At 47.6% G+C, this 72,089-nt stretch overlaps 1 long non-coding RNA gene across 1 annotated transcript; it reads left to right on the top strand.

Moving 5' to 3' along the window:
* Nucleotides 1-13,767: 13,767 nt before the first annotated feature.
* On the top strand, nt 13,768-44,778 carry LOC146788770 (uncharacterized). Its single transcript, XR_014969709.1, has 4 exons — nt 13,768-13,794; nt 18,678-18,719; nt 19,118-21,717; nt 44,423-44,778. It is a non-coding gene; the product is annotated as an uncharacterized LOC146788770 (long non-coding RNA).
* The last annotated feature ends 27,311 nt before the right edge of the window (nt 44,779-72,089 follow it).

The raw sequence follows: 72,089 nt of genomic DNA on the forward strand, positions 1-72,089 counted from the left end.
GCTTCTCCGGAGTCGGGCCGTGGAGGGGAGCTGGAGCCAGGCAGAACAGTGGAGTGCAGGACACCACCAGCCCTTTGCATTTATTTATGTAGAGGCAGGGGGGCACAGGCATTGACAGTGAGCTGCACTTTACTCGATCAGCGGGTGCAGTTCCGCGAGTTGGCCACTAGGTGGCAGTGCTGCCTGAATCCGACTTCCTTTTGCTGTCATGGTAGTTTTGTTAAGCTGCAGGCTTTGCTCCACTCTTCCGTTAAGAGCTAGATACCAGTCATTTCTTCACTCGGCTGTGTGGGGGCTCTCGGACCTTCACACCTCTCTTCAGGATTTCCCCGGTGTCTTGCTCCTCGACCCGACGGCTGCCCCGCACCACAGCAGGTGAGCAGAACCTATTGTCTGTTTTCAGTGGGGAGGGGTGAGACTCGCCGTCTACCTCGGCGTTTCTGCACCTCCCCGTATGCTTCCTTTCTATCCGTGTAGGGAGGGAGGGTGACACACTGCACCTTCAGTGCCTTAGCGGCGCTCCGGTGCGCCTGTATTCAATCACTTCCCGCCCCCTGCGGCAGCCTTCACTCTACACGGGTTGCACGGGGGGGGGGAAAGGTGCTAGTGTAGCTCTTCTCCAGCCGCGGGCCGGGTACTTCCTTTTCTTTTCCCGCACCCCGCCGCAGCAGCCTCTCCTTCTATACGCTGCGCGGCGGGGAGGGTGCTACTGTCGTTTCCTGACTGCGGGTGGGCTCCGCTTCCGACCTCATCGGACTGCCTTCCTTTGCGGGCCAGTCATACCCGGCAGGGCTTCGCCACCAAGCGGGTGGGATCCGCTTGGTTCCCTCCACTTGCGGGGATCTCCTCCACACTCTCGGACGTGGGGTGGGCTCCCGCGGACCGTGGCCGTTACTTTTCGTGCAGCTCCTCACCTTTTGGCCGGCGGGCCTCTTTTCCCACACGGGTGGGCTCCGCGTGGTTTGCGCCACTTGCCGGGTCACGGCCGATGCGGGTGGGCTCCGATCGGTCCGCTCCTCTCCTCCTTCACCGGGCACGTCGCGGCCGATGCGGGTGGGCTCCGATTGGTCCGCTCTTTGTTCGGGGCGATCCCCCACCGGGGTCACGGCAGCCACGCGACGGGGTCGGGGTGGGCACCCGACTTCCTCGCTTTTCCCTCCGGGGCGGCTTGCACACCCGCAGGACTTCGCGGCGGTGCGGTGGGCTCCGATCGCCGTCTTCGCGCCTGGGGCTCTTCACATGCCCTGCGGCGACCGGGCGCTTCTCGCCTGCTGGGAGCCTTCACGCAGTCCGCTCTCTCCCCCCTGCATATTAGCTGGGCTGCTGCACGCTGGGGCATAGACTCCTCGTCGCCATTGTAATGTTGGGCCTTAGGCCCTCATGCTAGGGGAAATGACTGACGCTGACACATAGTTGGGGATAGTGGGAATGGCCACGAGCACGTGCGCTCGGCCTTTTTTATTAACAGCGTCACCTGACCCAGTGACGTCTGTGGTGGGTGGGTGTACAGCGTATCACCACATGTTAGAACACTAGAACGTGTCCATGCAGGGACACTACACCCAGGAAGTCATCTTCCTGTGGGAGCAGAGCACCCTGGCACAAAGCCCGACATTCGGTGTTCCTTTGCTGCTTGAGCCTTCAAGACTTTTACCTTCTTTTAATTTTAGTTGCGTGCCAGCTGCCATGGTGTTAGGTCATATGACCAATCTCTTGATGGCAAAGTGACCTGACCACAATACCAATGACACCACATGAAAGAGCTCCAAAGCTGTGATATGTCGGATGTGTGTCAAGAAGGCCATGCCCTGACACCAGTGTTGCTGCAAAACCTCCCCTGCTTGATGCATCCCTGAACTGCTCTGACTGTTCATGTGCTCTCCACAGGAGTCTGACTCCACTGAAACCTTAAAAACACCCAAACACATCTGCAGGTCCTCTTTCAGCCCTGCCCCCACACTTACAAAATGGTGCCTCCCGGTATTGCCTGCCATAGCCCCTGCCAGTTATGTGCAAAAACTCTACTTACCTGGGTGCAAAATTGAGTTTGCAAAGTGGCTTCTGAGTGTCTGTCAGCGTTACGTTCTCCTTTGTCAGCACCCAGCGTATTGCAACTGCAAAGTAGGTTATCTTTTCTGCCGGCAAGTGGGACCCTCTTCTGTGAAGTCCAGCTCAATCCCCAAGAATGTCAATCTTGTCTTTTCCTATTCCAAAGGAGTCTTTGTGTTGTAGGGTTGTTAAGTTGTAGCTGCAAAGGCTGCCAGCACCTCAGAGTAGTGAGAGGAATGGACCCCCCTGTCTGTGCCTTTTCCATTACCCACTCCAAGAAGGAACTGAATGCCTCCAAAGAGGTGCATGAATCTGAACAAGCAATGGCTGTCCTGCCAGTACTGTGCATCAGTTGTTAGACAGACTCATTTTAATGCTGGGGTTCTCATCACTGCACTAAAATGCATTAATCACACATACAGAGCTCTCCACACGGCGCGGATCAGTGAGGCGCTTTGCTGTCGTAAAAATACCCCGTTTATAGTGCCTGCTGCGCACTACCACAGTGCTCTGTCTGCCCAGGCAATTCACATATAAAAGATCTGCGGGCTGGGCCTGGGGAACTCACTGTTTGCTACGGTATCCCGGGGCAGGTGCAGGCGTGGCTAGTTGGATACATTCCCTCTGTGAGAAGCAGAGACTGGTGGTGGGAGGAATGGAAAGGGTTTGAAGGTGGCAGCACCTACAAGAGGCCTGGCTTCAGGATTCTCTATCTGGCACGGCCACCAAGAAGCTTTGGTGGGCAAAACCATTAAAGGTTTTAAGAAGTCAGTTGTTTTAGAGGCTGGCACTTGTTTCATGTTTTAGAAACGCCAGCTACTTATCGTTATTGTGCTTAATCTAATGGATATCACCATTGCCCATCCCCTATGCCCAACTTCACTGTGATCAAAAGTTCTAGGCACATATGCAGATCATGGTCCATGCCTAGGGCACAACTATAGACAGTGCCCAGAGGCCACAGGGGCAGGGTACCGGTGCCCAGTAGACACAGTCATGCCCAGAGATAACCACAACGCAAGAAGATGTAGTTTGGGTACAGAACACTGAAATAACTATGAACTGAACTGTTCAAAATTTCAAATAGATTTCTCTAGTTATGAAGATACATTTTTGTAAATCTGTGGTGAAAAAAATATTTTTATAGGATTAAAAACGAATCAGAATGCAGATGAGGGTGAATTTGGTGCAGAGAAGGGTGATCCTGTTGCAGATGAGTGTGGGATCCTGGTGCAGATGAGGGTGGTCCTGGTGCAGATGAGGGTGATCCTGGTGCAGATAAGGGTGTGATCCTGGTGCAGATGAAGGTGTGATCCTGGTGCAGATGAGTGTGTGATCCTGGTGCAGATGAGGGTGTGATCCTGGTGCAGATGAGGGTGATCCTGGTGCGGACGAGGGTGATCCTGGTGCAGATGAGGGTGATCCTGGTGCGGATGAGTGTGATCCTGGTGCAGATGAGGGTGATCCTGGTGCAGATGAGGGTGTGATCCTGGTGCAGATGAGTGTATGATCCTGGTGCAGATGAGGGTGATCCTGGTGCAGATGAGGGTGATCCTGGTGCAGATGAGGGTGGTCCTGGCACAGATGAGGGTGTGATCCTGGTGCAGATGAGGGCTATCCTGGTGCAGATGAGGGTGATCCTGGTGCAGATGTAATCCTGGTGCAGATGAGGGTGATCCTGGTGCAGATGAGGGTGTGATCCTGGTGCAGATGAGGGTGATCCTGGTGCGGACGAGGGTGATCCTGGTGCAGATGAGGGTGATCCTGTTGCGGATGAGTGTGATCCTGGTGCAGATGAGGGTGATCCTGGTGCAGATGAGGGTGTGATCCTGGTGCAGATGAGTGTGTGATCCTGGTACAGATTAGGGTGATCCTGGTGCAGATGAGGGTGTTCCTGGTGCAGATGAGGGTGATCCTGGTGCGGATGAGGATGATCCTGGTGCAGATGAGGGTGATCCTGCTGCGGATAAGGGTGATCCTGGTGCGGTAGAGGGTGATCCTGGTACAGATGAGTGTGATCGTCTTGCAGATGAGGGTGGTCCTGGTGCAGATGAGAGTGATCCTGGTACAGATGAGTGTGATCCTGTAGGGATGAGGGTGATCCTGGTACAGATGAGTGTGATCCTGGAGCGGATGAGGGTGATTGTGGTGCGGATGAGGGTGCTCCTGGAGCGGATGAGTGTGATCGTCTTGCAGATGAGTGTGAAGCTGGTGCAGATGAGTGTGATTCTGGTGCAGATGAGTGTGTGATCCTGGTGCAGATGAGGGTGGTCCTGGTGCGGATGAGTGTGATTCTGGTGCAGATGAGTGTGTGATCCTGGTGCAGATGAGGGTGATCCTGGTGCAGATGAGGGTGTGATCCTGGTGCAGATGAGTGTATGATTCTGGTGCAGATGTGGGTGATCCTGGTGCAGATGAGGGTGTGATCCTGGTGCAGATGAGGGCTATCCTGGTGCAGATGAGGGTGATCCTGGTGCAGATGTAATCCTGGTGCAGATGAGGGTGATCCTGGTGCAGATGAGGGTGTGATCCTGGTGCAGATGAGGGTGATCCTGGTGCAGACAAGGGTGATCCTGGTGCAGATGAGGGTGATCCTGGTGCGGATGAGTGTGATCCTGGTGCAGATGAGGGTGATCCTGGTGCAGATGAGGGTGTGATCCTGGTGCAGATGAGTGTGTGATCCTGGTACAGATGAGGGTGATCCTGGTGCAGATGAGGGTGATCCTGGTGCAGATGAGGATGATCCTGGTGCAGATGAGGGTGATCCTGCTGCGGATAAGGGTGATCCTGGTGCGGTAGAGGGTGATCCTGGTACAGATGAGTGTGATCGTCTTGCAGATGAGGGTGGTCCTGGTGCAGATGAGAGTGATCCTGGTACAGATGAGTGTGATCCTGGAGCGGATGAGGGTGATCCTGGTACAGATGAGTGTGATCCTGGAGCGGATGAGGGTGATCGTGGTGCGGATGAGGGTGCTCCTGGAGCGGATGAGTGTGATCGTCTTGCAGATGAGTGTGAAGCTGGTGCAGATGAGTGTGATTCTGGTGCAGATGAGTGTGTGATCCTGGTGCGGATGAGGGTGGTCCTGGTGCGGATGGGTGTGATTCTGGTGCAGATGAGTGTGTGATCCTGGTGCGGATGAGGGTGGTCCTGGTGCGGATGAGGCTGATGCTGGTGCAGATGAGGATGATCCTGGTGCAGATGAGGGTGATCCTGGTGCCGATGAGGCTGATCCTGGTACAGATGAGGGTGATCCTGGTGCAGATGAGGGTGATCCTGGTGCAGATGAGGCTGATCCTGGTACAGATGAGGGTGATCCTGGTGCGGATGAGGGTGGTCCTGGTGCGTATGAGTGTGTTCCTGGTGTGGATGCGGGTGAATTTGGTGCAGAGAAGGGTGATCCTGGTGTGGATAAGGGTGATCCTGCTGCGATAAGGATGGTACTGGTGCAGATGAGGGTGAATTTGGTGCAGAGAAGGGTGATCCGGGTGCAGATGAGGATGATGCTGGTGTGGATAAGAGGTTCCTAGTGCGGATAAGGGTGTTCCTGGTGCAGATGAGGGTGATCCTGGTGCAGATGAGGATGATCCTTGTGCAGATGAGTGTGATCCTAGTGCAGATGAGGGTGATCCTGGTGCAGATGATGGTGATTCTGTTGCAGATGAGGGTGATCCTGCTGCGGATGAGGGTGATCCTGGTGCGGTAGAGGGTGATCCCGGTACAGATGAGTGTGATCATCTTGCATATGAGGGTGGTCCTGGTGCAGATGAGGGTGATCCTGGTACAGATGAGTGTGATCCTGGTACAGATGAGTGTTATCCTGGAGCGGATGAGGGTGATCCTTGTACAGATGAGTGTGATCCTGGAGCAGATGAGGGTGATCCTGGTGCGGATGTGGGTGATCCTGGAGCGGATGAGTGTGATCGTCTTGCAGATGAGTGTGATCCTGGTACGGATGAGGGTGATTCTGGTGCAGATCAGTGTGTGATCCTGGTGCGGATGAGGGTGGTCCTGGTGCGGATGAGGCTGATGCTGGTGCGGATGAGAGTGATCCTGGTGCCGATGAGGCTGATCCTGGTACAAATGAGGGTGATACTGGTGCCGATGAGGCTGATCCTGGTACAGATGAGGGTGATCCTGGTGCAGATGTGGGTGATCCTGGTGCGGATGAGGCTGATCCTGGTACAGATGAGGGTGATCCTGGTGCGAATGAGGGTGATCCTGGTGCAGATGAGGATGATCTTGGTGCAGATGAGGGTGGTCCTGGTGCGTATGAGTGTGTTCCTGGTGTGGATGCGTGTGAATTTGGTGCAGAGAAGGGTGATCCTGGTGCGGATAAGGGGGATCCTGCTGCGATAAGGGTGGTACTGGTGCAGATGAGGGTGAATTTGGTGCAGAGAAGGGTGATCCTGGTGCAGATGAGGATGATGCTGGTGTGGATAAGGGGTTCCTAGTGCGGATAAGGGTGTTCCTGGTGCAGATGAGGGTGATCCTGGTGCAGATGAGGATGATCCTGGTGCAGATGAGGGTGATCCTGGTGCAGATGAGAGTGTGATCCTAGTGCAGATGAGGGTGATCCTGGTGCAGATGATGGTGACCCTGTTGCAGATGAGGGTGATCCTGCTGCGATGAGGGTGGTACTGGTGCGGATGAGGGTGATCCTGGTGCGGATGAGGGTGATCCTGGTGCGGATGAGGGTGATCCTGGTGCAGATGAGGGTGATCCTAGTGTGGATGAGGGTGTTCCTGGTGCAGATGAGGGTGATCCTGGTGCAGATGAGTGTGTGATCCTGGTGCAGATGAGGGTGATCCTTGTGCAGATGATGGTGATCCTGGTGCAGATGATGGTGATCCTGATGCAGATGAGGGTGATCCTGGTACAGATGAGGGTGATCCTGGTGCAGATGAGGGTGATCCTGGTGTGGATGAGGTCGATCCTGGTGCAGATGAGTGTGATCCTAGTGCAGATGAGGTTGAGCCTAGTGCAGATGAGTGTGATCCTGCAGCAGATGAGGGTGATCCTTGTACAGTTGAGGGTGATTCTGGTGCAGATGATGGTGATCCTGGTGCAGATGATGGTGATCCTGGTGCAGATGAGGGTGATGTTGGTGTAGATAAGGGGTTCCTAGTGTGGATAAGAGTGTTCCTGGTGCAGATGAGGGTGATCCTGGTGCAGATGAGGGTGATCCTGGTGCAGATGAGGGTGATGCTGGTGCAGATAAGGGTGATCCTGGTGTGGATGAGAGTGATCCTGGTACAGATGAGGGTGATCCTGGTACAGATGATGGTGATCCTGGTGAAGATGAGGGTGATCCTGGTACAGATAAGGGTGATCCTGGTACAGATGAGGGCGATCCTGGTGCGGATGAGGGATGATCCTGGTACAGATGAGGGTGATCCTGGTGCAGATGAGTGTGATCCTGGTACAGATGAGGGTGATCCTGGTGCAGATGAGGGTGATCCTGGTGCAGATGAGGGTGATCCTGGTGCAGATGAGGGTGATCCTGGTACAGATGAGTGTGATCGTCTTGCAGATGAGGGTGATCCCGGTGCAGATGAGGGTGATCCTGGTACAGATGAGGGTGATCCTGGTACAGATGAGGGCGATCCTGGTGCGGATGAGGGTGATCCTGGTACAGATGAGGGTGATCCTGGTACAGATGAGGGTGATCCTGGTACAGATGAGGGCGATCCTGGTGCGGATGAGGGTGATCCTGGTGCAGATGAGGGTGATCCTGGTGCGGATGAGGGTGATCCTGGTGCAGATGAGTGTGATCGTCTTGCAGATGAGGGTGATCCCGGTGCAGATGAGGGTGATCCTGGTGCAGATGAGTGTGATCCCGGTGCAGATGAGGGTGATCCTGGTGTGGGAACACATGTTCCTGGCATCACCAACACTTTAGGTTATTGTTGTATGCTTTGCCCTTCTTTTTTTTTTTTATTAAAATTTTTATTCAGAGTTTAATTGTCCAGATTCGTAAAAACAGTAGATTTATACCAGAATCACAGTTCAGTGCAATCATTCAGAATCAGAATACCATGGGTATTTAACAGTTTTCACATATGTTAATTAATCTCAATTGAATAGTAAACGTTAAAAGAAAAAATACAATCCTGTCCAGAAAAGAATATGGTCACAGCTGAGATCTGCGCTAATACTCATCTGTGTTTGGGTTCGGATAGAAGATTCTCAATAAACAAACTTCAACAATGAACTCTTCAAATTAACCCCCACTGTTTTCAGGTGAAAGAGGTGCAGCTTGACTCTTCAGCCACGAGGACCAGGAGGCGTCAAGGATGACCAGGAGCTGGATTCGAGCTGTCCTGCAAAGGATGTCGAGTGCTGCAGCGTTGGTGCCTGGATTGGACACAACAAGCCTTGGCAACAGCAACCCACACAGAAAGAGAAGAAATGCTTTGGTGCAGATCAGCAAGGTCTGGGAGACTCACCACTTGGTTGGGAGTCAGGGCATGTCTGGATCAACCAGGGAAGCCCAAGGAAATGCAAAGTTACCCCCTCAGGGACCCACGAGTCAACGGACCAGGGATCGCGAAGGAACCTCGAGACGAAACACAAAATGACGGCCCACGGATCACTCGGAATGACCAGGCCAACAATCTTCGGTGGATTCAGTGCTCGAGGTGGGGGTTACAAGTTAGCCCAAGCACGACTTCAAGAGACGTCAAGAAGTCAATGCACTTGCAGAAATGCACAGTGAGCAGGAGTTCCGGTTTCACGCTACTCACGAGGGCTGCGGGTCTCAGCTTTGCTGGAGACTCGGGTCGGCCTCTGAGATGTCTGGAAATCCTCTTCTTGGGCTGCAAATACTTCGGAGTCCGGCGGGAGCTTCGATGATGCAGAATGGCAAAATGCTTCGTTGGTGCCTCCCAAGCAGGGGAGTCACTCCTTGACCCCAAGGGAGATTTCTTCTGTCTTCTAGTCGAAATAGAAAGTCGAAGGTCCAGGATATATGTTGCAGAGTTTCGTCCAGGGTAATCTAAAGTCCTAAGGAAAGGGGTCCCATACTTGTACTAAGGTAGGGGGTTGGACATACTCTGGGGATCCACCTATGGGAGGGTTTGGAAAGAGGGGTGGCTACACCCATTTCCATTGTCCAGTTTCGTGCCAGAGCAGGGGCTGGAAGCCCCATAACCGGTTTGAGCTGGACTATGGACAGGGACACCAAGTGTGCCCCCAGTGGAGGACTTCAAAGCACTCAGAGAGTGCTCCCACTCAGCCCAAATACACATAATCCTGTCTGGGAGTTGTTTACACCTCCCTGTGACAGGAAACCTATTGTCCAGGCCTCCCCTGCCGGAGTTTCAGTCAGCAGTAGGAGGTCAGACTTGTGTCTGTGGCTGCAGCATCCATTTTGTGATGCCAGGGCTCTATTACGTTTCTACCGGGTGTACCAGTGCTGTCATGTCTCTCCCTCTAGAAGGGTGGGATCATATTCTCACACCAGTTACTGGGGTCCAAAGTTAGCATTAACCGTTTAAGATATAATGCACTTCAGAGTATATGGTCAGGCTGCACTACTGACAACCCTGGAGAAGAGATTCCGAAGGCTGCAGAGGGGCTCAGCTCATGCCTGGGCACCCCCTCACATATAACCAAGCACCCTGCCTTCAGGATTGATAAGGCCTGCCATAGGGGTGACTGATAGATTTGTATGTGCAGTATATGGTGAGATATAGTGAACATGCTGTTAATCCCATGTTATGCTGGATGAATTGTTGGTTAAATGATAACATTCCACTAACCCAGCTTATTTTAAGAGAGTCACTCACATGGGACAACAGGATGAAGGTTCCCTGGTTAAAGTATCTTTTTAAGTGCTTTGCTGATCTAGGTCGCCCTGAACTCTTTTTATCCCCTGAATCGATCACTAAACAGGATGTTATAACGGTCAAGAAAGCTTTTATTGATCTTAGAATCCAAGATAGGGAATCACGTGAGCTAAAAAAAGAAAGTGTTCGTAATCATGTATTAGTAAAAAGCACCTTGCTCATGGAACCCTATTTATCCTGGCAACTGTCCAGTTATGACCGTTTCTTACTGATCAGGTTCAGGTTTAATCTGTTTCATTTTCTGCTGGCTGTACCTAGGGGATCTCATCGTGGACAAGTGTTGCCGGCTTGCGGCTGCGACGATATGTCTCCGCAAGACCTGGCACACTTTTTTTTCTTTTGTCCCTTTTATACTGTACCGAGGAATCTATACTTAAAACCCTGTCTGAAAAAACTAAATTTTATACAATATCGTCCTGCACTGCACTTCCTACAGCTATTAAGTTGTGAATATACCTTGTATCTATGTAGTTTTTTAAAATTGGCAGTAAAATTTAGAAATAGTATGGAAGGATAAAAATAATATATGAATTGCTATTACCTCTTTTTTATAATGGACTCCACAAAATACTCTGAATGCTTGTTGTATATTTGTCTTCATCTGCTTATCTTACAACTGTATTTTATCTTTATGTATTAATGTGTTCTTTTTAAATGTAGTGTAAATGCTTTTATGGTTGTCAATTCGCACAACCGAATAAAGTTTATTGACTTGACTTGACTTGACTATATCTCAGTAAGGGGTGAATGCACCACCTTACCCAGGCTGCAGTAGCAGACCTGTGGTGTCATTTTGGGTGGCTTTCCAGGGGTGGCATAATACATGCTTCAGCCCCTGGTAGGCCTCTGGGGTACCTATGCCCTGGGTACATAGTATACCATATACTAGGGGCTTATAAGGGCACCTCAGGTCCAATCTGAACTGTACCTAAAGTACATGGAATCATTTTAGAGAGGAAGCAGCTAGGCTGGGGCCCTGAATAGCAGGGTCCCAGCCAGACTAAAGTCGAAAAACAGTGTAACACCAGCAAAAAGTGGGGGTAAACATGTGAAGCAGATCCTACTCTCATACAACATATGTATAAATTCTCTGTCTCTATCATTTATTACTTTGCCTGACTACATCTCATAACAAGAGTACTACACTGTTCTCAAGCTAAGATTGCCCTCCCGCTGTACCTCCGCTCCCAATCCATCTTGATCAGCTTGTGTTATCTCCAACATTTGTGTGGTGGGGCATCCCCCATGGGGACCTCTGAAATCAAGACATACCAAGCTCTCGCATCCTTTTCTAACTTTTCATCTCTCCTGACTCACTTCATTCAAATTAGTTCTGCTGTCGCCCATTCCCTTAAGTCTTTGGCCCAATTTTCCACCTTGGACGGTTGCGAGCCCATCCATTTAATCGCTATCCTCCTCTTGGCCAGCACTAGCCCCAGTTGGCGGAATCTACATGCAAGCTTTTCCCCTTTGGGGCTGGGGATAAGACCCCAAAATTTCTCCCTAATGGATTGAGGCAACGTCCACCCCGTTACTTGCCTTAAGCGCTCCAGTATCGACTCCCAAAAGAGTCGCAGCTCCGGGCATTCCCATAGCATATGTAGGAATGGGTCTTCATTATAACCGCACTTGGGGTATCAGGCAGGTCGATCTGGATATATTTCATGAAGTACTTGTGGAGTTAGATAGGTCTGATGGACAATATTACATTGGGTGAGTTTAAATCTGGTATTGGAGCTGATCTGTTTAACCCCTTCGTGACCATTCTCCATTCGAGGTCTGTTAGGGGTTCCTCTAGTGCTGCATCCCATTTGTCTTCAACCAGGAGTGGATGTGCATCCTCCCCATAGCGCCCTATAGATATGAGATACCAGTCTACTACCTCCTGCGAAGGTCACAAGGGCCTGAAGTGTGGCGGTTATGGGCGGCTCCACCGGGAACATCGGCCACAGCTCCTGTGCCACCACCGAAAATTTTATATTTTGAAGGTACTGACCTCTGCCCAGCTCAAACGTTGAGTCCACCTCTTCCCTGGAAAGAAACCGCTGACCCAAATACAGATCCCCCATTATACGGCAGCCTCCCTAGTGGACATAGTTTGGCTTATTTGATTGAACGGTACTACTGCCCACAGCGGGGCCTCGGGCCATAGGGCGCTCTTTGCACCGCAACCTTAATTGCGGATTCCCAGGTGGAGGCCACATGTCTAACAATATATGGGAGCTGTTCGGGCAGCCGTGATTTTAACATTAGGAGATCCGGGAGAGGAATCTCCTGGTGAGTACTCATCAATAGCCACTACTCCCAGTTGTCATTCTCATCAACCATTGTACAGCATGTTGAAGCTGTGTATATAATAGAAGTCCAACCTAGGGACCTCCAGTCCCCCCTGCTGCCACGTTCTTTGTAATGTATTTAATTTCACCCTTTTTCTTTTGGTCCACCATAATAGCTCAACCAACAGACGGTCCTACTGGAGGAAGTACGCCCGTGGTATACGGTAGAGAGAGTTCTGCATAACATATAAGCACCACGGAAGGATCACCATTTTTACTAGGGCGTATGCTTTGCACTTAGTTCGATTTTTGTCCTCCCTGCACTGATCAGTTAGAGTTAAAAATGATAACAGCAGACAGACTTAGGAAACAGTCTGGAATACTAACTGGCCTGTATTCACAGTAGGACCACTGAAAATAGAATTGATTTTAGAGTTTTGCATTACTGGCAATATATTGGCATACTGTTAGGTGTTTTTCAGCTCGCTCAGAAACATTTTATGATAAATATTCATTTCAAGTGCATCAGTCAAAAATTGTCCAGACAGAACTGGTCGCTTATTTGTTGCACAGAAAATTACATTAAAGTGCATAGTTTATAGGTGTGCACTAATGGAACCCCACAACACCTGGTGGGTGTCTTACTCATCCACCTCTCATCTTCCCAGCTTCATTCGGGTGTGGGGAATGGACATTTCCCCAATGATAGAGCCACCTTCGGCTCCCCTGAAGGTTAAAACCCAGGCAGTGGACTCAACCCCAGCCTTGTCATGGACACAGAACAACCCATACTGTAATATCTGCTGAAAAGCTTCCTCTCTCCTTCAGTAGGGCGTGAGCTTCCTTCCCCAAGCCAGGGCAGACACCCTGGAATGTTCTTCATATGAATAGCTAATCCGGGCCACAAGCTAGAATTCCTGGAAAAACTCTCCTGCTATACCTCTGCCAGAATCCAGCCCTGTCTGAAATGGAACGGACCTCAGATTAGTGATTTAACACACTTGGACATGTCACTCAGTCTACAGACCTCTTACAGGCATGTGCCTCTAACAGCAGAGCTGCATGTTAGGCTACAGGGCTCTCACAGGCGTGTGCCTCTGATAGCAGAGCTGCACATCAGGCTTCAGGTACCTTACAGGCGTGTGCTCTGTCAGCAAACCTGCATGTCATGCTACTGAGACCTTACAGGCATGGGCCTCTGACAACAAAGCTGCATGCCGGGTTTCAGAGACCTTACAGACATGTGCCTCAGACACCAGATCTGCACATTGGGCTACAGAGACCTTACAGGCGTGTGACTCTAACAGCAAAGCTACACGACAGGCTAGTATCGCCCCACTGGTTAAAAGCAGTGCAATGCAAAAAATAAAATGTTAATAGCTTCCTTTTTTATCATTTTATTTTTTGTATTCCAGTTGCGCCAGGTTAGGGCAGGGCTGCATCACAGCCTGGGTTGAGAACATGCCCAGGCTCCCTTTCCCTTTCTGAGTGCCAAACCATGTTGCTCAGACCAATCACAACTCTGCTATCAGCAGCGTCGTGATTGGTCAGGGGAGTTTGGAAGCCTGGGTGCTTCCTGTTCCTGGGAGGAGAGGCGGCAGCTGGCGATGGCGAACGGCAGGTACGTTTTCTTTTTTGTATTTCCTAAACCCCCACCTTCCGCGCCCCCCATCACCGTCCCCTACCAGCTGCCACTGCTACAGACACCATACAGGCATGGACCTCCGACAGCAGAGCTACATGGCAGCCCTCAGAGAACTTATAGGCGTGTGCCTCCGTCAGCAGAGCTGCACGCCACACCCCAGAGCTCTTACAAGCGTGTGCCTCTGGCACCAGATCTGCACATTGGGCTACATAGACCTTACAGGCATGTGCCGCTCACAGCAAAGCTGCAGGCTGGGCTACTGAGACGTTACATGCATGTGCCTCTGACAGCAGAGCTGCACGGCAGGCTACAAAGATCCTACAGGTTTGTGCATCTGAGAGCAGAGCTGCATGGCGGGCTACAGAGACCTTACAGGTGTGTACCTGTGACAGCAGAGCTGCACACTGGGATACAGAGACCTTACAGGTGTGTGGGGGTGTACCTCTAACAGCAGAGCTGCATGTCTGGCTACAGAGACCTTACAGGTGTGTGCCTCTGATAGCAGAGATGCATGTTGCGCTACAGAGCTCTTACAGTTGTGTGCCACTGACAGCAGAGTTGCATGTTGGTCTCCCGAGCTCTTATAGGCGCGTGCCTCTGACAACAGAGCTGCACACCGGCCTACAGAAATCTTACAGGCATGTGCTTCTGACAGCAAAGCTGTTTGGTGGGCTACAGAGCCCTTACAGGCATTTGCCTCCAACAGCAGAGCTACACACCAGGCTACAGAGGCCTTACAGGCATGTGCCACTGACAGCAGAGCTGCACTCCGGGCTGCAGAGATCATACAGGCATGTGCCTCCAATAGCAGAGCTGCACACAAGGCTACAGAGACCTTACAAGTGTGTCCCTCTGACAGCAGATCTGCATGCTAGGCTACAGAGACCTTACAGGCGTGTGGGCGTGTGCCTCTGACAGCAGAGCTGCACATCAGGCTACAGAGACCTTACAGGCATGTGCCTCTGGTAGCAGAGTTCTTATAGGTGTGTGCATCTGACAGCAGAGCTGCATGCTGGAATACAGAGACCTTACAGGTGTGGGCTCTGACAGCAGAACTGCACTTCAGGGTACAAAGACCTTACATCGTGTGCCTCTGACAGCAGAGATGCACGCAAAGCAACAGAGTCCTTACAGACATGTGGGCATGTGCCTCTGACAGCAGAACTGCACTCCAGGGTACAAAGACCTTACATCATGTGCCTCTGACAGCAGAGCTGCATGCCAGGCTACAGAGACCTTACTGGCGGGTGCCTCAGACAGCAGAGCAGCATGTCAGGCTACAGATACCTTACAGGTGGGTGTCTCCCACAGCAGAGCTGCACACCAAGCTACAAAGACCTTACATGTGTGTGATTCTGACAGCAGAGCTGTACGTCAGGCACAGAGCACCTACAGGCATGTTTGCTTGAGAGCAGAGCTGCACTTGAGGCTACAGACACCTTAGAGGTGTGTGCCTCCGATAGAGCTGTACTTCAGGCTACAGGGACCATACAAGCATGTGCCTCTGATAGCAGAGCTGCACACCAGGCTACAGAGACCTTACAGGCATGTGTTCTTAGAGCAGAGATGCACACCAGGCTTCAGAGACCTTAAAGGCCTGGGCCTCTGACAGCAAAGTTGTACGTCAGCCTTCAGTGACCTTACAGGTGTTGCCTCTGACAGTAAAGCTGCACACCAGGCTACAGAGACCTTACAAGTGGGCGCCTCTGGCAGCAGAGCTGCGTGTCAGGCTACAGACACTTTACAGGAATGCGCCTCTGACATTAGAGCTGCACGTTGGGTTACAGAGACCTTACAGGCATGTGCATCTGACAGCAGGGCTGCACGTCATACTACAGAGACCTTAAAGGTGTGTGCCTCCGACAGCAGACCTGCATGCTGGGCTACAGAGAACTTACAGGTGTGTGCCTCTGACAGCAGAGCTGAACGCCAAGCAACAGAGACCTTACAGGCATGTGAGCATGTGCCTCTGACAGCAGTGCTGCATGTTGGGCTACAGAGACATTACAGGTGTGTGCCTCTCACAGCAGAGCTGCACATTGAGCTACAGAGGCAGTACAGACTTGTGGTTATGATAGCCGAGCTGCATGCCACACTACAGAGACCGTACAGGTTTGTGCCTCTGACAGCAGAGCTGCACGCCGGACTGCAGAGACCGTACAAGCATCTGGGCATGTGCTTCTGACAGCAGAGCTACACGTCGGGCTACAGAGACCTTACAAGCGTTTGCCTCTTACAGCATCTCCACGTTGGGCTACAGAGCTCTTACAGGTGTGAGCCTCTGACAACAGAGCTGCATGTGTGGCTACAGAGACCTTGCAGAAGTACGCATCTGACAGCAGAACTGCACGTCAGGCTACAGAGCCCTTACAGATGTGTTCCTAAGATAGCAAAGCTGCATGTTGGGCTACAGATAGGCCTAGGCGGAGTTAGTGGAGTTCTGCTATGTTGAACTCCGCAAACTGGCTAAAAAACTCTGCTGTGCTTTGTGGAGTTCCACGTACGGGCAGAGTTTTCTGGATGCCCATTTGCATTGCCATTTGCAACGGGGAGTGCGTCCTTGCATTGCAAATCATGCGCACACAGCACTACACGGTTCTCAAGTGCGTCCTCGCATTGGATATCACGCATGAATGGCACCACGCGGTTTGCATGGGCGTGGCCATCTTGTTTTTCTACTCTCATTTATGGTGCAGGACCTATTTTCGCAATCCCTCTTTAACCTCTTTAATCCTCCCCCTTTAAAACTGATCTACCCCTCATTTTTAGGTCTCGCCTGGCGTTGCAGCGCAAAGCTGTGCTCGCTCGGCGAGAGATTTTGTGAAAGAGTATATTTCAGAAGGGGGCTTAAAGCCCCGCCCCTTATTTCCATTGGCTTGAATCACTGTTTATGCTAAACGGTGGAGTGCCATTGGAAATGGGGTTTTGTAGCTGCTGCCCTTTTGCCTTTTTGTCCAGCCCATCCGGACTGTCTCGTCTGCTTCACGGCTGTCGTGAAACACTTTCTTATCTTTATGGGGCCATGTGTTTCTAATTAGCGTGGAGGGGCGCACTGCCCCGACCTCTCAAAGGGAAAAAATCTTGGTTTCGTCAAGATTTTTTTCCTTTGAGAGGTCGGGGCCAGTGCGCGCCTCCATGCTAATTAGAAACACATGGCCCCATAAAGATAAGAGATGAAGACGAAACCAAAGCTCACCAAGCAGGGCTGAGAGGAACTCTGCTCCTCCTGAGCTCCTGGTGCTTTGTTTCCGCCTGGCGCGAAGTGCACTGCATGCTTGTTTTAGGACTTGTGCCCTGGGTATTTTGCTTCGTGTTAGATTCACAGAAATCGAGCAAGTAGGTTTTGCTTCACATTTTAATAGTGAACGTTGGGACTCAGGGGCAAACACAACGAACCGTTTACCTTATGATGTGAACAGCAGACCAGACACTTTTTAGATCTGCACTGACCCTCATATAGAGCTATCGCACCATACATAGCATACCTAGCATACCACGCTCCGACATGTTCTGACGTTAGCATACCATACAGTGGCATAACATAACATACCAGAGACTCGTATAACATGCCATAGTATGACATGCCAAATTAACACGTCACGACACAGCTTAGTATACCATAACCTGATGTGACACAACATGGCGGCATAGTACAGCTTCCCCGTACAACATGGCATATCGTGACATGATCATCTGACATGACATCTCATTCTGTTTTTGGGCAGACATGTTGCCTCGCCAAGTGTGCATGTTTGAGTTTGTGCGTGTCTGCTGCAGCTGCCTGATCGATTGGAATCTATTGACACCCTTTAAAAGCTTTAATTGGCACGTGATCAGTAATTATCACTATTACACTGCAACAACAGCGAATTGCTGACAGACACGAAGAGCGGGACGTTGAACTGATTTATCTAAAGGGCAATTATCAAAACATTCTGTGACTCATAAATGGCGCCTGGTTTGCGCATATGTTTAATATTCACGGCCGCTTTCCTCCGTGTTGCACGGCCGCTTTCCTAGGTGTTGTCACCCCCTACCACCACCCGCACCTCGCTCCTTGTTTGTTCTTTCCTCATTTATTCCCCACCAAGCTTAATTTTGCAGCTTTCACTTTTCCGGTGCTGGGAAAGCAATGTTATCGGAGGAGAAGTTCAAAGATAAGTTTTGGAAATGAATGGCAGGGAGAGAGAAAGACAGAGAATGAGAGAGAGAGAGCACGCACCAGGGACATCAGCAAAAAGCAGGGCAGCGCCCACATGTCTAGCGCAGACTGCCACGCGCACATGTGTGCTGTATTAATATTTATATAGTGCCTAAAAAGCTTTGGAAGCGCGAAAACGCTTTTTAGAGCTGCACTGACCCTCATAAAGAGCTATCTGAGATTAAACACCATACCATATCGCATCATACCTAGCATACCATGCTCCGACATGTTCTGATATTAGCATACCATACAGTGACGTAACATAACATAACCAGAGACTCGTATAACATGCCATAGTATGACATGCCAAATTAACACATAACGACACAGCTTAGTATACCATAACCTGATGTGACACAACATTGCGGCATAGTACAGCTTCCCCGTACAACATGGCATATCGTGACATGATCGTCTGACATGACATCTCATTCTGTTTTTGGGCAGACGTGTTGCCTCGCCAAGTGTGCATGTTTGGGCTTTATGTTAAAAATCCTAACAGTGAATGTTGTTCTAGTTCACCGGGCACTTACCCTAGCTATGCTAGATCTACGTCATCATATTATAGCAGCGAATCTATTTTACGTCTTTGCCTGGTGTTACTGCACAGCTAGTGGTTTCAAAATACATAATTCACGGAAGCTGTCTCACTCAGCAGGGGGAGGCTGCACGAGTGCCATAGGTTGTGATGGAGCAGGTAGATCAAAATTTTGTATACCTCCGCTATTTTGCATGAATAGTCTAACTATATAACCTACTCATTATAATTTTACTAACGGAGTGCAGTGTGTAACTAAAACAACCATTTGCATACACCAATTACACGCGGGAATTGATATATGCATGGCAAAATAACTCTAATAACTAAAATATGTACGCATATTAATAGTAGTACATGTGATAATTAGATATCGCATGATTTATGTTGTTTATGTGATGTTTGTGTTCCTGTTTGGATCCTAAAGGTGAATATTATCGCTTTAAATGTTGCTATATGCTAGGAAAATACTAATACATAAAGGGATTAGTGAGGGTTTAACATTAGAATCATAATTTCTTTGTATTAATTATTCTTTTGTGTTTGTTTCGCTTAAGTTGACATTTGGGCCTACCTAAAAATGGCGTCAGAAATCGAGTTCAGAAGTGGCCATCCTCTCGTGAGAGCGATGCCTACTGCGCAGACTCGGATGGCTCCGTGAACTTCCTGACGACCTAAGCTCACCATGTCCCCGGTCAAGGATAGGATCTTGGTGGACTGCCAAATTTCAGTCAGTAAAAACTGGTCTAAATGAACAATCGGGACATACAAGCAAACATTAAACATTGTTGCATAAGGGCAACATGAGCTACGGAAGTGAACCAGCAAAATCCATGACATCCTCATAGAATAAAAATCGTCCGTTTTTCGATCAGAGAATCACAGACTTTTGCCGCCTAAAAATGTTTCATGTTTTCCCGAAATTTATTATAAAAAGAGTAGTAGAATATGGAGGGGCATTCCATTCTCCATTTTCCTGACATCTATGCTCGCATTCGGAGGCTTCGATGACTGCACACCCTCTTTGACCCCACAGGCGATGACAGATGCTTGCACGATTTCTGGTCCTTTGGAGATCTTTGGGACTGTAACGTGCTGAGCAAAGAACTTTCGGACTTTGAGCTTTGGCCTGCTTTATTTGGACAATTTAACGGCTAATTCGGTTATGCAGAGCCAAATGAATTAGAGAAAATCCAGATAGCAAGAATAGGTAAATATAATGTCCTGCGATTTGTATTAATTAAACCAGAAATTCTAAACTTTTGATGAAACAAATGCTAATATTAATTGCAAACAATATTTAGATAAACAAATATTTGATTAACAGAAATTACGAGTTTGTGGTTTTTCAATGAAGAGAGTAAAGGATTTTGAGTATTAAAATGTGTTTTAGCTGGTTCTAAATCACCATCAACCAATCCAACTAATTTGTCCATCGACCAAGTGGGCGGAGTGCCTTGATGCTTAGGATTAGGACTCTATAGGTGGTGATGCTAATGTATATTTTGTAAAATAACTTTTCTTCCCTATAGGTTATAAGGAACCCCCCCATGTCCAGCACTTGAATTATTCATCCCTCCTGTGTGTAGACTCGTGAGTGGAGACGTGTGTGTGTTGGTGTTATGGGCCCCACCAATGACTGCGTGTGTGAATGAGCTAGTGTGACGTCGGGTCTGCGACGCAGGAAGGATAGTTGTGTATATAGATATTTTCCCCCTCTCTTTTCCTCTAGGTCTCGCGCTGGATCAGTTTTTCTGGTAGCAGAATGATGGTTTTATTGCATTGGTTTGGTGAGTATTGCTTATAGATTTGATTACTGCTTATTGATTTCTTATTTTTTGAATATTGATTATTGATTGCGGATGTTTGGATAAGTATTGGTTTATGTATTAACACTCTATGTTGAGTCGCGTTGAGTTCTATGTTGTTTTTGAAGACTTCAGGGATGTAGGAAGTTGGATGCTTGTAATGATTCCGTAGTAGGGCAGAGGTAAGCACTGTTCTCGGGAAAGACGGAATTATTGTGCCCTGTAGGTCAACGGGGAAAACGTGTGACGATTGAAGTTGCACGAAGCATTGTCTGGGTTTGATTTGATAACATCGTCGTGTGTTATCGTTAGGGATATTTCTGTGTGAAAGAGGTGTATGGGTAGCGAAGGCCACCTGTGAAATGTTTGGTCTTAAGTACCAGGAGTCCATATGAACTCTGATTACGCTTATCACTGGAAAGGTAATAGGTGTTCCCTAAGCTTGATAGAAGGGTAAAGTAAATGCTACTTTATTAACGAGTGTAATAATTCTGCAGCACGGCAGATTGTTGCGCTGCTCTAGGGAAAGACATGATTCTGTGTGAAAGAACTACATTTTCCGTATGAAAGTGTGTAAATGAAACCGCATACGACTAAATTGTGAAACTCTGGTTTTATTTCTCAGGAGCAGTGCGTCTCCAACAGGTGTCTTATTTCCAGGGAAACGGTTAGTTAATGCTTGCTAGAAGGGTAAGGTAGAGGGAAGTGCTACTTTATCGACGGATGTAATGATTCCGTAGTAGGGCAGATTGATGCGCTGCTCTCGGGAAAGACAGAATTCTTGTGAAAAAGTTCAAGACTATCGTTTTGTTAGCGAAACAGATATTGGTGGCGTATTTATGTCGTTACTAACAGAATTTGAGTAAAAAGTGAATGTAAGAAAGTTTGCTGAAAATTTTTGTAAAGGAGGGGTCAGCAGATGCAGGAGTAGCGAGAAAGGTTGACGTCAGAAAGACCGCGCTGGGATTGGCCAGTCAGTAAGAAACGTAGACGCTCCTGATTGGTGCATTAGTGTGCGCCACGCTAGGAGTGGAGAATTACAGGGTGACGTAGACGCCCTGGATTGGTGCGTTAGTGCGAGTCGCGCTGGGATTGGAGAATTGCAAAAGTGACAGACGCCCCAGATGGATGCGTTAGTGTGAGTCGCGCTACGAGTGGATAAAACAACAGAATAGTTGCAGGAGAAATCTAGCGATACTGAGAAAAGAGAAAATTATGTATTACGATCCACCAGAGAAAGAGAAAAGTCCTGGTTCGGAAAGATCAAGAACTTATTTAAAAAGGACAAGCCGATTGTGACAAGAGAGGGACAGTTGCTTCTTCCACCGAAATCACCTGCATCCTTTATGGTTGCTGTTAGATAAGGGATCTCTGGTTGGCTAAGGCGTGCGCCAAAGCCAGGCAGAAACATGGCCCCTTTGTTGGAGCCACCTAGGCTCTAAGGATGATGAGGCCAACGTTGGAGCCACCTCGGCTCTGAACAAACATGGCCCATGTTGGAGCCCTGTAGGCTCTGGAAACAATTATGTCCTGGGAGCCACACGGGGCTCTTAGAATAAACATGCCCCTCACACGTGGCAGCATGGGCACCACTGGCCATTGGGACCCCCACTGGGGCCCTTTAAACAAATATGCCCCGATGGAGCGCACACGGGCCCCTCTGGCCCGTAAAACAGCAATGTGGCCCCCTCGTTGGAGCGGCCCGCAACGGCGGGTCCGCTCAGGAAGCCCCTACTCACCGGGGCTGCTCGGGGTCATCTGGCGGCTGGGATCGGCACTGACGGACATCAACGGGGGAGCCTCCCTGCTCCTCTGTGGACTTCGGTCTATGTGGCGGTCCGCGGGGCTTCCTCTATACCACGGGAGCCCCGCATGCGGTATTACGCTATCGCGGCCTGCTCCGGCCACCTCTCTCCTTCACCCAGGCCCCCTCCTGGGACCCGGGACTCTCGGGACATGCGCGGGGCTCCCTCAACTCACGGGAGCCCCGCGAGGCCTGCGCAGTCTTCCGAGCCGCCTTCTCCCGGTCGGTTTCCAAGGCGGCGGCGTGCGCGGGACTTCCTCTGAAAAACCGGAAGTCCCGCCTGCCGCCAGGCACAATGCCGCCTGGCTTCTGCTTTGGCCCGGGCAGCAGCGGTGATTTCCATCAGCAAAGTGCGGGGTGGGCTCCCGCCAAGGCAATCACAGCGGGGTGGGCAACCGCAGCATTAATAAAGGCACCAGTAGGCAGCAATGAGGGGTAGGCTCCCTCTATTTAAAATTAATACGCGGGGTGGGCACCCGCAAACACGATCAATCAGCGGGGTGGGCTCCCGCTCGGCAATGTGGGGGGGAATCCCAACGCTGGGGATTCCCTCCGGAGCGATGGGCAGCTTGACGCTGCGAGGCCCTAGCACTCCCCTCTCCTAGGGGAAGTGAAAGAAAGCGCACACAAGGCGCTATATGCAGTCCCAGTCCTCAAGGCCATGGAATATAAAAACAAAGCGCTCACAGGGCGCAAGGAGCCCTAGCTCCAAAAGCACAAGTCCTCAGCAATCAAAAATAATAAGTCTTTAGGAATGAAGGGCAAGGATAGTCTCCCAACCATCCTCAGGCCAGGCAGGAGGGTCCTAAAAGAAGTCCTCCAGCATCCAGGGCACCCAGGGGCTGGGCAGGGCCCAGGGAGGCAAGCCTTCCCCTGAGCCCCAGCAGCAGCACGCCCCTGGTAGTTTCTAGACTTAGTGGATCGCTGTGTGTAGTGAGCGTGTGATGTGAGCGAGGTGGGAAGCCTCGTCATTCCTCTTTGGCCGCATACTTGCATTTTAAAATTTTAAACTTACTCACGGGTACATTTGGTCCCGGGCACACTCACCCTTCATATTTCTGTGGCTACGTTATTGTGGCGTTGCCTCCCTCTCGTCTTTAGATCTTCAACAGAGAGGGAGGACTTTGCTGGCTGATTGGGCACGCCCCTGGCCTGACGACCGGACGTATTTTAACACCCGGATGCCAGCGCGCAGCGACTTAGTGGATCGCTGTGTGTAGTGAGCGTGTGATGTGAGCGAGGTGGGAAGCCTCGTCATTCCTCTTTGGCTGCATACTTGCATTTTAAAATTTTAAACTTACTCACGGTACATTTGGTCCCGGGCACACTCACCCTTCATATTTCTGTGGCTACGTTATTGTGGCATTGCCTCCCTCTCGTCTTTAGATCTTCAACAGAGAGGGAGGACTTTGCTGGCTGATTGGGCACGCCCCTGGCCTGACGACCGGACGTATTTTAACACCCGGATGCCAGGGCGCAGCGCGCGCGCGCAGTGGGCGCGCCGGTGGCGCGCCGAAGGCGCACCAGAGGCAAGCCCGTCTGCGCCCGTCCGCGCCCGTCCGCGCCCTGGAGCGTCCAGCGGCCAGTCAGTATGCCGCTTCGTACATGAATAGCGGCTCGACTTATAAGTATTCTGCCTCTGATCTGCGACGGTTACATGACACCTCCTTACACCATAACCCTATGGACATGACTACCATCTGTTATCGTAAGTGTCCTCAATGCAATTTATTTGTGAAACCTAAAATAAACAGACCACTGTCCCAACATTTGTCCCCTAAAACCCCCAGAGATTCTGGAAACGTGACCATAAAGCTAATTAGTATTAATTGTCGATCTCTGCCCAAAAACAAGGCCCACATATTTGACCTCCTTCACTCCGAACAGCCCGATGCAGTGTTCTTGACTGAAACTTGGCTTCACTCTGGGTCTGGCCCTGATGTGGCCAATGCCCTTCCTTCGGGCTATGTAGCGGTGAGGTGTGATAGAGCCTCTGGTAGAGGTGGGGGCATTGCAGTAATTTTTAAATCTAGCTATGTATGCACCCTTGAAGCCCTCTTGTTTCCCATGTGTGAAGCTGCTCTTTTCAAACTGACAGTCACTCCCCAGTGGACATTCTCGGGTATACTGATGTATCGCCCCCCGAATAACTCCACGAGTTGGCTATCATCACTGGCAGAATTAGTTGCCCCTTTCGCTCTAAAGTCGGCCAATTTCACCATTGTGGGGGACCTTAACCTACATTTGGAAAATACGCAAGACAATTTAATCAGTGCCGTTTTGACGGATTTGGAGGCACTGAACATTTTCTTACGTAATCATGGCCCGACCCACCAGGCAGGGCACTTTTTGGATCCAATTTTCTCTACCCTTGACTACGCATGCAGCCCGTCTACCCCCTTGGATTGGTCTGATCATTATGCCATCCATTTTAGTCTACAGCTTAAGAGATCTGTTCCAGTCCACAGCTCAGACTCGGTCAGCTATTACAGAGCATGGTCAAAATTAGACCTCCCTGGTTTTAATACCTCTCTACTTGCCTCTCGCCCAGACCCTGATCTCCCTCTCCTGCCTTTGAACCTAGCAGTCTCTTCGTGGCTGTCTTCTGCTATAGAACTTCATCTGCCTTTGCGTCGTAAACGTAGCCTAGGTCACCACACTCCGGCACCATGGTTCACGGATGAGTTAAAACTCATGAAGTCTGAATGTAAGAATTTGGAACGTAGGTGGAGAAAGAGCTACAGCCCTCATTGCAAACTTACCTACAGAGCAGCACTTGGACAGTATCATCTGGCCTGTAGGAAAGCAAAATCCATCTTTGTAATAGACGAGATAAATAACTCTTCTAACCGCCCTCGGGCACTCTTTGCTATGGTCAAAAATCTGGCTGGTTCCAAGGCCTCCCCATCTCCACCTTCGCTCGACGAGCCTCGCTGCAATGAGATTGCAGACTTTTTCACCACCAAAGTAGAAACTATCTACCGTTCCCTTTTGGGACCTCAGCCTCCATCTTCTTCTTTGCAGTTTGTACCATCACTGCCAGTCCCTGTCGCTGCCCGCCCTTTGTTACTCAAATGGCCCTGGCTGGATCAACAAACTTTATCTGATTGCTTATCTAAGGTTAAATCTGGTTCCCCTCTGGATCCAGTTCCGATGGATATTCTTCGTCAGCTCTCCCCTGATTCCTTTCTTATTATTCAGGCCCTCTTAAATGCCTCCCTTCGAGAATCTACTGTCCCCGAGGACTGGAAGCGGGCTATGGTGGTCCCTCTTCTTAAAAAGCCTACAGCGGACCCCAAAATTCTTTCAAACTACCGCCCGATTTATTTGCTGCCTATGTTCTCCAAGATTCTTGAGAGACATGTTAACACCCATTTGTCGCTGTACATAGAATCGTCTGGTTTTCTCCATCCCTCTCAATCAGGCTTTCATTCGCATTTTTCCACCGAGACCACGCTACTAGGAGTGTCCGAGAATCTCCGCTCTCTGCTTGACAGGGGAGAATCGGCGGCTCTTATCCTTCTGGATTTAAGTGCCGCGTTTGACACTGTGTCGCATTCCATCCTATTGAACGCCCTCAGGTCTGCAGGGGTAGCGGGTTCAGCCTTGGCCTGGTTGGCCTCCTTTATACAGAATCGCTCCTTTCAGATCTTTTCACAAACTGCCTCATCTTCTATCCGCCCATCTGCATATGGAGTTCCCCAGGGGTCCTCACTTAGCCCTCTGCTTTTCAATATCTATATACGTCCTTTGGCGGATATTGTGGAGACCTCTGGCTTAGCTCTTTACTCATATGCAGATGATACCCAGATCTTATTTTCACTATCAGCGGGAGAGGAAAGTTCTCCCTCCTCGCTTCAGCTTGGTCTGGGTAAGGTGGCGGAGTGGATGCAGACTAATCTTTTAAAACTAAATGGTGAGAAAACGGAGGTGCTGATACTAGGTAATAACAAACACCTTTGGGGCCCCCAACATTGGCCTACTACAATGGGTCCTCTTCCCCAGCCAGTGAAGCAGGTGCGGAACCTCGGCTTTATTATGGACGATCTTCTCTTGATGCGGCAACAGGTGGTCAGTGTTGCAGCTACCTGTTTTACCATTTTGAGATGGTTACGGAAGATCCTCTGGATACTCCCGGACTCCACCAAGCGCACAGTAGTTCAGGCCTTAATTACATCACGCCTAGACTACGGGAATGTACTATACTTGGGGGGCAACCAGGAGATTCTGCGGAAACTGCAGTTAGTCCAAAATTCAGCGGCCCGCCTCCTGTGTAATATTCCCAGGAGGACCTGCGTCTCTCCTTTTCTTCAAGATCTACACTGGCTGCGTATAGAAAATCGCATCAAATACAAGACACTGTGAAGTACTGGGTTTTCAAGAACCCAGTGGTGCCAGGGGACACACCCAAAGACTTGGAGTTCTTCCTGTCTCAGACCACAGAAACACAGAGTCTTGCGGTGGCGTCAAAGATCGTTTTTATTATTGACTGCAGCCAGTAACAGGTATCCTAGAAGTACACACGGGTATGTTCTCAGGAGACTGCTCAAAAACACGAAGCCAGTCTTCTCCTTATATACAAAATATCATGCTTCAGGCCAACATTCCTCATTTTAAGGTATGGTCATTCATACGTATACATTACAAACAAAAAGGCAGAGTCATGATGACGATCCCACGTTTCAGTTCGGCCAGCCCACAATTATTTACCCAGCGAGGCTCAGAACCCTCATCAGATATCAGCAGACCCCAATAAAAACGGGCACCTCCTCCTCGTAAAACAAGCCATAAAGCAGGAAACAGAGTCAGGTGTGAAAGCGATTAGTTGGGGTTCGTGTGGGATGAAAGGCTTTATGGTGTGTCAAACCCTGATGCTAATAACATGTGGCCGTAGGAAGGGGAACTCGTGAGACCGGACTGACCTCGGGCAGCGGAGTCAGTTCGCACAGGTCACAAAGAAGTCATTAGAAGGTGTACGTGTCCTTTAGGCCTATGTATGGCCTTAACGTGCAGCCTATGTGAGGGCAACCACAAGATGGCTACCACTCTAAAATGGAACCCACGGAGTCAATATGTAGTATCGTATATTAGGTGAATTCATCGGTGAAACATTATAAAAACACTCGTTCATATCGCATTTACCATTTGCGGTTCGCTGATACCAAAATCGGCATGGTAGGGCCATGCCTCCTGCGTGGTTCCGAAATTTAAAGTACCACAGACCCTCCTTTTGCCCTTACATGGGCAATAACTATACTCGTACTAATCTGAGTCCAGATCTATATTCATAATGTCATGGAGGTGTTGCTGTAGCATCATCCTATTGCTTAGCTCGTCCCTTGATACAGGTTTCCTTATACACAATGTAGCACAGAGGCCACATATTGCAGGAGCACACTGTACACACAGACAGAACAGGAAAAGGATGGCTAAGATCATCCCAATGACCATCAGAATCTTCCATCCCCAAGCTGATATCAGTTCCCAGAACCACCCCATCATCGACCAATCTCCTTTATCCACGTGAATAGATTCGGAAATCTTATGCAGTTTGGAGATGGCTTGATAGACTGTTGGAGCGCTATCTGGTATGAAAACGCAACAGCTAGATTGGATGACCTTACATACCCCACCACGGTCTGCAAGTATGACATCTAGAACCATACGGTTCTGCAAAGTCATGAGGCGATCCGCTTGGAGCTCAGCTGTCAAATTACCAAGGGCACCAGCCGTTATATTAACAGTGGATTCAACTACACGAGTCAGTTGTCTCAGGTTCCTACTATTGACCATTGGTCCCCAAAACGGCAGGAAACCCATGAAGAAGTCTCCCGCTTCCTGACCGGCAGTATCCTCCTGGCTAACAACGCCTCTCACAACTCTGGTCTTGTGATAATCAGAGGCAGCAGTAAATGTCGGTGGTAGCAAATTTGCAATATAACATGTGCCCGAGAAATCAGGGGGCAACCATGTATATGCTCGGTCATTGCAAACAAAGTAGGTACCCTTGGCAGCCAGAAACGCAGGGGAAAACTGTGATGGAAAAGTGTACGTCTCAGCACAGTCACTCTTCCCTAGTTGAGCTCTTGGATTCTGACCATTGCCTTGTAAACAGAACCGACCTATGTGGGGTACTACCCAAATTGGGGATGAACTTTTACGCTGTTTTTCGCCCAGACTAATGCTATACCCCGTCGCGTTCCAACCTACATAAGCTCGCAGCTCATCCTTGGGAATAGATGAATATGCATCGATATCTCTGCTTATATCAGCAACTCCTTTCATCAAGGCCTTATTGTTCGTGCTAGGTCTAATGGAACGCGGTGGTCGCGGGGAGTAGGTATCTAGTGCAAAAAGAAACATAGTCTGGAATGCCCATGATGACCCATTATAGCTAAACGGCAGCACTAGATATGGGATACCCTTATTAATGGTGTGGGGCATCAAACCACACACCCAGCAATTTGTTGTATTCATAACTAGTTGGTGCTGGTGCAGGAGTTGAATAAACAAATTGTTTACGAACTCAGAACGTCTAGCTTGTTCGTGTTCAGGCAGAGGGTGGAAAGAGTGTAAGGAGACAGTAGGAGGAGGTATGGGCTGTATAGTGGGTGTCAATGGCACTTGAGAAGACAAAAATACATAACCTACAGAAAACATCATCATACTAAATAGTACAAACAGACACAATATTACAAAACGTTTGCTATTCATTACTTTACATATTCTTTTCTTAAAATTCATTTCCTCAACGGGTCTCTCCATCTTGAAAAACTCCATCCTCTAGTCGTGCTGTTCGCGGCGGGTGAGTTTCTTCTGCTCAAGAGTACACCTGTCGGTCCAGGGAACGCCCAAGACTAACCAGAACCGTTGACCTAACGTCTCCGGCTTGTACCCCAAAGTCTTGGCACCGCGACCTTACAGCTGAACCCGGATGGTGGTTCAGAAAAAACAAAAATCAAAAAAAGTTTCTCAGATGAAAAAGAGAGAGAGGTACTCCCCAAAAATATCAAAGGAAAAGAATTGTTATTTGTCCATAGTTCTCGGCCTTAAATTGTAGCGATTTCTTCCGGGTGCTGTCTGATCTTAAAACAAAAGTTCAGGTTCTGTAGTGTCTAATCGAATTGACGGTGGCACAGCTTCTTGCAAAATATTGTCACTTTCTTGCTCAGAGCTTGTTCCTTTCACACGCGCATCGCTAAAGGGCAAGAAACGAGGCACGGTCTCGGTCTCAGAATCAGCTATCCCCTCCTGGACCCACCGGTCATATGGCAGAGGCAAAGGGATCCTTTTGCAATGGACACCGTGGATCCAGTTCTTTTTTCCTTTCACTCGGACAGCTGATCTTGTAGACAGAAGGACGAGGTGGGGGCCGGTCCAACGGGGCTCATCATTCTTTGCCCGTTGAAAATTCTTGACCAGCACCCACGATCCAGGATTGATAGGATGTCCTGGAGCTTCAGAGGCCTGAGGCAGAGTATCGTGCACCTGTTGGTGTAAAACACGCAATTTAGCCGTCAATTCATACAGATAATCAAGCAGTACTGGATGTTCGATTTCGCTGAATTTTGTAGGCCTTGGCACACCCCATATATTGGCCGGCCGGCCAAACACAATCTCATAGGGACTAAGTCCCACTCGTGAGTGCGCATTCATTCTCGTTGACAGGAGTGCTAAAGGCAGAGCGTCAGGCCATTTAAGACCAGAGCTCGCTTGAATCTTGGCCAATTTTAATTTTAAGGTGCCATTATAGCACTCTACTAATCCAGCTGATTGGGGGTGATTTGCAGCGTGGAACTTCTGCTGAATCCCTAGTCCCTCACATACTTCTTTCATCACTCGACCCACAAATTCACTCCCATTATCACTCCAGACCATTCTCGGCATTCCAAATCTAGGGAAAAATTCTTTGACAAGGGCTTTAGCTGTGGATAAGGCAGTATTGTCTTTTAAGGGATACGCTTCTATCCACCTTGAGAAAGCGCAGACAATAACAAGTACATATTTCAAATTGTTGCACCTTTCCATGTGGATGAAATCTAGCTGCAAAACCTCGAACGGATACGTTGGAGGCGCAAAATGACCAGCTGGAGTTGGGGTTCCCCTACCAGGATTGTATTTTAGACACACCATGCAATTCTTGACCACATTCTCTGCACATTTAGGAATTCCAGCATTTTGCCATACTGGAGCTAACAGCTTACATATCCCTTTCACACTAATATGGGCCATTCCATGAGCCATCGTCACCACTGCAAGCACATAAGCATTGGGTAATAACCATCGCTGATGTTCTGACAAGTCAACCCAACAACCGTTTTCATCCAATTTACCCGTTCTTTCTTTCCACACATTCAACTCTTTCCCTGAAGCTTCAGCTTGAATAGACTTCACACTTTCTATCGTATCTTCACACATTCCAACATCACCAACCCATCTTGCAGGGCCTGCAACATACATCGATTCTTCACATTCTTTGCTGTTTCTTTTGCGATTTCATCCGCGAATGCATTACCACGACCAACATCATCAGTAACCCTCTTGTGTGCACTGCATTTCACAATCGCAACTTGTAACGGCAAGGTCAATGACTCAAGGAGATCATTCACCAACTGACCATTCTGAATTTTAGTTCCATGCGAAGTCAGGAACCCACGTTCTTTCCATAAGCGCCCAAAACTATGGGCCACGCCAAAGGCATACTGACTGTCAGTATATATGTTCACTCTCATTCCTTTCGACAACACGCATGCTCTTGTAAGTGCAATTAATTCTGCTGCTTGAGCCGAATTATGTGGTATACGTGCAGTTTCAACAACCGTGTGCAAAGTCGTGACAGCATATGCAGCAGTGGTATCACCATTCGGGAGCTTGAAACACGAACCATCCACCCATAAGGTACCATCACATTCAACCAAGGCAGCATCTTTAAGATCCACTCTCCCTTTTGTTTCTTCTTCTGTTCTGAACAGACAATCATGCTGTTCAATCCCATCTGTGTCTGCTGAAATCGGCAACAAAGTAGCTGGATTCAACGTGTTGCACCTCTTTATGTGTACATGACTCGCTAATAGTGTCAACTCATAACCTGACAATCGAGCACTAGTTAAGTGCCGTGTCTTGGTCCTGTTTAACAACGTGTCCACTGCGTGTGGAACCATCACAATCAATGTGTTGTTCATTACTAACCCAGCAGACTGTCGAATAGAAACAGCTGCTGCCGCTGTGGCTCTCAAACAACTTGGCAATGCTTTAGCTACCGGGTCTAAAGACGACGAAAAATACGCGCATGGACGCTGTTTGTCCCCAAAAGACTGTGTCAACACTGACAATGCACAACCTTCTCTCTCGTGAACATACAATGTAAAAGGCTTGCTGTAGTCGGGAGTACCCAACACAGGAGCCGAACATAATGCATCACGCAATTCAGAAAAACTTTTTTGACAATCTTCAGACCATGGGACGGGATTTGGTGTATCTTTACATGTCAATGCTATTAAAGGTTTTGCCAGCAAAGAAAAACTTGGGATCCACTGCCTACAGTAGGAAGTAATATCCAAGAAAGCACGCACTTCTCTCTGTGTTCTTGGCATGCTCAATTTTGCAATGGCCTGAATTCTTTCTGGGGTCAGTTTCCTTCCCTCCTTCGAAAAGAGATGACCTAAGTAGGTCACTTATTGTCGACAATATTGCAGTTTTGAGAGGGACACTTTGTGATGAAAGGCAGACAAATGACGCAACAATGACACTGTAGCTTCTTTACAAATCTCCTCAGTATCCGCGGCGATTAGTAAATCGTCAACATACTGAATAAGAGTAGCACCACTAGGTAAAACAATTGCATCAAGCTGCGTTTTTAAAGCTTGGCTGTATATTGATGGGCTTTCACAGTGGCCTTGAGGAGCGCGTTTAAAGCGGAAGCTTCGACCTCCTAGGCTGAAACCAAAAATGTCCCTACTCTCCTCTGCAATCGGGATGCTAAAGAAAGCATTCTTTAAATCAATCACTGAGAACCAAGCAGCGGAAGCTGGAATCATAGTTAACAAGGCAGTTATATCAGGGACAACTGGAAACTGTGGCACAACTATTTTATTGACCTCTCTAAGATCGATCACAAACCTGTAAACAGGTGGCTGTGAAGGGTCAGTACGTTTTAAAACAGGCAAAACTGGGCTATTGCAAACGTTACCTCTTGTCTCTTCAATTACATCCTTTTCAATCGAATCATAGATAATCGCTAACAACGCTTTCTCACCTTCCTTAGAGATCTTGTACTGGGGAATGCGTGGCAATTTAACATTGGCTTTCAAAGTTACCACGTATGGCGGTATTTCCAAGAGACCCACATCATTAAGACCAGAAGCCCAAAGAGCATCCGGAAGAGACGACAATTCAGCTGGTAGTTTATTCTTCGACAAATACATTGGAGAAATCACTTCCCTACCCAGTGTAAGTTGTACTCCCGAGGGGGAGCAATATAATGTTGCATGTAATCTTTTTAACAAATCCAAGCCTAACAGGTTTTCCCCACAACCTGTCGTTAGGATAAGGGGTGCTTTCAGCTCACAAGGTCCAACAGAAAGGGGAATAGGACTAGAGATCGGGTTCCTAACCGGGGCGCCAGAAAAACCTACTGAAACATTCATCTCGCCAGACAAAGGTGCGCCAGGGAGCTTTGAGTGCATAATAGAACTCTTTGCAGCACCAGTATCCAACAGAAAAGGCTCTGTCACGCCCGCTGTAGTCACTTTGACATACGGTCCACTCTGGTCCACTGGCACTGAAACAACTCCCTCTCTTTGTCTACGGCTATCCTAGCAATCATTACCTTCTGCATTTTCATCTTCTGCATAATAGTCGTTGTTATAGTACTGAGTTGTCCTACCAGACGCACTGGCTTGCTGATCAAAACTATTAATCGTATTTTGAGATGGAAGAGGACGCGCGTTCTGGGGAACATTCCCACGCCCTCTACCTCTAGGAGCTTGTTGACCACCTCTACCTCTGGTGCTAAAAGCGCCATTAGCACGCTGTAGCAAAATAGCACAACTATACTTGAAATGACCCTCCTCCTTACAATATGAACATTGATTAGGACCTACAGGAACGCGCGGTTGAGAATACTCGTACCTTTGCACGTTTCTCTGAAACTGTGGCGGTTGCTGATAATTACTCTGACCACCACGTGGCGGGTAAGCCTGCTGTAAAAGGACCTTCGTTTTTAATTCTTTCGTTTTCTTGTCTGCTCTATCTTTCTCATCTTTATCCCTATTTTCGTAATACTGTGCTGTAGCCAGTATTTGCACTGATGAGGAAACAGCCCAAGAACTCTCTGAATCTTTTAATTTCTTACACAACTCGGGAAGCAAATTATGCACAAATTTATCAACAAATAATCGCTGACCACCTTCCGTACTCATATCTTGTCCACTATGGTCGATAAAAGTTTCTTCAAACCTGGTGAAGAAATCAGACACTGTTTCATCTTTCTTCTGCTTACACGCAGACAATTTATCCCAATTCACACGCATCGCCGGCATTAAAGTCTTCATGTAAGTAATGATCCTACCAGGGAGTTCTGCTACCAAAGGCTCAGGCTTGGCACCACCATCTTGTCCATCATTAGCAGTACTAATATTAGCCCACGTGTCACCTAACTCTGCAGCATGGTCTGCATTACGAATCAATCCCCACAAAGGCTGCGGAACAACATTCCCGAACAACATATCTATGTCGGCTAAATTCATGACACATGATTCTGCCGTCTGTGATAACTCCTTATAATACCCTGCAGGGTTTTTACGGGGGTCAGGTAATGTCTGCTTAAGCGCTATTACTTCAGATCGTTTCCAAGGCACATGCACCCAAATGCACTGGAAATGAGCTGGAGCAGCAAGAATACCGTGATTGGGATCAGACGCAACGGCTTCCTTCCATACCGGAGGGACTTCTCTCATAGGGAACTGTCGTACTTTCTCACTAGAGGAAAACAGTGACTGCGAAGGATCTTCAATCCTAAAAGACAATAATTTTGCAACTGCTTTTTCGACATCGGAACCCACAATCGTACCTTTTTCAAATTCAAACCGTAAACGGCACAAATCCTGTGGATTTGCTTGCAAGCCGTTATCCTCCAATTCCTCACAAAGGAAAGCACACATCTGTTCAAAAACGTATCTCTGTTTTGGTGCTTCCCATTGATGAAAAACATTTACAACAGATTCCACATCATATCTCGAAGGATGAACAATCCACTTATGTGCCATGCGGTCTAATACTTCTTTCTCTTCAGAACCAGGCCGCTGACTACGCAGCTGCTTACGCTGTGAGCCAGGGGTCACACTAGATAACCCAAAGAGAGGCGGCATAAAACTAGTAACCGCACTAGTTATGCGTTGACGTGCAGAGGGAGAAGCTGACATAAGAACAGGGGAGAAAACCGAGGGAAGCACAGTAGGCGTAGATGCAAGGGCAGCATTAGGAAGAGCGCCAAGGGAGGCAGTTGATGTACCAGGCAAAGTCGTAGAAGGTAAAGAGGGGGCAGGCAGCAAAGTCGGCGGCCCTTGAGGGGGCTGTGCCACAAGAGTAGGAGCCGGCTGAGGAGGAGCTGGCGGCTGCGGGAAAGCTTGCGGCACATTAACTGGAGGCTGTGCATTTAATGGTTGCGGAGGTGCTGTAGCACTCTGCGCATATGGGGGTGGCGAACTCAGCAAATGTGACATTAGGGGGGGCGCGGCTTAGCAAGCCGACATGGCGGACGGCTTCTAAGTGAGCTCCGTCCAGCCCATCACTGATCCTGCCATTATCCTGCTCCCCTGACTGAACGCTGTCCCGCCCGTCGCACCTGAAGTGCGGGAACCACGGCGCTACACTCTCCAGCGATCTGGGGGTCCGGATCGGCCCCCAGTGTCTGCGGCGTACGGGCTCGGGGCTGGGGCCTGCGGGAGCCGTTGGAGCCGCGGCCTCGCCTGCAACTCGGCAGACCACATCCTGCGGCTGTGCGGCGGCGGGGAGGCCCCCTGCCAGGGGCGCTCCCGGAGACTCCCACAAGGCGGAGGCAGCTATCCTGAGAGGGAGACCTCCCCCCCTCTCCCGGGTGATCGACAGACGGCCGGTCCGTGCGGGGAAGGGAGCGGCGGCATATCGCGGCACTCGGGGTGGACGGCGCCATCTTGGAGGTGCGCAGGCGAGGGTCGCCTTGTCTCACACACGGCGGGGCCATAGCTTGCTGCCAGGCCCGAGAGACTGCAGCGGGCCGACTGCGGCGACTCGTCCTTCTGGACCGCTGCGACCGTGGATGACGGTGCCTGGGCTTCGGCAGCCGTGTCGGGCTGCGGCGCCATCGGGAGCGGTGCGGGGTGAGTGAATTTGCTCCTGGTGACCGGACCTGATTTCCCCCCCTTCCCCCCCCCCTGCTGATCCATCCGCCTGGGGGTCCGGCGGTGCTGTCGGCCCGCGTGGGGGTGCTGGGGTGCGTGGAGGTGCCGGGTTGTGGCGCGTGGTGCCCGCGGCGCCCGGCGGACCGTCTGGGGACATATCCTGCCTGGCCCTAGGCCGGGAGTGCAGTCGAGTGCGGGCCCGGTGGGGGTCTTGGGCCTGGAGGACGCGGTGAGCCCGAGGGCCGGAGTGGACGCTGTGCAGTGCATTTGGGGGATCCTGGTGGCCTGAGCGGACTGCGATTGCGCGGCCGGGGCTCCTGGAAGGCCGCATCGGCAGTTAATCGAGCTGCGCGGCCTGAGACCGGCCAGCGGCCTTGCCCTGCACGAGGCCCGGGGGCAGTTCACAGAAGCGGTGCCATCACAAGGCCAGTCGGGCTGTGGGGATCCGCCTGCTTCATCATGACGAGGGATAAGCCCGGGGGTGGGCCATCCAAGCAGAGCACGTTGGACAAATATGCTGGCTCGGGGGGTCCTGCCGGTGTGGTGGCCGGGGCCCCCGCTGCGGTGCCGGACAATGCTGCCCTCCTGGCGGCTATTACTCAGTCCAGAGACGCCCTGGACGCCAAAATCGGGGCAGTGGGTTCTGATGTCATGCTGCTGAGGCAGGATTTGCGCAAAGCGGTGGAGCGCATCACGGAAACGGAAACCCGGATCTCCGGAGTGGAAGGTGTGGTGACTACCTTGCAGCAACGAGTGGCGTCTCTGGAGACTACGCAGCGGGGCCTGGCGTCCAGGGTCGAGGATGCGGAGGGAAGGGCCCGTCGCAATAACCTCCGCTTTGTTGGTTTCCCGGAAGGGTGCGAGTTGGGGAATATGGAGGCGTTCCTTACTCGGTGGCTGGAGAGCTGGCTACCTGCGGACTCCCTCTCTAAATGCTTTGTGGTCGAGAGGGTGCACAGGGCCCTGATGCAGAAACCCCCCCCCGGGGCCAGGCCGCGGCCAGTGATTGCGAAACTGCTCAACTATCACGATCGGGATGTGATCCTCAAGCAGGCCAGAGCCCACGAACCCTTGCAATTTGGTAACGCCTGTATCCTCATATTCCCGGATTATACTAAACAGACTCAACAACTGCGACAGTCCTTTCTTGCGGCCAAGGCCCGCCTGCGTGAGCTTAAGCTTCCTTATGCGTTGCTATACCCGGCTCGGCTGCGGGTGGCTTACCGCTCCCGCACCTACTTCTTTGACTCCCCGGAGGAGGTATTTAGCTGGACAGACGAGACTGTGCGGCTGCGCCCCCACTCTCCTCTGGGGAGGGAATCTGACTCTTCCTTGAGCGGAGTGACTAAGGGCGGGCCTGGCGGCCGGGTGAAGAGGTCTTGCCGCTCCAGGTCCCGGAGGCGGTCCAGGTCCGGGGGTGCACGGACGGGCGAGGGGCCGACATCGGATCCCAAAGCGCCGGCAGACTGATTTCTTCCTCTCTATGGACCTTTGTGTCTCTTTAGTATGTTGTTAGCGGTCAGGGGAGCCCTGTAAGGGCTGCCATCCCGATTGGTTACACCAAGACGGGATGGAGATCAGAGGATGATGGGTGGTAGTTTGGGGATCCATTGGCGGGGATGGGGTGGTACCCCCGGTTGGGGTCTACTGGCATCGCCTGCCGCGACAGGTACTTCATTGGTTTCGAGGTACGGGGTGGGGGGAAGGGGGTGTGGGGGTTGGGTTGGGGGTTGTGGTTGTTTTCCTATCGCACTGTCTATGAGCGGGTTGGGGTTGCTATGCAGGTCATGTCCGGGGCGGTTGAGGCTCGTCTGGTTACTGATGCTCTGTTATGGCTGCTACTCCGAGGAACTTACTGGGTTCCCCGGGGTCCCTGCGCATTTTGAGTTGGAATATCAGAGGGGCGCTAGATAAGATTAAGCGTGGCGCTATCCTTAAGCAGGCCAAGCGCGCTGGTGCAGATATCCTGATGCTTCAAGAAACGCATCTTATGGGGACCAAGGCGCTGTGCTTTCAGCGCTTTGGATATGCCCAGGTGTTTCACGCGGGCTTTGTGCGGGGTTCACGGGGAGTGGCAGTTCTGGTACACAAGCGAGTTCCCTACATGCATGTTCGAGCGTGGAGCGATACACAGGGCCGATATCTCTTTCTACAAGGGGAATTGTGGGGCGAGCCTGTGACCCTTGGGAGCGTGTATGCCCCACCGCCGCTGTCCTGGGGTTTCATTGAGAGGCTGGTGACTGTGTGGGCAGATGTCCCGAAGGGGTTAGCGGTGGTCGGTGGGGATTGGAATGATGTGCTGGATCAGGTGTTAGACAGGCGGAGGCCCGACGGAGCCCCGGCTGGTGGCACTACTACGAAGCTTCACTCCCTGGTTATGGGCCAGGAGTGGGACGACCCTTGGCGGCGGTTGCATGGCGCGACTCCGGGATACACCTACTTATCGGCGGTCCATGACTCCCTCTCTCGTATCGATTGCATCTTTGTGTCTCGGGGAGACGCCGGCCGAGTAGTTGAGGCAGATATTCTCCCCCGGGGTCTCTCTGATCACTCACCGGTCGCCATTACGTTGCGTGCGGGCTCTGGGCGAGGTCCATTCCGATGGCGTCTTTCTGTGTGGAATCTCCAGCAGGCTCCATACCGGGAGCACATGGGAGATGCTATAGATCAGTATCTACAGTTTAACGTGGGGGCGGTGCCGGCGGCGGCGTCGCTGTGGGAGGCGATGAAGCCCACGCTCCGTGGGGTTGATATCTCCTTTTGTGCCGCGGCCCGCAGGGCCCGCAGGGACATGCTTCTGCGCGCGGAGGCGAAGATTTTGGATCTTGAAGCACGCAGTGGTGGTGGCGAGGGCCGGCGGGTCTGCCGCCAACTGCTGCAAGCGCAGCAGGAACTCTCCTCCATTTTGCTGGATGAGGCCCGTCAGGCGTGGTTGGCCACCCGCAGCCGGATTTATCAGTGGGGGGACAAATCGAGTAAACTTCTACATAGCCTGTGTCAAGTGGCGATGAAGCCCCTTACCCTACCGGGCGTGGTTGGACCCGATGGTGCGCTGCTCACGGACCCACTGGCCGTTGCAGAGAGTTTCGCGGACTACTACGCGGACCTTTATGCGCCGCGAGAGTTAGTGCCGGCTGAGGCTATTGCCCGATTCTTAGATGACCTACCTCCCAGGACCCTGGCTGATGTAGTGAGTGCAGACCTTGAACGACCGTTCTCGGTTGATGAACTGAATGCCGCTCTTCAGGAGCTGCAGTCGGGTAAGGCGCCGGGTCCTAACGGTTTCCCGAATGAGTTCTTCAAGCGATACTCCCAGCAGCTTGGCCCGCATTATTGCAGAGTGGTGGAAGAGGCCAGGGAAGTGGGCAGGCTGCCCAGGGACTGGCGGCACGCTGAGGTGGTGGTCTTTCCGAAACCCGGCCGACCTCCTGAGCACCACGCATCCTATCGTCCCATTTCCCTTCTGAACGTAGAGGCTAAGGTCCTGGCCAAGGCACTGGCCAATCGTCTCCGTCCCCACGTTTCGTCTCTGATACATCCCGATCAGGCCGGGTTTATGCCCCAGCGGGCAACCCGCCACAATATACGCAGGGCGCATGCGGCTATCGCGGCGGCAGGCAGTCTCGGGGTCCATGCGGCTCTGTTGCTAGCAGATATGGATCGAGCCTTTGACTCCCTGAGTTGGGAATACTTGTTCGCCCTCCTCCGCCGACTTAATCTAGGCCCTCGTTTTCTCTCTTACCTGACTCGCTTATACACTGATATAACAGCATCCGTGAGGGTGGCGGGCTACGTCTCGTCGGTTTTCCCCATTGGTCGGGGCACCAGGCAGGGGTGCCCTCTGTCGCCCTATTTGTTCGCCTTGGCTATGGAGCCCCTAGCTGCATGGGTTCGGATGGATGCGCAGGTATCGGGATTCGAGTGGGCTAATGGTCTGTCAGATCGTATTGCATTATATGCAGACGATGTACTATTCTTTCTTACGCAACTGGATAGGACGGGCCCGCGGCTATTGCGTATTATGCAGGTGTTTGGGGAGACTGCTGGCTTGTTCATGAACGAGCGCAAGTCTACCTTGTGGGTCCTGGGAGGCGGGGCTGACCCCGGGGCCTGGGCCTCCGCGGTCCAGGTGACGCGGGGGGGGCTGAAATATTTGGGCGTGTTCCTGTCCGACGCTCGGTTGACCTCATGGGAAAAGAACCTGGTGCCTGTATGGAATAGAGTGCGGGACGATATACGAATCTGGTCTCATATGCCCCTTTCCCTCTATGGCCGATCAGCCATCTTCAAGATGGTTGCCCTTCCTCGACTATTATATCAGCTACAAAATCATCCGTATCCTATCCCCTCGGGTTGGTTCCGCCAGGTGAATGCACTACTGGGTCAATTTCTCTGGGGTGGAGGGGCCGTGAGGGTGGCACTTCGTACGTGCTTTAAATCTGTGTATTGTGGGGGACTTGCCACCTCCGACATTCTTTCCTACTATATGGCCTCCCACCTGTTGGTCCTTAATGAATGGTGGTACGGTGACAGGTCGGATCCGGCGTATAGCCTTGAGCGCCGTCTAATGGGGGATCACTCTCTCCATACACTCCTATATTCTGCGCCACTGCGGCGCCCCCTGCCTGGCATAACACAATTGGTGTTTCAGATTTGGCGACAGGCGCTGCGGCGGATGGGGTGGTGGAATCGTCTAACCGGGGAGACGCCACTCTGGAGAAATGGTGGCCTGCCACAATTGGCGACCTTGGCCTGCTTCCAGGACTGGGACGCGATAGGGATCTCCACTCTGGGGGATGTCATGCGGGGTCCTATCTTGAAATCCTTCCAAGAGCTGCAGACAGACTTCCAAATGCCGCGTACCCAATTCTTCAAATATCTGCAGTTACGGCATGCCCTCTCGCCTAGTCTGGTGGGTCTGGAAGAGTTGGATGATTTCAGTCCCATAGAGGCCAAATTGTTCATGGGGGACCTACGGGACCACAAAATCTCGAAAATATACCAGTCCCTCGTGACTCACTGCTCCCCGTCGCTGCAGCGTCTCCGAGGGGCGTGGGAAGAGGATGTAGGCCCGCTGGAGGAGGAGGACTGGACGGAGGCCCTGGCCTCTCCGCGCGGGGCGACTATCGCTGCGAGTCTTCGCCTCATTCAGTTCAAATACCTCCACAGAGTGTATTACACCAGGGTTCGTTTGCATAGGGCAGGCTTGGTGGCATCCCCGATTTGTCTCCGCTGCATGTGTGATGAAGGGACGCTGCTACACACTGTATGGGACTGTACCGCATTGGTTAGGTTCTGGCGGGGCGTACTGACATGCCTTTCAGAGGTTCTGGGGTGGGATCTTCCTCGGTCCCCTAAACTGGTACTCCTACATGTGATGGATGATATAGGGGGCAATATTTATAAGCGCCATCTGATGCTTTTGGGTTTTACTCTTGCTAAACGGGATATAGCAAAGGCCTGGAAAGCGGCGGCTGCCCCCCCAGTATCGGCTTGGAAGGCTGGGCTGGATTTCTGTATGGGACTAGAGGCACCCATTTATGTAGCGCGGGGCTGCCCACGAAAACATTATAAAATCTGGAAGCGGTGGGCGGACTACAGGGGATTGGAACTGGAACCCATTTCGGAGGGATGATTGCCTGGGTGTCCGGCGCTCTTCTATCTGCGTCTTGGGAACGTGCAACATGTCTATATTGGGTGCTGCAGGGCTATTTGGCCCGGCTATGTAGGGAGGACAGACTTGTAGCCGCGAACAGACTTGCTGTATGGACTGGATTGGCAGTGCGATGGGTGGGGGGGGGGGAGGGAGTGTTTACTGTTTTTATTTGAGGGGGCTGTACTTGTTTTGCACGTCTCTTCTGTAATTATTATTAGGTATTTTATACAAAACTTGTCAAAGCTGGTATGTTGTTTCTTGATGCGATGGAAGTCTCTGGGCTACGGAGCTTCGCGACATGTGTATTTGACAAATAAAATTTGTTTACAAAAAAAAAATGTGACATTAGGGGATCTTTCTCATTTTCTTTTGACGCACCTTGCTGAAGGGGCGGCAAAACTGGGTAGCATTTATCGATCCCTAGTTTACGCTGCCTATGTAACTGCTCATTCATTTGTTCTTCATTATCTTTAAACTGTACAGCTGCTTGCATTACCGACATACCTTTTTCTCTCTTATTTCTCTTTGCTAATTTAATTTCCTTCTGTTTGGCTTCCTTTCGCCATAGGCGGAAAGAGTCAAACATCGCCGGCCGGGCTTTCTTTTTAAACAATTTAACTTCTAAGTTATCTAAGATATCTGTGTCAAAACTACCATTTTGGGGCCATTTTAAAACACCATCCTTCCTGGTGCATCGGATCCATACTTCATTATAAGCAATGGGGCCCACGCCATGTTTCACATAAAGCTCATAAGTTGGAGTTCCAATTGGAGGAACCGGACACAAATTCTCTAATCGGGAGTCCCTATTACAACTCAAACAAAACAAGTTTCCAAATATACTAGAACCAGGCATCTTGCTCGCTAGTCTAGTTTCAAACTTCAAAGGATTATCAAATACGATAGTCTCGTGAATACACGAGTCCTTCGGCTTTGGCGCTTGCAAGCTCCAAATCAAAGCGATCCTGAAGGGATACCAAAACTAAGAACCAAACTAAGGACTAGGAGACACTCCACTTATACTTAACTGAGGTATCGATGACGTCACCAGAAGACTCGTTTAATCGTTTCGCTCTACCAAATCATCAAGGGTCCAAAACAGGGCGATAGTCAGGGCAGCAGTCCTTTGTAGCCGTCGGGACGCGGAGAACCTCGCAGTAAAGACTTTCGGACCACGTCGACATGCAGGGGTCGATGAAGTGGCGGCCTTCCTCCAGAATTTTCACACGAAGCTCCTCACGAACCTCTGGCTTGGACCAGTACCGCTGAAATCGCCCCGAGTTGGGCGCCAACTGAAGTACTGGGTTTTCAAGAACCCAGTGGTGCCAGGGGACACACCCAAAGACTTCGAGTTCTGCCTGTCTCAGACCACAGAAACACAGAGTGTTGCGGTGGCGTCAAAGATCGTTTTTATTATTGACTGCAGCCAGTAACAGGTATCCTAGAAGTACACACGGGTATGTTCTCAGGAGACTGCTCAAAAACACGAAGCCAGTCTTCTCCTTATATACAAAATATCATGCTTCAGGCCAACATTCCTCGTTTTACGGTATGGTCATTCATACGTATACATTACAAACAAAAAGGCAGAGTCATGATGACGATCCCACGTTTCAGTTCGGCCAGCCCACAATTATTTACCCAGCGAGGCTCAGAACCCTCATCAGATATCAGCAGACCCCAATAAAAACGGGCACCTCCTCCTCGTAAAACAAGCCATAAAGCAGGAAACAGAGTCAGGTGTGAAAGAGATTAGTTGGGGTTCGTGTGGGATGAAAGACTTTATAGTGTGTCAAACCCTGATGCTAATAACATGTGGCCGTAGGAAGGGGAACTCGTGAGACCGGACTGACCTCGGGCAGCGGAGTCAGTTCGCACAGGTCACAAAGAAGTCATTAGAAGGTGTACGCGTCCTTTAGGCCTATGTATGGCCTTAACGTGCAGCCTATGTGAGGGCAACCACAAGATGGCTACCACTCTAAAATGGAACCCACGGAGTCAATATGTAGTATCGTATATTAGGTGAATTCATCGGTGAAACATTATAAAAACACTTGTTCATATCGCATTTACCATTTGCGGTTCGCTGATACCAAAATCGGCATGGTAGGGCCATGCCTCCTGCGTGGTTCCGAAATTTAAAGTACCACAACTGTGCATAATGTTTAAAATTAAACATCAGACGGCCCCTGCGTACCTGCAATCTCTCATTCGTCCTTACGTTCCTGTCCGTTCTCTCAGATCCTCTTCTCAGGGCAACTTTCATATCCCCCGTTTTAGGCTGTCCAGAATGGGCGGCCGCTCATTCTCGTGCATGGCACCTAAACTCTGGAATTTACTACCTCTGTCATTAAAACTGGAATCTTGCTTCCATAACTTCCGAAAGAACTTGAAGACCTGGCTCTTTCCTCGCCAATAAATCTTAACCACAGTGATCCCTCTTTCGCCATGTCATCGGCGGCGCCGGGAGACCCCATTGTGGGTAGCTGTGCGCCTTAGAAATTAATATAATAAATAAATAAATAGTCCAAGAACAAGAGCATTTTCATAGGGTCACAGCCCCTCTTTTATACACAAAATCCTTTGTCTCCAAAGGTGCAGGGAAGGGGCGAACCAGATGCAACTGGTTCCTGAGCACTTTGTTTTGCTCAGCCCCTCTCCCTATTCACAGGACAGGCCAGGGACATTAGACACACCACAGGGGGTGGAGCCAGCATTGTGTAGGGAAAGCCCAGCCCTATTCAGGTCCCAGGTGTACTCCTCCCTGCCATCAACATGCAGATCTCTCCACTCACCACCGGGGCAGACTCATCCTGACTCCTGGAGCCGGGCACACCAGCCAATCACAAGCCAGACAGTCACTTCACATTTATTACACAGACATGCCAGCTTCTAGAAGTGGCACTTCTACACTAGACACAGTAACGCCGCACACATCATGGCGCAGCATTCAATCTCCCAAGTTCGCACATACCAAACTCGACCCTGCACTCTTCTCACATCAGGACTTAACACGGTCACTCAGATCCCCCATGCATTCCTATGGGAGGGCAGGTCAGTCTCACTAAAACATACACAGAGCGCACGCACTTTCCACTGGGACACAGTGTAAAAGCGCCTAGAGGCCTAAAACCACTAATGTAACATAGGAAAAAGGCTAGGATAAATGCAAAAAGTTCTAGGGGTGAACTTGCCAGAAGGGCCAAGTCCAACAGTTGCGAAATATGGCTATCATACATGTATTTGGTTAGACAATTGGGCAAAGTATACAAAAGATTATGGCGTTTTAGCATTTCCGGAACATGGTTCATTCAATTTAGCGGTATTAAGGAATTTGAGAGAAAGAATGATGAATCTAGAACCTAGACCTACACAGTTTGAAGCATTGACATAATGGAAAGATGAGATGTATGACAGAGAACGACAGCGGAGAGGCGGAAGGTACAAATATATGTTTGGTAGGCCGTGTGGACAAGAGAATCATGATGATAGAATGAGGAGATGGCGAAGTGCAAATATGACAGATGGGATGTTCCCTATGAGAAATGTTGAAGAGACTACTAGTAGAAAATGTACAGAAAAGAGAAATAATACAGGATCAGAAGGTTCTAAGTATGGTGTGCATGAGTCGGAGGATGATGTTCTGGAGGACATGTTTTATAAAAATCCACCCCCGTATCAACCAAATTCCACATTATTGACACCAAGTGCCCCAGTAAAAGAATCACCACAAAATATAAAGTTCGAATCAGTACCACATGAGGTAGGAAGAAATAATCCCTTCAGAGAAACAGAAAATACCCAACCTAGTAAAATGGCTAATAAAAATTCAGCTGAATTAGCCAGAACTACTTTAGAGTTAACGTAAAGATTAGGGAATTAACTAAAAATATGGAAGCTGTAACTGTTCCTGTAACAATAGGACCTGTAATCCCAATTTTTGATAAACAAAAGGATAGTGAGCATTGTATTACGATTCCTTATAACAATAATAGAGAAAATGAAATACAAAGAAGAGGTTCAAGAGAAAATTCATGGGGACAAGCGGTAGGAATTTCTGAACAAAGCACTCCTAAAAATTTGACAGTAAATCATAGTGTAGCGAATAGAGCAATAATGACGACAGAATCAGTACCAGGATCACCAAAAGGTTGAGAACAAACACGAAATAAAATGGTTCCTGTAGGTCCTACTTCAGATGAATTAAGAGAATGGATAAGGAGTTTACAGTAAAAAGATGCTGAGCCTAGACCTTTAGATGTGTCCAAATTAAAAATAGTGTTAGAAGAATTAATAGTAGGGACTATTCCTACAGAAAAGTTAAAAACCTATCAGGATGAAGAATTAATGTTTCTATGCAAAAGTATAATGTGGAGAGCAAGAGATTTACATGAAAGATTAGAAGAAGTAGCAAGTGAAATGGGTACCGACTTTGAAAAGGTAAAGTCATTACAAAAACCAGACAGAGTAGACTTTTCTGAAAAAAGACATTGAAAATTTGAATACTACAGGACGAACAACTCAGATTAAAGACTTAAATATTTTACTGAGAAAATGGGGCGATGTAGACAAATGGAAAAGTAGATGGTTTCGAAAACGAGGCGATGCAACAGAAAAAACGTTTGCAGCTTACCCAGTAAGAGAAAAAGAAAAGGTGGTAACTGAATGTCCCATGAGACAGATTCCGGGCGGAGGCTATGTGCATGTCCCCCGGACCAGACAGGATATTTTGTCATTTACCAATGACTTTTCTCGATTGCGCGAGAAGCCAGTGGAGTGGTATAGGCAGGTAGACAGGTTTGTAAAATTATCAAAATTACTATGGATTGATTTGAATAGTTTATTTGACATAATTGTACCAGCAGACCCATGGGCAAAATGTAAAATTACAATAGGATGGCCTACTCAAGAATACCCTAGAGATCCAAAAACAGGTGCCCCTGATCCAGAAGTAATGAGAAAATATGAACAAGTAGTTACCTTTCTGAAAAATAAAGTACCCCCTAAAGAAACTGATTGGGTAAAAATTGATAGAACTCATCAAGAAGTGAAAGAGTCTGTACACGCATATTATGAGAGGTTGTTATTGGCTTTTAAGCAATACAGTAGTGATGAAAATTTGAGTGAGAAGGATTTGAGTCATTTTGTGTATCGATTTGTGTATGGTTTGCGACCTGAAGTAAGTGAAATGATTAAACAGCATACAGTAGATTGGCAGAATAAAAAGATAGATGAAGTACTGAGACATGCAAAATATTTTAGTGATGAGATTGAAGCAAAGCAGCGTAAATTAAAAGAAAAAGCCATGTGGGCTCAAGTAAAAGTGGCAGAGAGACAGGAAGCTCAATTGATTGAACAAGCAAATGGTACGGGCATGAGACAAAAACGCAACATTGGGAATGGGAAAGGACAAATTAGTCTAGATGAAGCAAAAAAAAATGGCCATGTCATAATTGCGGAAGAATAGGGCATTGGAGAACCGAATGTAAATTTCCCCCAAGTGCTAATGGTTAAAATGCATCATTGAATTCACAGGGGCAGAATGAGGTGAGTTGTCAACCGCAGCGAAAGCAGCAGGTTGTTGCCCAACAGAATCAGGCGCCAAAACCGCCTTTTCCACAGAGCGTAAATCCTCAGAAATACAGTAATGAGACAGGATTCTACAAGGAAGAACAGGTAATTAAGCTCCGCGCGCTAGTGCTGTTTCGCAGTATTGGCTACAACGCGATGAGAGTGAGTCAGAAGAAAGTTATTGACGGTGCCTAGGAGAGGAAGAGGAGTGCGTACTTGGCGCAACTCTAGAAGTAGACCAGACAGGCCCTTTTGTGGATGGAAAGATAAATGATGAAAACATTACTTTCCTAGTAGATACTGGTGCTACTCGTTCAACTGTTAGGTCAGCTGATGTTAAAAATCTTCCTCTCTAGGATGAAACGATCCAAGTAGTTGGAGTATCCAGCAGACAGATAAAAACGTATCTCACTGAACCAGTTAAAGTTAACATAGGGAAATTTTCTGAAATGCCCCGTTTTGCCGTGTACAATTCAAGCCCTGTAAATTTGTTAGGGAGAGATTTACTGTGCAAAATGAACTGCACAATATTTTGTACTCCGGATGGTATAGCTTTTGAAACTCCTGAAGAGGACGTACTGTATAAAATGACTATAGCTCATATGGAACCTGAGATTACCGAGGCATTTGCTGTATTTGACCCCGAGGAATTGCCTCAAGAATTGAAAAACACAGTAAAAACGGAGGTATGGGATTTCACAGGAGAAGATGTGGGATTAATGAAAGATGTAGATCCCGTAAAAGTTACTGTAAAGGAAGGAGTAAGTTACCCAAATATTCCACAGTACAAATTGACACCCGAGATAATTGCAGGAGTCACTCCTATAATAGACAGAATGATTGAACAAGGTATTTTGAAGGAAATAAGGAGCAGTCCATGTAATTCACCAATTATGGGCCTGAAAAAGCCTAACAGAACTTTTAGAATAGAACAAGACCTGAGAAAAATAAATAAAATAGTTGTATCATGTTGTCCCATTGTACCCAATCCATCAGTGATTTTGTATCAGATTCCTCACGATGCAGAATGGTACACAGTAATTGATCTGTGTCATGCTTTCTTTTCCATTCCATTGCACCCTGACAGCCAATAGATTTTTGCGTTCCAGTTTGGCGAACGTATTTTGGCATGGTGCCGAATCCCACAGGGGTATACAGAGAGTCCCTCATTATTCAATCAGATATTGAAAAAGTCCTCAGAAGATTTAAAAATGCCCGAAAGTTCGGTACTGGTTCAATATATCGATGACCTGCCTGTGGCATCGAGAACAAGAGAAGCTTGTGTAGTGGAAACCATTGCATTGTTGAATCATTTGGCAGATGGAGGACTTAAAGTAGCCCCATCGAAATTGCTATTTTGTCAGAAAGAAGTACAATATTTAGGCCACAAAATTGAAAAAGGATTAAGAAAAGTAACTGCAGATAGAATTAGGATAATAAAAGGAATGAGAGCCCCAATGACTCAAAGAGAAGTGAGAAAGTTTCTTGGAATGGTTGGATATTGCCGTCAGTGGATTAGTAATTTTTCCTTGATTGCAAAACCTCTGGTACGCTTGACAAGGAGTGATGTAAAAGATCCCATTGAATTAAATAAAGAAGAGTTAAAGGCCTTTAAACAATTGAGAGAGGGGTTATGTGAAGCACCAGCTCTTGGCATGCCTGACTATGAAAAAGAATTTGAGCTTTATTGCAGCGAAAGAAATGGATGTGCACTTTCTGTGTTAATACAGAAACATGGAAAACTGAGGAGACCAATTGCATATTTTTCAGCTATATTAGACCCTGTAGCTGTAGCATTGCCTGGTTGTTTGAAAGCTGTAGCAGCTACTTGTAAGAGTCTGGAACAGAGTGAAGGAATTGTGATGGGATATCCTGTGAGAGTGTTTGTACCTCATGATGTGGCAATCCTTTTAACAAGGAGCCATACTTTGTTCATGAAGCATAGTCGTCTGACTAAATATGAGAAAGTCATCTTAGGTGCAACAAATGTGAGTCTTGTGAGATGTCTGAATGTGAATCCTTCAACATTGCTACCTGATGCTGAGAATGTGGAAGTCAGAGATGACGTGGATCATGACTGCTTGGAAGTGCTTGATTTCTGTTCCAAACCACGTCCTGATATAAAAGATGTACCTTTGACAGAAAGTGACTATGTGATGTTCGTGGATGGATCATGCATGAGAACGGATGAGGGAATTCTGAGTGCAGCGTATGCAGTATGTACGGTAGCAGCTGTATTGGAAGCACCTTGCCTGAAAGGAGTAAAATCACCTCAGGTTGCTGAACCATTTGCATTAACAAGAGCATGCAAGTTGGGAAAGAATGTGAGAGTGACTGTGATAACCGATAATCAATATGGCTTCGGTGTAGTGCATGACTTTGGGCAAATTTGGTCTCAAAGAGGGTTTTTGACATCGAGTGGAACTCCTATAAGGAATGCTGAAGTGGTTGGAAAATTGATTGAGGCAATACAGCTGCCTAAGCAGTTAGCAGTGGTGAAATGTGTTGCGCATTCTAAATCCAATGATTATATTTCAGCTGGCAACCAATTTGCCAACGATATGGCTCAGTATTGCGCAGGTAATCAGAACTCAGTCAATCGGGGAAAAGAAAAAGAAATTAATTCATGTCCCTTGTTGTTTACTAACACTGTGAATACATGGGAAGAACTGAGGCAGTTGCAGGAAGAAGCAGGAGATGAGGAAATGAGACAGTGGGTAAAAGCAGGATGTGCACCACTGGAAACAGATCATGTTTGGGTTTATCGGGATGGAAGACCAGTCATGCCTGATAACATGGTTTCTACCTTGGCACGGATGTATCATGGACAAGCACATGTAGGAAGAGATGCTATGATCAGACTTTTCAAACAGACATGGTATAATGCAAAATTAAGACTTGTAGCTGAGAGCCTTTGTCAAAGATGCCTTAGATGTCAGCAATTCAATCCTAGAAGAACAACAGCGGTAAGTCTGGGAACGATAGGACGAGAAGGAGGGCCTTTCACCAGAATGCAGATTGACTTCATTGAAATGCCCCCCTGCAACAGGTTGAGGTATGTTCTAGTGATGGTTTGTCTTTTCTCTCGATGGGTGGAAGCATACCCAACAAGAAGAAGTGATGGAATTACAGTAGCCAAGCTACTATTGAGAGAGTTCATTCCTAGGTTTGGTTTTCCAGTTACGATCGAGTCAGATAGAGGAAAACATTTTCATAATGAAATCATGAAATTAATTTGTGATGCATTGAATGTACAACAGAAACTACATTGTGCCTATCGCCCAGAGGCATCTGGTGTGGTGGAACAAGTAAATGGCACCATTAAAAACAGACTGGGAAAAATGTGTTTAGCCACAGGTTTGAAATGGCTTGATGTGTTGCCTCTGGTACTCATGACTATTAGATCTATTCCAGATAGGAATACAGGCTTGAGTCCCCACGAAATTGTGATGGGGAGAGCAATGCGACATGTTTTCATACCCGTCAACAAGCTATTGCCTATATCTGATGACTTGGTGTTGGATTATTGCAAGGGGTTGGCTGATTCCGTTCATTCTGTATTTCATCAGGTTGAATCGCATGCAACCACTCTTGAAAAGAAGCCAGCTCATGATCTGAGCCCGGTGACTGGGTGAGAATAAAAGTGCACAGAAGAAGAAATTGTTTGGTCCCACGGTGGGGAAAACCACGTCAGGTGATCCTGACCACGACGACAGCTGTAAAATGTGCAGGAGTGAAGAATTGGATTCATGCTAGTCACAGCTTGCGAATTCCAAATACAGTGGATAACAAAGAAGGAGAATATTTTGAAGAATCTGATACAAGTTCTGAATCAGATACAGAAGAAATAAGAGCAAGACAAACTCCTGAAAAGGGGGGGAGTCAGAACCAAGTTCAGTTATAGCACCAGAGACTCTACCATTAAGAAGAAAATTGCAAATTTCTGACACCAGTTCAGAATCAGACACTAAACCAGTACAAGCATGTAAGAGAGAAAATAAAAACAGTGAAGAGACTGTCAAAGAAATTCTTGATAAAGAAATTCCGTATGAAAAGTCAAGAGAAATTCCACCTGAAAGAACAGAAGTAGATGGTAAGGTACCAGATACAGAGAGAGAAGAAAAGATTGTTGCGGAAGAACCCCGAGGAGATGTAGGGAAATCATACATCCAGGTAGGAGAAGGGACAGTTAGTCAGCAGAAAGATTGTGTGGATGAACCACAAGGAGGGACAGAAGCAGGTAAGAAAAAGGAAGTGGTCGAAAGAAAGACTACTGAAAGTAAAAGTCAAGTTGGAACTGAATCGGAGGACAGTGATGAAGAAGTACCAGAAGGTCGAGTCCTGAGGAAAAGAGCATGGAGAACTGAGAGAAATGAAAAGGGAAGTAAGCTAAAAAGGGCAGCAAAGGATGAAATTTGGCCAAACAAGATAAAGAGATTGAGATACAGATTGACACGAGTAAATTCATCCAGAGCTGAACAAGTGAATGAGGTGTCTAGCCAAGAAAAATCAAAAGACATTGAACAGACACCATCCGAGGAGAGCAAAAGGACTAGAAAGCCCAACCAGAAGTATAAGTCACCAGAATGGTCATATGTGACACTTCCTGAAGTACGAGAAGAGGCAGACAGCCAAGGAGATCTAGAGGTGACTGTACCATAAGCAGTTGAGGAAGACGAAGAATCGGAAATCCTGAGAGTTATCTTGTCCAACATCGGGGAAGAGACGGATGTTCAGGAAATTCTGAATCAAGATTGTGAAAGAAAAGTGAAAGACAATCAAATGCCAACTGAAGAGACAAAAGTGCTCTAAAGGGAGAAACTTGAAATTTACCGGAAAAGACATAAACTGAAAGAACCAAGTAGGTGCTTAGAGCCTTGGGTAAGACAAAACTAGTTGTGAAGTAGAAGAGGCTAAATCAAAAGACACTGATCAGTTTTCGAAATGGAAAACACAGAAAGTAGAAAACCTAAATGTGTGTTCCTTAGAAGATGGTTCAAAATGTGTTGTGGTTGTACAGGATTACTAATGCTTCTGTGGAGTGCGTTAGCTTTAATGGTTCCATTTAAGGTTACATTAGAAACAATAGAAGGACATAGTGAAAATAAGACTAATGTAGAAAAGATTCAAAAGATTTATCCGACTAAAATAGATAGAAATTATTTACATAAAGATAGGTCCATAAGTGACTTTTCTAACAATTTGTTTTCAAAATTATACGAATATGTGAAGACGATGGATGTGAGGGATTGCTACGTCTGCATGCAGTTGCCTGCATCTGTATCTGAGGGAGTGACATACCATCACCTCCCAGTAACATATGGAATAACTGGTAGAGTATTAGCAAGTTTGTTTTACAAAATAGGGAGACTAGAATATTATTTTTCAGATGTAGATAACATATTTTCACAAGTACCTGTAGTCAACAAGCTGAATAAAGTAAAACCTGCTAAAGTGTTAGGTGTATTTTTCTTAGAAACTAAAGAATTAACATTAGAGTCAATATTTCAAAATAATCTAACTTGTAGTCTGAAAAGAGAGGAGAAGACTTTCTTAGATATGGTAGAAGAATGGAGATTAAAAATGCAAAAGAAGGTACCTGAGGGAAAAGAAGAAAAGACAGTCTGGGATGTTGAAAGAGAAAAACATTTAAGAGGAGAAGCTAGTCCAACAATGGCTCTAGATTGGCCTCAGAAAGGGAAGTTGTGTATTAGGAGAAATCAAACTTCATATGATAACTATTTTGTAGGCACGAGTGATTGCCATGATACTTATAGAATCATGGGTGGATGGGGTTTTAAAGGAGGAAATGATCCGTTTTTTCCTGGATTAAATTTTATCTGCGGGAACAAAGCTTATTATCGATTACCTGACCATTGGTATGGCACATATTATCTAGGCCTGGTTTTCCCAAAGATATTTCATGTGGGAAGAGGAAAGGATGGTGCACATGAGATAGGTAGACAACTAACACGTAGGAGAAGAGAATCTTGGTCAGAAATTGTAGGAGACATTTTTGGAGCGTTGATACCAGCAGTTGGAATATCTCTGAATGCACATAAAATTAGAAAATTATCAACAGTAGTGGATCGCTTGTAAACAAGCACTGCTGGAGAATTTTTATTGGTATATACTGAAATTGTTGCCATGCGAGCCATGGTAATGCAAAATCGACTTGCCCTTGATATAATTTTGGCAAAAGAGGGTGGAGTTAGTGGAATGCTGAAAGTTCAACATTGTTGCACTTACATTCCTGACGAAAGTCAAGATTTAAAGACGTACATAAAGAATATAACTGATTTGCATGAGGAGATTGTTCCACTGGAGGCTGGAGGTATTTGGGAAAAGATTGGGAAACAGATTTCTACTATTAAAGACTTTTTACTAAAACTAGGTAGTTCCTTTATTGGTAAGATATTATTTCCAGTAACATGTGTGATTATTCTAGTATTAATTCTGAGATTAGGATGTCTATGTAGCAAAAGGAAGAAAATACGTAATAACATAAAAAGAGAACCTGTAAAGGAAAGAAAGAGAATTTGAAGAGGTAGAATTAGAAGAGTGGAAAGAGAATATGTATAGAAAAACAAGAGAAGAAGAGACAGGTGAAACAGTAATGTGATCTAACAAAATAATAAGAGAACTGAATTCATTTCTATTTACAAATTTTACAAAATTTTAAGGTAGTGTGGTGATGTTAAAAATCACCAAAGGGGGGATTGATGGAGCAGGTAGATCAACATTTTGTATACCTCCTCTATTTTGCATGAAAATACTAACTATATAACCTACTGATTATAATTTTACTAATGGAGTGCAGTGTGTAACTAAAACAACCATTTGCATACACCAATTACACGGGGGAATTGCTATTTGCATGGCAAAATAACTCTAATAACTAAAATATGTACGCATATTAATAGTAGTACATGTGGTAAATATATATTGCATGATTTCTGATGTTTATGTGATGTTTGCGTTCCTGTTTGGATCCTAAAGGTGAATATTATCACTTTAAATGTTGCTATATGCTAGGAAAATACTAATACATAAAGGGATTAGTGAGGGTTTAACATTAGAATCATAATTTCTTTGTATTAATTATTCTTTTGTGTTTGTTTCGCTTAAGTTGACATTTGGGCCTACCTAAAAATGGCGTCAGAAATCGAGTTCAGAAGTGGCCATCCTCTCGTGAGCGCGATGCCTACTGCGCAGACTCGGATGGCTCCGTGAACTTCCTGGCGACCTAAGCTCACCATGTCCCCGGTCAAGGATGGGATCTTGGTGGACTGCCAAACTTCAGTCAGTAAAAACTGGTCTAAATGAACAATCGGGACATACAAGCAAACCTTAAACATTGTTGCATAAGGGCAACATGAGCTACAGAAGTGAACCAGCAAAATCCATGAGATCTTCATAAAATAAAAATCAACCGTTTTTCAATCAGCCAATCACAGACTTTTGTCGCCTACAAATGTTTCATGTTAATACGAAATAGGTCGCACACTGCTCGTCATACCAGCAAATAGCCCCATAGAACTCTGGATAATGTAGTGGCAGCGGTGAGTACGCCTATGCCACGAGTATGTCACTATTATGCCATCCCTGGACACGTGTTTCGAGGTAATTGCCTCTCGTCAGCAGGGAGCAGGTAAGTATGTGGGGTGCCGAATAGACTGCCAAAATATTAAAGGTATAGTACCTCTCATGGCGCGCAGGTGCGGAACCAAGGCTCGTCAGCCCAAGTCGCTCGAGAGAGCTTAAATGCAAATACGAAATAGGTCGCACACTGCTCGTCATACCAGCAAATAGCCCCATAGAACTCTGGATAATGTAGTGGCAGCGGTGAGTACGCCTATGCCACGAGTATGTCACTATTATGCCATCCCTGGACACGTGTTTCGAGGTAATTGCCTCTCGTCAGCAGGGAGCAGGTAAGTATGTGGGGTGCCGAATAGACTGCCAAAATATTAAAGGTATAGTACCTCTCACGGCGCGCAGGTGCGGAACCAAGGCTCGTCAGCCCAAGTCGCTCGAGAGAGCTTAAATGCAAATACGAAATAGGTCGCACACTGCTCGTCATACCAGCAAATAGCCCCATAGAACTCTGGATAATGTAGTGGCAGCGGTGAGTACGCCTATGCCACGAGTATGTCACTATTATGCCATCCCTGGACACGTGTTTCGAGGTAATTGTCTCTCGTCAGCAGGGAGCAGGTAAGTATGTGGGGTGCCGAATAGACTGCCAAAATATTAAAGGTATAGTACCTCTCACGGCGCGCAGGTGCGGAACCAAGGCTCGTCAGCCCAAGTCGCTCGAGAGAGCTTAAATGCAAATACGAAATAGGTCGCACACTGCTTGTCATACCAGCAAATAGCCCCATAGAACTCTGGATAATGTAGTGGCAGCGGTGATTACGCCTATGCCACGAGTATGTCACTATTATGCCATCCCTGGACACGTGTTTCGAGGTAATTGCCTCTCGTCAGCAGGGAGCAGGTAAGTATGTGGGGTGCCGAATAGACTGCCAAAATATTAAAGGTATAGTACCTCTCACGGCGCGCAGGTGCGGAACCAAGGCTCGTCAGCCCAAGTCGCTCGAGAGAGCTTAAATGCAAATACAAAATAGGTCGCACACTGCTCGTCATACCAGCAAATAGCCCCATAGAACTCTGGATAATGTAGTGGCAGCGGTGAGTATGCCTATGCCACGAGTATGTCACTATTATGCCATCCCTGGACACGTGTTTCGAGGTAATTGCCTCTCGTCAGCAGGGAGCAGGTAAGTATGTGGGGTGCCGAATAGACTGCCAAAATATTAAAGGTATAGTACCTCTCATGGCGCGCAGGTGCGGAACCAAGGCTCGTCAGCCCAAGTCGCTCGAGAGAGCTTAAATGCAAATACGAAATAGGTCGCACACTGCTCGTCATACCAGCAAATAGCCCCATAGAACTCTGGATAATGTAGTGGCAGCGGTGAGTACGCCTATGCCACAAGTATGTCACTATTATGCCATCCCTGGACACGTGTTTTGAGGTAATTGCCTCTCGTCAGCAGGGAGCAGGTAAGTATGTGGGGTGCCGAATAGACTGCCAAAATATTAAAGGTATAGTACCTCTCACGGCGCGCAGGTGCGGAACCAAGGCTCGTCAGCCCAAGTCGCTCGAGAGAGCTTAAATGCAAATACGAAATAGGTCGCACACTGCTCGTCATACCAGCAAATAGCCCCATAGAACTCTGGATAATGTAGTGGCAGCGGTGAGTACGCCTATGCCACGAGTATGTCACTATCGCGACACTCATTTTCATTTTAAACTTTTGGCATAGGCGTACCCGCCGACGCTACTTCATGGACCGCAATGCTTTGGGGTAACACGCTGGTAGGACGAGCAGAGTGCGGCCAATCAGATTTTTGTTTATATTCAGGCTCCCTTGAGCCGGTGGGGCTGACGAGCCCATGGCTACGCACCTGCACGCCTGGAGTGGTACTTTACCTGAGAATATTTTTTGGCAGCCTACGCAGCAACCCTACACACACACCTACGCCCTGCTGACGAGAGGCAACTACCTCGAAACACGTGTCCAGGGATGGCTAACGCAACACTCATTTTCATTTTAAACTTTTGGCATAGGCGTACCTGCCGACACTACTTCATGGACCGCAATGCTTTGGGGTAACACGCTGGTAGGACGAGCAGAGTGCGGCCAATCGGATTTTTGTTTATATTCAGGCTCCCTTGAGCCGGTGGGGCTGACGAGCCCATGGCTACGCACCTGCACGCCTGGAGTGGTACTTTACCTGAGAATATTTTTTGGCAGCCTACGCAGCAACCCTACACACACACCTACTCCCTGCTGACGAGAGGCAACTACCTCGAAACACGTGTCCAGGGATGGCTAACGCGACACTCATTTTCATTTTAAAATTTTGGCATAGGCGTACCCGCCGACGCTACTTCATGGACCGCAATGCTTTGGGGTAACACGCTGGTAGGACGAGCAGAGTGCGGCCAATCGGATTTTTGTTTATATTCAGGCTCCCTTGAGCCGGTGGGGCTGACGAGCCCATGGCTACGCACCTGCACGCCTGGAGTGGTACTTTACCTGAGAATATTTTTTGGCAGCCTACGCAGCAACCCTACACACACACCTACTCCCTGCTGACGAGAGGCAACTACCTCGAAACACGTGTCCAGGGATGGCTAACACGACACTCATTTTCATTTTAAACTTTTGGCATAGGCGTACCCGCCGACGCTATTTCATGGACCGCAATGCTTTGGGGTAACACGCTGGTAGGACGAGCAGAGTGCGGCCAATCGGATTTTTGTTTATATTCAGGCTCCCTTGAGCCGGTGGGGCTGACGAGCCCATGGCTACGCACCTGCACGCCTGGAGTGGTACTTTACCTGAGAATATTTTTTGGCAGCCTACGCAGCAACCCTACACACACACCTACTCCCTGCTGACGAGAGGCAACTACCTCGAAACACGTGTCCAGGGATGGCTAACGCGACACTCATTTTCATTTTAAACTTTTGGCATAGGCGTACCCGCCGACGCTACTTCATGGACCGCAATGCTTTGGGGTAACACGCTGGTAGGACGAGCAGAGTGCGGCCAATCGGATTTTTGTTTATATTCAGGCTCCCTTGAGCCGGTGGGGCTAACGAGCCCATGGCTACGCACCTGCACGCCTGGAGTGGTACTTTACCTGAGAATATTTTTTGGCAGCCTACGCAGCAACCCTACACACACACCTACTCCCTGCTGACGAGAGGCAACTACCTCGAAACACGTGTCCAGGGATGGCTAACGCGACACTCATTTTCATTTTAAACTTTTGGCATAGGCGTACCCGCCGACGCTACTTCATGGACCGCAATGCTTTGGGGTAATACGCTGGTAGGACGAGCAGAGTGCGGCCAATCGGATTTTTGTTTATATTCAGGCTCCCTTGAGCCGGTGGGGCTGACGAGCCCATGGCTACGCACCTGCACGCCTGGAGTGGTACTTTACCTGAGAATATTTTTTGGCAGCCTACGCAGCAACCCTACACACACACCTACTCCCTGCTGACGAGAGGCAACTACCTCGAAACACGTGTCCAGGGATGGCTAACGCGACACTCATTTTCATTTTAAACTTTTGGCATAGGCGTACCCGCCAACGCTACTTCATGGACCGCAATGCTTTGGGGTAATACGCTGGTAGGACGAGCAGAGTGCGGCCAATCGAATTTTTGTTTATATTCAGGCTCCCTTGAGCCGGTGGGGCTGACGAGCCCATGGCTACGCACCTGCACGCCTGGAGTGGTACTTTACCTGAGAATATTTTTTGGCAGCCTACGCAGCAACCCTACACACACACCTACTCCCTGCTGACGAGAGGCAACTACCTCGAAACACGTGTCCAGGGATGGCTAACGCGACACTCATTTTCATTTTAAACTTTTGGCATAGGCGTACCCGCCGACGCTACTTCATGGACCGCAATGCTTTGGGGTAACATGCTGGTAGGACGAGCAAAGTGCGGCCAATCGGATTTTTGTTTATATTCAGGCTCCCTTGAGCCGGTGGGGCTGACGAGCCCATGGCTACGCACCTGCACGCCTGGAGTGGTACTTTACCTGAGAATATTTTTTGGCAGCCTACGCAGCAACCCTACACACACACCTACTCCCTGCTGACGAGAGGCAACTACCTCGAAACACGTGTCCAGGGATGGCTAACGCGACACTCATTTTCATTTTAAACTTTTGGCATAGGCGTACCCGCCGACGCTACTTCATGGACCGCAATGCTTTGGGGTAACACGCTGGTAGGACGAGCAGAGTGCGGCCAATCGGATTTTTGTTTATATTCAGGCTCCCTTGAGCCGGTGGGGCTGACGAGCCCATGGCTACGCACCTGCACGCCTGGAGTGGTACTTTACCTGAGAATATTTTTTGGCAGCCTACGCAGCAACCCTACACACACACCTACTCCCTGCTGACGAGAGGCAACTACCTCGAAACACGTGTCCAGGGATGGCTAACGCGACACTCATTTTCATTTTAAACTTTTGGCATAGGCGTACCCGCCGACGCTACTTCATGGACCGCAATGCTTTGGGGTAACACGCTGGTAGGACGAGCAGAGTGCGGCCAATCGGATTTTTGTTTATATTCAGGCTCCCTTGAGCCGGTGGGGCTGACGAGCCCATGGCTACGCACCTGCACGCCTGGAGTGGTACTTTACCTGAGAATATTTTTTGGCAGCCTACGCAGCAACCCTACACACACCTACTCCCTGCTGACGAGAGGCAACTACCTCGAAACACGTGTCCAGGGATGGCTAACGCGACACTCATTTTCATTTTAAACTTTTGGCATAGGCGTACCCGCCGACGCTACTTCATGGACCGCAATGCTTTGGGGTAACACGCTGGTAGGACGAGCAGAGTGCGGCCAATCGGATTTTTGTTTATATTCAGGCTCCCTTGAGCCGGTGGGGCTGACGAGCCCATGGCTACGCACCTGCACGCCTGGAGTGGTACTTTACCTGAGAATATTTTTTGGCAGCCTACGCAGCAACCCTACACACACACCTACTCCCTGCTGACGAGAGGCAACTACCTCGAAACACGTGTCCAGGGATGGCTAACGCGACACTCATTTTCATTTTAAACTTTTGGCATAGGCGTACCCGCCGACGCTACTTCATGGACCGCAATGCTTTGGGGTAACACGCTGGTAGGACGAGCAGAGTGCGGCCAGTCGGATTTTTGATTAAATGTTTCATGTTATTCTGAAATTTATTATAAAAAGAGTAGTAGAATAGGGAGGGGCATTCCATTCTCCATTTTCCTGACATCTATGCTCGCATTTGGAGGCTTCGATGACTGCACACCCTCTTTGACCCCACAGGCGATGACAGATGCTTGCACGATTTCTGGTCCTTTGGAGATCTTTGGGACTGTAACGTGCTGAGCAAAGAACATTCGGACTTTGAGCTTTGGCCTGCTTTATTTGGACAATTTAACGGCTAATTCGGTTATGCAGAGCCAAATGAATTAGAGAAAATCCAGATAGCAAGAATAGGTAAATATAATGTCCTGCGATTTGTATTAATTAAACCAGAAATTCTAAACTTTTGATGAAACAAATGCTAATATTAATTGCAAACAATATTTAGATAAACAAATATTTGATTAACAGAAATTACGAGTTTGTGGTTTTTCAATGAAGAGAGTAAAGGATTTTGAGTATTAAAATGTGTTTTAGCTGGTTCTAAATCACCATCAACCAATCCAACTAATTTGTCCATCGACCAAGTGGGCGGAGTGCCTTGATGCTTAGGATTAGGACTCTATAGGTGGTGATGCTAATGTATATTTTGTAAAATATCTTTTCTTCCCTATAGGTTATAAGGAACCCCCCCATGTCCAGCGCTTGAATTATTCATCCCTCCTGTGTGTAGACTCGTGAGTGGAGACATGTGTGTGTTGGTGTTATGGGCCCCACCAATGACTGCGTGTGTGAATGAGCTAGTGTGACGTCGGGTCTGCGACGCAGGAAGGATAGTTGTGTATATAGATATTTTCCCCCTTTCTTTTCCTCTAGGTCTCGCGCTGGATCAGTTGCTCTTCAAAAACAGGACATCACCTACCATACAAAGCACAGAAGCTGTTTCACAGTGACACTGAGTGCTACACGAATATATAAATATGCAGGAGCAGTAAAACACGCATAATTCCCCTGAAAAAAATAATTTTAACAAATGTTTTCTTGAGAAATCCACACGTATTTCACATGTAATTTGTGTTTTAGGGTCCAGTAATACTGCGCTTTGCATAGCTCTACGGCACTCTTGGACGTGTATCTAACCTGTTTCACCAGAAAAAAATGCTAATTAAATAAAACGCTCGTATCGCTCCACCCTGGTACACATCGGTAGCATTCAGAACAATAGCACAGTGGGTAATGCTCTTGCTGCTGGCCTCTAGTATCAAAGCGCTGCGAGAATTTTCAGTGTGTAGGTTGTTTTTAGACATGACCAAAGACATATTTTAATTATATCATAATCTTAGACAAATCTATCAGTTTTGGAACCCAGGAGCAAAGCTGAAACAAGCATTTTCAGTGCAATAGGTCTCGCATTTACGCAAGTTTGAGCTATTGGCATTGTAAATGACAATGCCTTTTATTTATGTTTTGGTTTTTAAAACAAAAATAAAAGGCATTGTCATTTACAATGCTAATAGCTTAAACTCTCACAAAAGCGAGACCTATTGCATTGCAAATGCTTGTTGTTTATTATATTAGTGTGTGTGTTTGTGTTTTTTACGTTTTTTATAAAAAATGTGTTTGTTGTTTTTCGTGACTTTTTGTATTTAGTTTATTTTCACCTTATTTGCTTCCTTTTCCTTCTTTTGTACTCCACACAGCACCTTGGCAGAGGGTTGTCTTTGTTGTGGGCAGCGCTGCTGCCCAAGTGTGCAGCCCCGGGCGATCTTTAGTGAGGAGGGGGTGGCAGCACTAGTGGGTTTTTTTGCGCAGTGCCACCTCCCCTCCATGCTGGTAGTAGGAGGCATGCGGCAGGCCCAGCAGCAGGTACCCCCTGTGGGATCAACGGATGCACTGGGGAAGGGTGTGCAGGTGTATGCGGCACACCTGTCAGGTTTGGCGCACCATGCAGCAGCTAACGTACTGTTGGGCAGATATTTTAGACCATCAGCTGGACCTGCTCGACCCTCTAAGCACCAAGATTTAATTGTTGTGTTTATACAATGCTAAAAAAAAATTCTGAATACCAGGTCACACTCAGAGGCAAGTTACGTTTAGGTTACGTTGAGAATATTATTATGTGATCCAGCTTCTAGTTTCTGCTAGGTAGATGCTCAGCGCTACTAATCGCACTCATCATTGGCTCTCGATTTGACTGTTTAATTAAGAAGCCATTGCAGACTGTCCTCCTGTCACTATGTTGACTCAGTGATATCAGTGAGTAGCGCGTTATCTCTGTGACTTTATTTATGTACCATGAGAAATTCCAAGCTATTTCACAATTATGTGTAGTATGCATCTATGCATTGCAAAAAAGGGAGACTGAGTGGGTCCATCAAGGGGGTCGAGAAATGAGAATAGAATCAAAGATCATTCACTGCAATGCATTAGTTCCAAATGCAGTTTTTGTTAAGTAAATTTGGAATAGGGATTTTAGAATTGGTGTGGGCAACTCAGCGATAGTTGATAGACTCGAAACTAGTACTATATACGAAGGCGATTTGCTTTAGAGAAGTACACTGCAAGTGCGTTTGCCTGTCATAATAATTTTGTGGAGATTAACTGAATCACTAATCTATTTTTTTATCTTTGTCATTTCTTACATCAGCACCCAAGTGCTAGAAGAGGGATGTTAAGGAGACCGGGCTGGAAGTAGCTGGTCAGCAGGAGGTGCCAACCACTACCGCTGCTGCTGAGGGCTCTTCTAAGCCTAGTAAGTCCTATTATGTATTATTATTAATGCCCTAATGTTGGGTTTTATCTTGGAATGTTGGTGCTGGGATCCAGGATGGGAGTTGCTGCCTGGAGGCTGGTGTTGTTTGTGAGAAATAAAGTTTCTCTGATACCCTAAGCTGCAGCCTTTCCTCCCTGTGGCCATTAGGATGGGATAAATAATAACAACAAAAAACCTCTCCTTAACATTCAATTAATATACTGGTGATACACTCATCATAAAAAAATATACGTTGTCCCACTACTGCATTGAATATTCAATTTTTTATTTATGAAAAATATTTTTTCTTTTTCTTTTTTACATAAGTATAAAAATATATTTGTTACTTTCCTTATTAATAGCTTACATAATCTTAGCAAAGTTTGAGCCTCAAAGCATGTTAAATAAACATCTCAAGACACAGTTGAACACCACCAGACACACAACTAACACTCATACATGACACAATTATACTATATGACTCAATGACTCAATACAAATCATAATACATTTCATATATACATGAATGAGCCTAAAGAAGAAAAAAAGCACCATTAGGATGGGATACAAACCAACTCACGCAAAGCACAATGGATTAAAAATAAATAGATTCCTGTTATCCCTGCATTATATTTTTTTCCCTTATATTACATGTTTTTTTCCTGTTTCTAGTCTCTAGTTCACGTATCTTCTGCTTTTGTGGTAATCTTTCCCTCTCTCCTATATATCTCATGGTACTGTAAGAGTAAGACTAAGTATAAGACATTTTGGTACTCTACCGTCTACCATGAAGATTTCAGACCCAATTAAGCTAGTATTATAAAGAATATTCACTATGTATGTTTGTTGAGAAGGCTTTCTTTTTCCTGCTCATGCTCTAATAGTTGAGTTCATGAGAGAGGCCATGGTTGGTCATGGACCTCCCCCCATGTTGTGTGCTGTCTCATTCATTTATACAGTATACCAGCATTTTTACATGCGATTGTAGCATGGCTGGAAAAAAGGTATGAGGTCCCACTCCAATTGCATTTGCCATCCAACACCATGTGTCTTTCATTGACCATCATTCGACGTCTGGCTTGTCTAACACTGTGTGAACCAACCAAATGCCCACAGTGATATTTTTGTTAAAAGATACAGCCGTGCTAACTGAACTGTAGTGATATATTGCAGTTGTATTTTTTGATTGAACAAATTAAGGGGTGGCATAACTGGCATTTAAAATATGCATAATGTTTTATTCTAGCCACACAGACCACTAGTGAGGCCATCTCCCGTACCACTACAGGAGGAGAGTCAGTTTGAGGGGTATAAGTGGTGGCAGGGGCGGGCACTGGTAAGTCACATAATTGCTTGCTTATTGACAATTGCTATTATATTCACTAGCTATTACCAGGGCGTTGTCAGCACATGACCATGAAACCCCCCCAGCTTTACCAGCTGCAGCAGTGGGTGAGGTATTATGGCCTCTTCTATCTGCAACCCACCAAAAGCTCACATAATGAGCGTTAAGGGCTTGAGGAGCCCGTTCCTTGCCTGTAGTGCAGTCCATCATTTTCCCAAATGTCTACTTACGGCGGAGTGAGTAATATAATACGGCATTTTGTAAAGCGCGAACAGCTACCTCACGAGGAGGTGTCCCGGCGCTAGGAAAAACACAGTTAACCCAGAGGACTGAAGTGGGGGAGCCTAGCGTGGTTGGGTAAAGAGCCAAGTCTTTAGCAACCGCTTGAAGCAATATTCAGAGGGGGCTTGCTGAATTGCTGGGGGTAGGGTGTTCCACAGTGTCGCAACATTAGCCGAAAAAGTTCGACCCCCCAGCTGAGCCCTTTTTGCTCGTGGGACGGCAAGTCGAACGCGGCAATTGGAGCGAAGCGCACGGGCCTGGGAGTATCTCGGGAGCCGGGTTTTCAAATACTTAGGGCAGGTGCCAAACAGAGATCTAAAGGCCAATGTGAGTGCCTTAAATTTGATTCTGCTGGCAACTGGTAGCCAGTGCAGTGATCGAAGATACGGAGAGACTGAGTGCTTAAAAGGAATCCGCATTAGCAGTCTCGCAGCCGCATTTTGGACCAGCTGAAGTTTTTGAATAAGGTATTTAGGTAAGTCCAGATAGAGGCCGTTGGCGTAATCCAGCCTAGATGTCACTGTGGCATGGATTACTGTTTTCCGACAACTCTCAGGGAGAAGTCTCAGAATCTTGCGGAGATTCCTCAGCTTACTCAAGCAGCAGCCGACTACTTGTTGAATATGCGAGGTAAAGGATAGACTGTCATCCCACCGCACTCACAGATTTGTTGCCGTTAGGCTGGGTGGAGGGGCTTGTCCCATCTCCGCTGGCCACCATAGCTCTGAGGGTGGAGGGGGACCTTTACCAAAAAAGATCACTTCCGTTTTATTAGCATTTAGTTTTAATTTATCCGTATTCATCCAACAGGCCACATCTTGGAGACAGCCCTTGAAGCTCGAGAAGGACTCCTGCGACACCTCTGAATACGGAAATACCAATTGGGTGTCATCGGCGTATGAGATTGCCTTGACACCCCAATTGGCAATCAGCGTAAAGAGTGGAGCGAGGTAGATGTTGAACAAGAGGGGCCTGAGTGCCGACCCTTGCGGGACGCCACAACTGAGGACTTTGGGTGTTGAGGATACAGTCCCTAGTGCCACCTTCTGTGTTCTCTGGGACAGATACGAGTGTATCCACCCCAGAGCCTGGTCACGGATGCCTATCTCAGCCAGTCGCATCAAGAGTCTAGCATGATCAACCGTGTCGAAGGCGGCCGACAGATCCAGGAGTACCAGCATCGCTGAGCTTCCCGAATCCATCGACCACCTTACTGACTCTGCCACCTCAATTAGTGCTGTCTCCGTGCTAAAGCCAGGACGAAAGCCTGATTGCGTCTCATGCAGTATCTTGTTGTCTTCAATGAATTTGCTCAACTGGCGCTGTATTATTTTCTCGAACATTTTTCCCGGTGCTGCTAGCAGAGAGATCGGGCGTAGATTGCTGAGGTCTTTTGGATCCCCATTAGGTTTTTTTTTAAGCGGGAGGAGGGTTGCATGTTTCCAGATGTTCGGGAATACCCCCGAGACGATGGACACATTCCAGATCTGTTGTAATGTGGGGGCCACAAAATCAGCTATGGTGCACCAGAGCTTAGATGGACATGGGTCGTCCGGTGTACCAGATTTGCAGCGGTTTAGTTCTTGTCTAACCGCACTCAGGGGTATCGCCTGGAATTGAGCTAAGGTTTCACCCATCACATCTTTGATAGCTAGGTCCGTTTTCACCGTTTTTTTCTCTGGCCCAAAGGACTCATAGACTCGTTTGATTTTTTGATCAAAGAACTCAGAGATGTTTTCGCACAGAGTGGTTGACGGGGGGACCTCCCTCTCAATACATTTAGGTTTGAAAAAGGACTGTACCACCTTAAAGATCTGTTTGCTCGACTGCTCTGCCTGCTGGATAGAATCCGCATAAAACTGTTTTTTTGCCTTTCTAGTAGCCTTCTGTAGTTTTTTGGATGCTTCCTTATATCTGTTTTTTTCTGAGTGCCCATAATTTACCCTCCACAGTCTCTCCAGCCTCTTACAGGCTGCTTTTTCTGCCCTGAGGTCCTGAGAGAACCAGGGAGCGAAGGGGGAGTCCCGTTTAGATATTGCTCGTGAGGCTGGTGCAATGGAAGAAACCATATTCCCGACCCAATCATTGAGTAGCTGTGCGTCCATGTTAGCATTTGAGGTGAGAGATGGGATATTCTGAGCCAGAACAGGGCCCATGATATCAGGGACTAGTTTTTTCCATTGTCTCTTCAAAAAAGAGCATTTGCTTGAAGCAGGACTATCAGTAGCTATATTTAATTTAAATGGGATCAGTGAGTGGTCTGACCAGATTAACGGTAGTGGTGCCTCCGCCTTCACATCCTTAATATTAGAGAAAATTAGATCGAGCGTGTGACCCGCTCTGTGCGTGGGGCCGTCATTAATAAGTCTCAGCTTGGCAGTATTTAGTGTGGATCTCAGCAGCTCTGCAGGAGCGCAGTCTGCTTTGTCCATATGAATGTTAAAATCCCCGACCACGATGAATTGAGGGTGGAGGAGGGAGCTCTGAACAATCGTCTCCAGCAGAGTTAACAAATTGGGATCCTCACCGCCAGGTGGGCGGTAGATCACTAATCCCGCTAAAGATAGCTGAGGACTCACCCGAAAACAAAAGTGTAGCCCCTCGAATCCCTGAATCATGGTAGGGGCCGAGGATGTTAATACAAGCTGTGCTTTAAATATGACAGCCACACCTCCACCTCTTTTAGTGCCTGTGCGGTTCGAGCAACATATTTTATATCCCAGGGGTACTGCCAGCGCAATGGCGGTCATATTATCCTCATAGATCCATGTTTCTGTTAAAAACAGAACGTCCCACTCGTGCTCTTCTAGTAGTAGCCAGATATCATCTGTATGTTTAATAAGGGATCTGCAGTTCAGAAGGCCTGCTCTAAGACCTTTGTTAATCAGCGGCTTAGGTTTGGAAAGCCTCGCAGTGTCTCTTGGTGCCAGTAATAACCCACAAGTCCCACAAATCTGAGGAGGAGCGAAAGTATGAGGATCTATCCCATGAATGCAGCACTCAGATGTAGTATTGAGAGCCCATAGGTCATCCCTTGACCACACGAGAGAGGTAGGTCTTGTTGTAAAATCACAATAATACACTCAAATAGTTTTAAAAATGCTGTCTTAAAATCACAGTATTACAGTCAATAATTATAAAGGTCTAGGAGCGACTCTCCCGGCTTCCGCCTCAGGAGGTCAAAGTGTTCAGACTCGCACTTTTTCGCGGCGCGCTTTAAATACTCGAAAAAGGGGCGTGGCCTGAATGGTGGTGGGCGTGGCCTGTGTGTCCCATGGGGGTGGCGGCAACACAAGGAAGTATCCCGCGGCAGCGTTCCAAACCGCTGCACGGGAGTGCCCAGGGGAGAGAGGTAGGTCTTGTTGTAAAATCACAATAATACACTCAAATAGTTTTAAAAATGCTGTCTTAAAATCACAGTATTACAGTCAATAATTATAAAGGTCTAGGAGCGACTCTCCCGGCTTCCGCCGTGAGGTGTGTGACATAGTATTTTTTATTATTTTTCATCTGCCTCTTTGGAGTCAGGGTAGAAATAGAAATTCATTTGGAGAAGAGCTGGGCCATTGGAAATAAAAATAGATTATTGTCAACAACAACTGCCCCAGCTTCAGACTGTAGTAAAATACCTGATGGGCTGGCTAGCAATGAGCATGGCTCAATTATTTTAGCACCACACACAACTTGTACTCCATAGTGCATAATGCCGTAATCATTAGTGAGAGATAATTCATTTTTCCACTTAGAGTGTCTGATTACAATTATTCGGAAAGCCTTTAGAAGAAAAAATAAATCAAATCACTGTTTTTTTAATCCAGAGTTATTCTGTCTTAATACTTTTCTGCCACACATTCAGTGCTTTTTATGAAAGGCATGTGTGGGTAAAATAAAATTGGCCTTACGATTCTCCTAATCATAATCACATCAAACTCCAATGACCCTGGGGGACCAGCAATGTACTGCTACTGTGCCACCCACTAATTTAAAACAATTGTTTGCGCAGAGCATTATTTACAATCCGTATTTTTTCCTTTTAGTTTTTCTCAATATAGCTACTCCTTCTTGTACACCTGTAGGACCCAACAGGCAGGATATAGCAGCCCGTCTGCAGCAGCAGAATTTGGAGCGTATCCAGCAGGAATACCTGCGGCTGGTGGGCCTGGAAGAGGAGGGGGAATGAAATGAATGGCTCTCTGCCGAGCCCCAGTGCAGCCGGTCCCCCTCAGCCTCCGGCCATCCCATCACCGGCACCGCCGCAAGCAGACATCAGCTGCTGTCACCCTCTCCCACAATTGCAACAGCAAGCCATTGCTGCGATGCATCCTGCAGGGGCTGGACACCATAGAGAGCCGGCTCACCATGATGTAGCAGAGCCTGGACAAGCTCTGGACCGACATCCAGAATTCCCTCTTTTAGCCCTTTTTAAAATGTTTTGTTTTGTGGGAGGGACTTGTTGTGGCTGGGTGGAGAGGGCGGAAAGGGAGTTGGGACTGTGTTTTTTTTTTTTTACTTTTCAGACTTTGGGGCCTGGGTCAGTTTGTTTGGGGAGAGGGGTGGGCATGCTGTGTAGGTGGAGAGGGTGGGGGTCTTTGTAAGAAAAATAAAGGGGAAACTATATTTTATTGAAATTTATCCCTGAAGTAGTTTGCACTGCTGCCTTCAGTTTGTATGCAGCCTGTTTATGTTCTTGGAAGAGAGAGTGTGCCACTTAGTTATAGAGTTATACCTCTTTAACTCTATTGACCATTAGGGGGGATGCTGCCATGAGCTATATTGTCTATAATAACCTAGACAAACAATACTAGCAGTTAGTTACTTACTTACTAAGTTAACTAATTCACTTCATTCCATAGTTGTCTTACCTAAATATAGATGAAGCAATAACAGGGAAGACATTACAGCTTCACAAGCAAGGTCCCACTTCCACCTACGTGAGCTCCAACTGTAGGGTTAATCAGAATGATTATCCATTGTAGGCAACTAAATGAAAATAAAAAGACCAAGTTAGTGGGTTATATCAAAGTTTTAGAAATAATTGACACCAAAGTATTACATTGTATTGTATTGTAATTGCATTTATATAGTGCTTACTACCCTTGATGAGACATTGAAGAACTTTTTCGGCGATTAGCACGCTACTTCGGAACCCAAAAGGACAAGTGGTGAATTAGTATAGTGAAATATGAAATTAATTTGGGCGGTGGATATGTTAGTCTATATTTTGGATTGAAAAGGATAGTGGAGAGATAGAAGAGGGAAAGGTTTGAATTTATATAGCATTTGCTACCCCTGATGAGGTGTTGAAACGCTTTTCAGCACGTAGCATGCTACTCCAGGACCCAAGAAGGATTAGTGGTGAATTAGTGTAAGGAAATATGAAATTACTTTGATTTGAGCGGTGGATATGTTAGTCTGTTTTTTGGATTGTAAAAGAATAGCGGAGGGATAGAAGAGGGAAGGGTCAGCATTTATATAGCATTTACTACCCCTGATGGGGTGTTGAAGTGCTTTTAGTTGGGTAGAACGCTACTGCGGAACCCAAAAAGGATTGGTGGTAAATTAGTGTAGGGAAACATGAAATTAATTTGAGTGGTGGACATGATAGTCTATTATTTGAATTGAAAAGGAATAGTGGAGGGATAGAAGAAGGAAAAGTCTAAAAAGTTTTTTTTCTCTTTTTTGGATTTCATAGCAGTGGAGGAGGTTTGGGATGAGGAAAGGAGAGGTGGAGGGGGAAGAGTCAGAGGGAAAGGTTTAGAAAGACTTATTTGGGAGAATAGTAAAACAGGTATGAGATGATGCAAGGAGGGGTAGAGGTGGGAAGAGTCTAGAAAGGGTTCCCTTGGGGATCACAGTAGTGGTATGGGTTTTGGAATAAGTGAGACAGTGGAGGGAGAGGATATATTGAGAGGTATAGGGTGAAAAATAGAGTGGTGCATTTGAAAGAGTAGTAGAATGAGTCAGAGAGTTGAGGTAGAGGATATATTGAGAACGGTATAGGGTGAGAAATAGATTAGTGAATTGGAGAGAGTAGTAGAATGAGGTTTGAGATGAATCAGAGTGGAGGTAGAGAATAACTTGCAAGAGATATAGGGTGAGATAGAGGGTAGTGCATTGGATATGCTGAATTATGAGCAAAGTAATAAATATAAAAATGCATAAGTACATGGAAGGTATATATGTTTAAAGAAGGTAATTTGTGTAGATTAAAGTTGCATTTAATAAACTCAGACTTTCAAGTGTTGCAGTAGTTTAAATTACTATTTTTGTTGTTGTAATTCCATAGTGACGCAATTGTAGATAAATAGCTATGATAAAAGATGTACTTATTTATGCAGTCACTTAGACATGTTAAACATAGAATAATGTACCTTTAAGTAATATGTACATTTGTTAAGCAGAACTGAGGAATATCTATATCTTTAAAAGCACAATTATATACACATTTATACAAAGCAATACACATCTATAGTCCGAATAAATGCTTATATAAAGAGGGATATGCTATATATTTATGTTTGATGTTTCATGATGACACAACAAGAATTCCTGATAAAATAACAAAAAATAGCAATAGTAGTAATTTGGATAATAGGGAGCTACCAGTAATTTACGAAATCCTCAAGTCATATAAAATGGACTCAAAGTCTGAATGATGATGCTGACGACTGTTGTTCTATGTTCTACATCTAAAATATGGACTTGTTATGCACAGGTGGGTACATTGCACCACTGTGGGCTACTGCTTTGAAGATCCTCCAGTGAGTTAGTTTTTTTTTCATCGCATCTGCTCCACCAAGTGTGAGCTCCATTGAGGGTGTAAATAAAGCCACACCTCAATAAATCACCTAGCCCGGGGGAAGAGGTTTAGGGGTTTGATGAATGGATGGAAAAGGGGATTGAAGGAAAATGTTTGAGAAAGACAAACACTACACAAGGACAACATTCATCTGGGCAATTAGCAGCACCATGCGCCATCAATCTGTTTTGGAAGGAAACGAAGGAATGGGTATGACACAGTACAGTTAAAAATGCATTGCAAACAGTCCTCCTACCCCCAATACCCAAGTTACCAGATATCGAATGTTCTGACTTCTATATTGGGAGTGAACCCACCTGCCCAGTTCTCCAAAAATGATTTTTAAAAGAAACATGATACTGTATTGGAAACTTAGGTGGTGCATCTTCCTTCTCCTCAGAAATGTCCATCACCCTTGGGAGCCTCTATGGACTGGCCCAGCATGTAAGCAGGAGTGTAGAGCTCAGCTTTCGCCTTTCTTTTGTGCAGGAGACTAGAAGGACTGCAGATTATAAAACAGAATCTGTATCATACAGTCAAGGAAAAGGGCAGAATGAAGGTCAGCTTCATGATGAGTGTATCAATAAGACTCTGAGGTACAGCAAAAAAACAAGAGGGGGACTCAGAGATTCACTTTTGCCACCAGTGCAACGCATACACACACACACACATACACACATACACACCTACACACCTACACAAACACACACATGCACACGCACACACACGCACACACACACACACACACACACGCAGACACACACACACACACCGTTTCACAAATAAACACACCTCTCTCCATTCCATATAGCTGAGTTCTAGGCCTCAGACTCATGGTTTACCTTTAAAGTCAATATCTTCTTGCTTCTAACTGTTGATGAGATAGTCCCTCATCTCGCGCCATAAGTTCTTCCATCCTCTTCCTCCTGACTCCGAGTAACTCCGTCCCAGACCAATCATGACCCAATTAAAACAGACATGTAGTGCACTGCTGTTGAAGAACACGCAGAGAAACAGAATTGCAGTATTTTGCATAGACCTTTGTTTGTTAACTAAAGTGACTGTTCTGGTCTCTGGAGAACCAGAAAAAAAGAGAGGACCCTGCAATTAAATCTGGCTGAGTGTGAGAGGGCCAATCAACTCCAGGGAAAAATGATAGCCCATCAATTAGTCCCCAAAGTTTGCAAATCAATCCTTTCAATCAAGTTCCTAAATTACAATTCAAAACCCTCCCTCACTGTCTGCCACAGCGTGAATCATCAATCATCACTCAAAATCACTCGATAATCAGATCACTTGGTGCAGTGGCTACCTGTTCCAATACAAGCACAGTGGTAAGCAGGGGCGCAACTAGACCCAGACTTCAGGAGGGGTGGGGCTAACACTTCCAGCAATGGGTCAGGA

The sequence above is a fragment of the Triturus cristatus genome, chromosome 10, assembly GCF_964204655.1.
Source record: "Triturus cristatus chromosome 10, aTriCri1.1, whole genome shotgun sequence".
NCBI lineage: Eukaryota > Metazoa > Chordata > Amphibia > Caudata > Salamandridae > Triturus > Triturus cristatus.